A 58,392-nucleotide genomic window follows, 5' to 3' on the forward strand; every position below is an offset into this window, starting at 1 on the left:
AAATATGGTGCCGTTTGGGACGCAACCTTGGTGTAGTGCTGTACATTTCTGTTCTGTTCTGTTCTGTTCTGTTCTGTTCTGTTCTGTTCTGTTCTGTTCTGTTCTGTCTGTCTGTCTGTCTGTCTGTCTGTCTGTCTGTCTGTCTGTCTGTCTGTCTGTCTGTCTGTCTGTCTGTCTGTCTGTCTGTCTGTCATCTCAATTACACTGAACTCCTGTCTGTCTGTCTGTCTGTCTGTCTGTCTGTCTGTCTGTCTGTCTGTCTGTCTGTCTGTCTGTCTGTCTGTCTGTCTGTCTGTCTGTCTGTCTGTCTGTCTGTCTGTCTGTCTGTCTGTCTTCTCTGGGTGAAGAAGACACATATGGACTAGCTAGGATGAGAAGACTCCAGAAACTTGAGTCATATCACTGTCCCACTCAGACACACACAGTGTGAGGAGGCTGTGGCAGGTCAGACAGGCTCTGCCAGTCCTTTTGAAGAGTCACTCCCTCTCCCAAACAAACACAAACACACACCCCAAGGGAGTGTCCTTGTCGTCGAGTCACACTAGGGTTCCATAGAGAGAGGAGTAACATATGCTGTTCTGTCTCCATGGTTACAATGTAGCTACCCCACCATTGGTCGACTGGAACCATGGTCAACACTGTTACACTATATTATGACACACTATAACTCCTCCTCCTCAGAACCATGGTCAACACTGTTACACTATATTATGACACACTATAACTCCTCCCCCTTAGAACCATGGTCAACACTGTTACACTATATTATGACACACTATAACTCCTCCCCCTCAGAACCATGGTCAACACTGTCACACTATATTATGACACACACTATACCTCCTCCTCCTCAGAACCATGGTCAACACTGTTACACTATATTATGACACACTATAACTCCTCCTCCTCAGAACCATGGTCAACACTGTGACACTATATTATGACACACACTATAACTCCTCCTCCTCAGAACCATGGTCAACACTGTGACACTATATTATGACACACACTATAACTCCTCCTCCTCAGAACCATGGTCAACACTGTGACACTATATTATTACACACACTATAACTCCTCCTCCTCAGAACCATGGTCAACACTGTTACACTATATTATGACACACATTACTTCTGATAATGCTCAACTGGTCCAACATTTTAAATATAATTGTTTTATTTATATTTTATTTAACCTTTATTTAACTAGGCAAGTCAGTTAAAAATAAATTCTTATTTACAATGACGGCCTACCCCGGGAAAACCCAGACGACGCTGGGCCAATTGTGCGCCGCCCTATGGGACTCCCAATCACAGCCGATTGAGATACAGCCTGAATTCGAACCAGGGTGTCTGTAATGACGCCTCAAGCACTGAGATGCAGTGCCTCAACATGTCAATGTATTACAGCCTGACCTGTAACCAACATGTGTCAATGTATTACAGCCTGACCTGTAACCAACATATTAATGTATTACAGCCTGACCTGTAATAACAATGTCATAGATTTGCTTTTGAACGCTGCTTTGTCTGCTCTCTCAAACACTGGTATTTGCATTTTCGTCTGAGCAAATGGCAATATGTTGATAACATAGTAGCAACGTCCAGGCCTAAAAGGTGCGGTATCCACCTGTAACCTGTATGGGAAAGCATAAAACCAGCCCCGCCCACGCGTTCATAGGTGACAGGTATGCAGCACATACAGGGAGAAATCCACAGCAACCCCCCCTCCTTTACTGCAGTTCAGTTTTCCTGTGCTGACTGACTGCTGGAAGAAATTAGCGCTAGTGGGCGTCGCCGAATCTCATCATTTGACATTCCCATTTGTGTGTGTGGAGCGTACTGGGGCATACCTACCTGTCCGAGGAGAGAGAACATACCTGTCCGAGGAGAAAGAACATACCTGACAAGTCAGAAAGAAGCCTCACCTCTCCCCACGGGATATCTTCACAGAGAGAAGCACAAGAAGAGACAGGTGTTTACGGGAGAAGAAGAATCCGAGTCGTCCCGCTGACAGAATGTTCAAGAAAAAACCCTCGAAGAATAGCGTGACCATCACGCAAACGAAGAAGTAAGTAGTTGTTTCTATGTTGAAAGTTATCTTGGTGGTTATAGATAGGGAGTTGTAACTTTGTAATCACTGTGCAAGTTTCTTTTAATGTCGCATTAGGAAAGATAAAGTAAAGTTGGACGTTTGACAAGTTGACAACACTGTCTGTATGCTTCGGGATTCTATTTATGATCGTTTATGATAATGCGTATTTTGTAATTTCACGAGGATTCTGGGACATTGTAGTACTATGTCATATAATAAATTAAGCACGTTGCATAGGGGTTAAGTCATATTCCAACGTTTATACAACTCTAGAAAATTGCTTTTAATGATATTGTTTGTGTAGCCTTAGCTTATACACTGAACGTCCTTTTAACTTGACCAGAGGGTGTGGCTGTATGTTAGCGGCAGTAACTGGTTTGATATCTTTGGCTTTCGGGGTAGAGTGAGAGAATAAATGGAGATGGACTTCAACCCAGCCCTGTTCAACTACTTTTCACTTAAAGAAAGTATTGACCTCACTTTTGCCGAAGTATAGTGAAATATCAGGCTACTGTATCGGGGAAAAAAAGAAAGAAATTGAACCCAATCGTGTCTTTGTTCTTATAAACAATATAAATCCCTATATAATTATACAGTGAGGTGTTTAACCATGCACTCCTACCTGTGAATAGTGTAATTAGTGACGAGCTGCCCCCAAAAAAATCTCAAAATATTTATCTGTCACTTTTCACTCTCACTTCAGGAACTTGCTATATGGGATCTTCTCTGGGGCAGTCAGTGTATGCATCCCACACCGCACACTATACCCCTATGGGCCCTGGTCTAAAGTAGTGCACTATATAGGGAACAGAGCCCTATGGGCCCTGGTCTAAAGTAGTGCACTATATAGGGAACAGAGCCCTATGGGTCTTGGTCAAAAGTAGTGCACTATATAGGGTTTAATTTGGGTTGTAGTCAGTGTCTCTGAACAGAGAGAGCACAGAGCATGCGGGTTGTCACTCGTCAAGTGAGAGTAGGAGGAGGAGGAGGGCAGGATAGAGTCAGGGCCACCTAGTAATAACAACACTCCTTTGGCTTGGAACATGAGAGGTTAGCTAGCTAATCTGTTTCCAATGGTTATCTATGTAATGTATGGCTCTGGGACGTGTATGGCTCTGGGATGAGTGCGTCCCAAATGGGCACCCTATTCCCTAATTAGTTCACTACTTTTGACCAGAGCCCTTTGGGAATAGGGAGCCATTTGGGATAAAGCCTTAATGGGTGGCTCATCATTGACTTCAGTAAAGAAGGGAATGTATCATGTCTGATGTCGAAGGAAAGGCCTAGCAAGCTGCTTACAACTGTTTCTAGTTAGTGAATGAGGCTTTTATGTTTCAACATATGAGTCAGACACAATGTTGGAATAATGAAAACCACACACATTGTGGGCGTGTGTGTACGTGCGTGCGTATGTGCATGCTTGCGTGCGTGTGTGTGGGCGTGGGTGTGGGCGTGTGTAATTTATGTGTAGGGTTGCAAAATTCCTGAAACTCTGAATATATTCCCTGATTTTCCCGAAATGCTGGTTGTAGGATTTATGGAATCAGGAGGGAATCCGGGGTCCTCCAACCAGGATTTCTAGAAAACATTCAATAAATTCCCTGTTTATGTGTCCCATGTTGCCATAGTAAAGCTGCATTAAACGTTGAGTGATTATTTATATTGGATGTTAAGAGTGATATATTAGATGTTGGTTGCCAACTGTCTAACTGTATCAGCATAAGCATAAAGCAACTCTCTTTTTTTGAGTGTGGACACTCTACACTGCATCAGTGATTTAATGTGGGTCAACACATAACAACTTCCTGGGGGCAGTGATTTAATGTGGGTCAACACATAACAACTTCCTGGGGGCTGTGATTTAATGTGGGTCAACACATCACAACTTCCTGGGGGCTGTGATTTAATGTGGGTCAACACATCACAACTTCCTGGGGGCTGTGATTTAATGTGGGTCAACACATCACAACTTCCTGGGGGCTGTGATTTAATGTGGGTCAACACATCACAACTTCCTGGGGGCTGTGATTTAATGTGGGTCAACACATCACAACTTCCTGGGGGCTGTGATTTAATGTGGGTCAACACATCACAACTTCCTGGGGGCTGTGATTTAATGTGGGTCAACACATAACAACTTCCTGGGGGCTGTGATTTAATGTGGGTCAACACATCACAACTTCCTGGGGGCTGTGATTTAATGTGGGTCAACACATCACAACTTCCTGGGGGCTGTGATTTAATGTGGGTCAACACATCACAACTTCCTGGGGGCTGTGATTTAATGTGGGTCAACACATCACAACTTCCTGGGGGCTGTGATTTAATGTGGGTCAACACATCACAACTTCCTGGGGGCTGTGATTTAATGTGGGTCAACACATCACAACTTCCTGGGGGCTGTGATTTAATGTTGGTCAACACATCACAACTTCTGGCTGCAGTTATTTAATGTTGGTCAACACATCACAACTTCTGGCTGCAGTTATTTAATGTTGGTCAACACATCAGAATTTCTGGGGGCAGTGATTTAATGTGGGTCAACACATCAGAACTTCTGGCTGCAGTGATTGGTGGTCGTAAGGGTATTCAATAGGTCTTGATTGAGTCAGATCAGAGTTATTGGTGATCTCATCAGAGCTTTGCAGATAGGAGACACATGTCTGCTCTAGTACTCCTATCAGCTGGAGGCTAGTGAACAGTGAGTATCTATGTAGTGTGGATCTAGCTGTATTCTGTAACGCTGTGAACGTTTCACCTTTCTGAACCCTAGACAGATGAGACAGAATGGACACATGGGCCCAGTTCCATTCAGGTTCCTAGTACCTTCCCTTAGCTCCTACTCCTTCACAGATCTATTAATTAATACTGGAGGGCCTAGGGACCCTAATGGATCTGATATCCGCCTTTGTTGCTGGGAAGTTCATATTTGAAGGAGTTGGGGTGTTGGAAGGGTTTGTCTGATCTGGGCCTTGGTTGCTGGGAAGTTCATATTTGAAGGAGTTGGGGTGTAGGAAGGGTTTGTCTGATCTGGGCCTTGGTTGCTGGGAAGTTCATCTGGATCTCATCCCTCCCTCCATACCCTCAATGACTCATAGTTACCTTCTGGTTACAATTTGTCCCTCTCTCCCTCTCCTTGGAAATACTTTACTCCTTATTCGGAGAGAAGTGTGTCCGACACACATCTATCTGGTTAAATAAAGGTTCAATAAAAATAAATAAAATATAAGATGTTTACCATATTGGAACAATGTTTGTTAGCATCCTTCTAGTACAAACTGTAGACCAGAGGTCCACCTCCCCCAGGCCATCCATCCTTCTAATACAAACTGTAGACCAGAGGTCCACCTCCCCCAGGCCATCCATCCTTCTAATACAAACTGTAGACCAGAGGTCCACCTCCCCCAGGCCATCCATCCTTCTAGTACAAACTGTAGACCAGAGGTCCACCTCCCCCAGGCCATCCATCCTTCTAGTACAAACTGTAGACCAGAGGTCCACCTCCCCCAGGCCATCCATCCTTCTAGTACAAACTGTAGACCAGAGGTCCACCTCCCCCAGGCCATCCATCCTTCTAGTACAAACTGTAGACCAGACGTCCACCTCCCCAGGCCATCCATCCTTCTAATACAAACTGTAGAGCAGAGGTCCACCTCCCCAGGCCATCCATCCTTCTAGTACAAACTGTAGACCAGACGTCCACCTCCCCCAGGCCATCCATCCTTCTAGTACAAACTGTAGACCAGAGGTCCACCTCCCCCAGGCCATCCATCCTTCTAGTACAAACTGTAGACCAGATGTCCACCTCCCCCAGGCCATCCATCCTTCTAGTACAAACTGTAGACCAGAGGTCCACCTCCCCCAGGCCATCCATCCTAATACAAACTGTAGACCAGAGGTCCACCTCCCCCAGGCCATCCATCCTTCTAATACAAACTGTAGACCAGACGTCCACCTCCCCCAGGCCATCCATCCTTCTAATACAAACTGTAGACCAGAGGTCCAACTTCCCCAGGCCATCCATCCTTCTAATACAAACTGTAGACCAGAGGTCCACCTCCCCCAGGCCATCCATCCTTCTACTACAAACTGTAGACCAGAGGTCCACCTCCCCCAGGCCATCCATCCTTCTAATACAAACTGTAGACCAGAGGTCCACCTCCCCCAGGCCATCCAACCTTCTAATACAAACTGTAGACCAGAGGTCCACCTCCCCCAGGCCATCCATCCTTCTAATACAAACTGTAGACCAGAGTTCCACCTTCCCCAGGCCATCCATCCTAATACAAACTGTAGACCACTGGCCACTCCTATAGACATAGACTAGAAATCACTGGCCACTCCGAAAGACATAGACTAGAAATCACTTTGAAAATGTTTACATATCTTGCATTACTCATATGTATATACTGTATTCTATACTATTCACCTGTATCTTAGTCTATGCATTACTCATCTCATATGTATATACTGTATTCTATTCTATTCACCTGTATCTTAGTCCATGCCGCTCTGACATCGCTCGTCCGTATATGTATATATTGTTAATTACATTCCTTTACTTAGATTTCTGTGTATTGGGTATATGTTGTGAAATTGTTAGATATTTAAGCATATTTAATTTTATTTAATTAAATATTTAATTTTATTTAATGCCCAAGGGGGTGTGGTATATGGCAAATATACCACGGCTAAGGGCTGTTCTTAAGCATGACGCAACGTGGAGTGCCTGGATACAGCCCTTAGCTGTGGTATATTAGCCATATAGCACAAACGCCCGAGGTGCCATATTGTTATTAGAAACTGGTTACCAACGTAATTAGAGCAGTAAAAATACATGTTTTATCATACTCGTGGTATACGGTCTGATATACCACGGCTGTCAGCCAATCAGCATTCAGGGCTCAAACCACCCAGTTTATAATAATTGTTAGATATTACTGCACTGTTGGAGATAGAAGCACAAGCATTTCGCTACACCCGCAATAACATCTGCTGAACACGTGTATGTGACCAATAACATCTGTTAAATAGGTGTATGGACCAATAACATCTGTTAAATATGTGTATGGACCAATAACATCTGTTAAATATGTGTATGGACCAATAACATCTGTTAAATAGGTGTATGTTACCAATAACATCTGTTAAATAGGTGTATGTGTCCAATAACATCTGTTAAATATGTGTATGGACCAATAACATCTGTTAAATAGGTGTATGTGTCCAATAACATCTGTTAAATAGGTGTATGTGTCCAATAACATCTGTTAAATATGTGTATGGACCAATAACATCTGCTAAATATGTGTATGGACCAATAACATCTGTTAAATATGTGTATGGACCAATAACATCTGTTAAATATGTGTATGGACCAATAACATCTGTTAAATAGGTGTATGTGTCCAATAACATCTGTTAAATAGGTGTATGTGTCCAATAACATCTGTTAAATATGTGTATGGACCAATAACATCTGTTAAATAGGTGTATGTGTCCAATAACATCTGTTAAATATGTGTATGGACCAATAACATCTGTTAAATATGTGTATGGACCAATAACATCTGCTAAATATGTGTATGGACCAATAACATCTGTTAAATATGTGTATGGACCAATAACATCTGTTAAATAGGTGTATGTGACCAATAACATTTGATTGGATCTTAACCGCTAGGCTAGCCAGCCATCGTATTGCTATGACAGTGTCATAAGAACTCCTACAAATGTACCTTTCAGGACATTCTATAGGCGTTACTCTTTCCTTTAGGGTTTCCCAGACTCTGTCCTAACACACTACACAGCCGATTCAAGTAATCAACTGATCATCCAGCTTTGATCATTTGAATCAGCTGTGTATACACACACTACGGCTGGTTAAAAATACATAGCGCTGCATTAGGGCCCTTTCAACATGGCCTTTGAACTCACACACACTGTCAAGTGTGAAAGGTTTGGTTTAATAAAGGCTAAAACAGTGTGTATCCTCCTGAGGCCTCTTTGTTCTATAGAGGACGATACACAATGTATGACCCTAATGCCTCACATTAAGTCCTACAGTGAGAGCTGGGCTGTGAATCTAAAGAGAACCATTTGAATGTCCACTACTCAGATTATGCATCTCATATGTTAGCTTTTCATGCAGTAGCGGTTGTAGGGAGAATGAATGTATGTTGTAAGACACACTCAGGACAGGACAGTAAGGAGTCTCTATTCATCAGCATATATCAGGAAAGGACACATCCTCATTAGTTGGAGAGAAATGACTGACCAATAATAACATCCCTCCCCCACTCCTCCATCCCTCCTCCATCCACCCCCACTCCTCCATCCCTCCCCATACACCCCCACTCCTCCATCCCTCCTCCATCCACCCAGACTCCTCCATCCCTCCTCCATCCACCCAGACTCCTCCGTCCCTCCCCATACACCCCCACTCCTCCATCCCTCCTCCATCCACCCAGACTCCTCCATCCCTCCTCCATCACTCCCCACTCCTCCATCACTCCCCACTCCTCCATCCACCACCACTCCTCCATCTCTCCTCCATCCACCCCCACTCCTCCATCCACCCCCACTCCTCCATCCCTCCTCCATCCACCCCCACTCCTCCATCCCTCCTCCATCCACCCCCACTCCTTCACCCCTCCTCCATCCACTCCTCCATCCACCCCCACTCCTCCATCCCTCCCCATACACCCCCACTCCTCAATCCCTCCTCCATCCACCCAGACTCCTTCACCACTCCTCCATCCACCCCCACTCCTCCATCCACCCCCACTCCTCCATCCACCCCCACTCCTCCATCCACCCCCACTCCTCCATCTCTCCTCCATCCTTCCCCCTATAGACTGTAAACATCTATTTGTATAACCTCTAGCCTTCTTGACAATCAGGAAACAAGACAAGACACAGAACAACTTTCTGCACGAAACATCACATTGTCAAATAATCAGCTCAATAGAAGTCCACAGTTTTTGTAAACTTTTACATCATATAATTTTGCCCCAGTTGGAGCCAATGCCAGTTTCACAAGAATCCATCAGTTTGTCATTGGTTGAAAACACCCAGACTCTTTGCACAGTGTGCAATGCAATCACACTGACTTTTGAATAGATATGGAAAGGACCATAATTTATTATGTAATTAAAATGTCAAGCCGGGGCATAGAAACCTCAACATATGATTTAATCAAACTGTGAATGCCTTGAAAGGTCACATATGCAAACAGTTGTAGATTTCTGATCTTAGAACACCTGTCTACTAATGCTATACATATCATATCTATTACTTTCTAGTACGGTCTATTTCTATGTGCCTGAAGCTGGATCCTGTGTTTCTGCTCAAGTCCATACAACAGTGAGATCTTATTCAGACAAACTGATTTATCACATACCAGCCCTGGGTTCAAATCCTTTCATATCCTCTTTCTGGGCTTGATTGAGCTTGCCTGGCGCAATGGATCCAATTAGAATATGAAACCGTCACAAGAGGCCCAACCCTGTTCATCTGGCACCCCGGGCAGCCGAAAGCAAACGCTGAAAGTGTTTCAAGTATTTTGAAAAGCATTTGAACCCAAGTCTGGTATGTGATAAACCAACCTGTCTGAATAAGATCCCACCATTGTATAGACTTGATCAGAACCCCAGTCCAATACCCAGCTTCAGGCACGTAGAAATAGACACTACTATAGATAGATATGTATAACCAACAGGTGTTCTAATATAAAAAAATATATACAACTCTTACTCTTTAATGCACTCATCACTTCATCACCTCATACTGCAGGTTATTTAAAGATCATTCTCTGTTACATAAAGGAGAATGGAACCTGTTGGACCAGTTCTGTAGGAGGACAAGAAGAAGCACCTTCTGGAGATGACAGATTACAACAATACTCTACAACTAGTTCTGTCCTCAGGAGGACATCATGACCAGGATAAACACTGTACTACAACTAGTTCTGTCCTCAGGAGGACATCATAACCAGGATAAACACTGTTACTAGAACTAGTTCTGTCCTCAGGAGGACATCCTAACCAGGATAAACACTGTACTAGAACTAGTTCTGTCCTCAGGAGGACACCATAACCAGGATCAACACTGTACTAGAACTAGTTCTGTCCTCAGGAGGACATCATAACCAGGATCAACACTGTACTAGAACTAGTTCTGTCCTAGGAGGACATCATAACCAGGATAAACACTGTACTAGAACTAGTTCTGTCCCCAGGAGGACATCCTAACCAGGATCAATACTGTACTAGAACTAGTTCTGTCCTCAGGAGGACATCATGACCAGGATCAACACTGTACTAGAACTAGTTCTGTCCTCAGGAGGACATCATAACCAGGATCAACACTGTACTAGAACTAGTTCTGTCCTCAGGAGGACACCATAACCAGGATCAACACTGTACTAGAACTAGTTCTGTCCTCAGGAGGACATCATAACCAGGATCAACACTGTACTATAACTAGTTCTGTCCTCAGGAGGACATCATAACCAGGATAAACACTGTACTATAACTAGTTCTGTCCTCAGGAGGACACCATAACCAGGATCAACACTGTACTAGAACTAGTTCTGTCCTCAGGAGGACACCATAACCAGGATCAACACTGTACTAGAACTAGTTCTGTCCTCAGGAGGACATCATAACCAGGATCAACACTGTACTAGAACTAGTTCTGTCCTCAGGAGGACATCATAACCAGGATCAACACTGTACTAGAACTAGTTCTGTCCTCAGGAGGACATCATGACCAGGATCAACACTGTACTAGAACTAGTTCTGTCCTCAGGAGGACATCATAACCAGGATAAACACTGTACTAGAACTAGTTCTGTCCTCAGGAGGACATCATGACCAGGATCAACACTGTACTAGAACTAGTTCTGTCCTCAGGAGGACATCATGACCAGGATCAACACTGTACTAGAACTAGTTCTGTCCTCAGGAGGACATCATAACCAGGATCAACACTGTACTAGAACTAGTTCTGTCCTCAGGAGGACATCATAACCAGGATCAACACTGTACTAGAACTAGTTCTGTCCTCAGGAGGACACCATAACCAGGATCAACACTGTACTAGAACTAGTTCTGTCCTCAGGAGGACATCATGACCAGGATCAACACTGTACTAGAACTAGTTCTGTCCTCAGGAGGACATCATAAACACTGTACTAGAACTAGTTCTGTCCTCAGGAGGACATCATAACCAGGATAAACACTGTACTAGAACTAGTTCTGTCCTCAGGAGGACACCATAACCAGGATCAACACTGTACTATAACTAGTTCTGTCCTCAGGAGGACATCATGACCAGGATCAACACTGTACTAGAACTAGTTCTGTCCTCAGGAGGACACCATAACCAGGATCAACACTGTACTAGAACTAGTTCTGTCCTCAGGAGGACATCATGACCAGGATCAACACTGTACTAGAACTAGTTCTGTCCTCAGGAGGACATCATAACCAGGATCAACACTGTACTAGAACTAGTTCTGTCCTCAGGAGGACATCATGACCAGGATAAACACTGTACTAGAACTAGTTCTGTCCTCATGAGGACATCATAACCAGGATAAACACTGTACTAGAACTAGTTCTGTCCTCAGGAGGACATCATGACCAGGATCAACACTGTACTATAACTAGTTCTGTCCTCAGGAGGACATCATGACCAGGATAAACACTGTACTATAACTAGTTCTGTCCTCAGGAGGACATCATGACCAGGATCAACACTGTACTAGAACTAGTTCTGTCCTCAGGAGGACATCATGACCAGGATAAACACTACTATAACTAGTTCTGTCCTCAGGAGGACATCCTAACCAGGATAAACACTGTACTATAACTAGTTCTGTCCTCAGGAGGACATCATGACCAGGATCAACACTGTACTAGAACTAGTTCTGTCCTCAGGAGGACATCATGACCAGGATAAACACTGTACTAGAACTAGTTCTGTCCTCAGGAGGACATCATGACCAGGATAAACACTGTACTAGAACTAGTTCTGTCCTCAGGAGGACATCATGACCAGGAAAAAACACTGTACTAGAACTAGTTCTGTCCTCAGGAGGACATCATAACCAGGATCAACACTGTACTAGAACTAGTTCTGTCCTCAGGAGGACATCATGACCAGGATAAACACTGTGCAATCATGACCTGGGAGAGTGGAATTGGCAAGTGGTACCGGAGTGCCAAGTCTAGGACTAAAAGGCTTCTTTTAGTCCTAAAAGTGCACCCCCCCCCCCCCCCCCAACCCTTATTTTACACTGCTGTTACTCTCTGTTGATCATATATGCATAGTCATTTAATTATACAGTCATGGACATACTACCTCAATTAGCCCAACTAACTGGTGCCCCCGCACATTGGCTAACTGGGCTATCTGCATTGTGTCCCACCAACCGGCAATCTCTCTTTTACGCTACTGCTACTCTCTGTTCATCATATTTGCATAGTCACTTTAACCATATCTACATGTACGTACTACCTCAATCAACCTGACTAACCGGTGCCAGTATATAGCCTCGCTACTTTTATAGCCTCGCTATTTTTATAGCCTCGCTATTGTATATAGCCTCGCTACTATATATAGCCTCGCTACTGTATATAGCCTCGCTATTGTATATAGCCTCGCTACTGTATATAGCCTCGCTACTGTATATAGCCTCTCTAGTGTATGTAGCCTCACTACTGTATATAGCCTCGCTACTGTATATAGCCTCTCTACTGTATATTGTATATAGCCTCTCTACTGTATATAGCCTCGCTACTGTATATAGCCTCGCTACTGTATATAGCCTCGCTACTGTATACAGCCTCTCTACTGTATATAGCCTCTCTACTGTATATAGCCTCTCTACTGTATATAGCCTCTCTACTGTATATAGCCTCGCTACTGTATATAGCCTCTCTACTGTATATAGCCTCTCTACTGTATATAGCCTCGCTACTGTATATAGCCTCGCTACTGTATATAGCCTCTCTACTGTATATTGTATATAGCCTCTCTACTGTATATAGCCTCGCTACTGTATATAGCCTCTCTACTGTATATTGTATATAGCCTCGCTACTGTATATAGCCTCTCTACTGTATATTGTATATAGCCTCTCTACTGTATATAGCCTCTCTACTGTATATTGTATATAGCCTCGCTACTGTATATAGCCTCTCTACTGTATATTGTATATAGCCTCTCTACTGTATATAGCCTCTCTACTGTATATTGTATATAGCCTCGCTACTGTATATAGCCACTCTACTGTATATTGTATATAGCCTCTCTACTGTATATAGCCTCTCTACTGTATATTGTATATAGCCTCTCTACTGTATATAGCCTCTCTACTGTATATTGTATATAGCCTCTCTACTGTATATAGCCTCTCTACTGTATATTGTATATAGCCTCGCTACTGTATATAGCCTCTCTACTGTATATTGTATATAGCCTCTCTACTGTATATAGCCTCGCTACTGTATATAGCCTCTCTACTGTATATAGCCTCGCTACTGTATATAGCCTCGCTACTGTATATAGCCTCGCTACTGTATATAGCCTCTCTACTGTATATAGCCTCTGTACTGTATATAGCCTCGCTACTGTATATAGCCTCGCTACTGTATATAGCCTCTCTACTGTATATAGCCTCTCTACTGTATATAGCCTCTCTACTGTATATAGCCTCGCTACTGTATACAGCCTCTCTACTGTATATAGCCTCTCTACTGTATATAGCCTCTCTACTGTATATAGCCTCTCTACTGTATATAGCCTCTCTACTGTATATAGCCTCTCTACTGTATATAGCCTCTCTACTGTATATAGCCTCGCTACTGTATATAGCCTCTCTACTGTATATAGCCTCTCTACTGTATATAGCCTCGCTACTGTATATAGCCTCTCTACTGTATATAGCCTCTCTACTGTATATAGCCTCACTACTGTATATAGCCTCTCTACTGTATATAGCCTCGCTACTGTATATAGCCTCGCTACTGTATATAGCCTCGCTACTGTATATAGCCTCACTACTGTATATAGCCTCTCTACTGTATATAGCCTCTCTACTGTATGTAGCCTCTCTACTGTATATAGCCTCTCTACTGTATATAGCCTCGCTACTGTATATAGCCTCTCTACTGTATATAGCCTCTCTACTGTATATAGCCTCGCTACTGTATATAGCCTCGCTACTGTATATAGCCTCGCTACTGTATATAGCCTCACTACTGTATATAGCCTCTCTACTGTATATAGCCTCTCTACTGTATATAGCCTCTCTACTGTATATAGCCTCTCTACTGTATATAGCCTCTCTACTGTATATAGCCTCACTACTGTATATAGCCTCTCTACTGTATATAGCCTCTCTACTGTATATAGCCTCACCACTGTATATAGCCTCTACTGTATATAGCCTCACCACTGTATATAGCCTCTCTACTGTATATAGCCTCACCACTGTATATAGCCTCTCTACTGTATATAGCCTCACTACTGTATATAGCCTCTCTACTGTATATAGCCTCACTACTGTATATAGCCTCTCTACTGTATATAGCCTCACTACTGTATATAGCCTCACTACTGTATATAGCCTCTCTACTGTATATAGCCTCGCTACTGTATATAGCCTCTCTACTGTATATAGCCTCTCTACTGTATATAGCCTCGCTACTGTATATAGCCTCGCTACTGTATATAGCCTCGCTACTGTATATAGCCTCACTACTGTATATAGCCTCTCTACTGTATATAGCCTCTCTACTGTATATAGCCTCTCTACTGTATATAGCCTCTACTGTATATAGCCTCACCACTGTATATAGCCTCTCTACTGTATATAGCCTCACCACTGTATATAGCCTCTCTACTGTATATAGCCTCACCACTGTATATAGCCTCACTACTGTATATAGCCTCTCTACTGTATATAGCCTCACTACTGTATATAGCCTCTCTACTGTATATAGCCTCACTACTGTATATAGCCTCTCTACTGTATATAGCCTCTCTACTGTATATAGCCTCTCTACTGTATATAGCCTCTCTACTGTATATAACCTCTCTACTGTATATAGCCTCGCTACTGTATATAGCCTCTCTACTGTATATAGCCTCACCACTGTATATAGCCTCTCTACTGTATATAGCCTCTCTACTGTATATAGCCTCACCACTGTATATAGCCTCTCTACTGTATATAGCCTCTCTACTGTATATAGCCTCTCTACTGTATATAACCTCTCTACTGTATATAGCCTCACCACTGTATATAGCCTCACTACTGTATATAACCTCTCTACTGTATATAGCCTCACCACTGTATATAGCCTCTCTACTGTATATAGCCTCGCTACTGTATATAGCCTCGCTACTGTTATTTACTGTTGTTTTTTATTTCCTTACTTATCTATTGTTCACCTAATACCTATTTTTTTTACTTAGAAATTGCACTGTTGGTTAGAGCCTGTTGTAAAGTAAGCATTTCACTGTAAGGTCTAATACAACACTTGTTGTATTCGGCGCACGTGACAAATAAACTTTGATTTGATTTATGTGCCGTCAGAATGTGGTTTACTGGTTGATGGCACTTCCCCAACTCCTCCGTCAATGACAGCAGGCTCCCATGAGAGAGGAGTGAGTCACAAACTAGACTGCTTCCAATGACAAGATGAATGTATGCTGTTGAGTCCAATCATGTCTCATCATGTCTTCTCTAGAGAGTTGGTGTGTGTGTGTGTGTGTAGTATTGTATGAAAAGCAAAGGTGATTTATAGTAGCTTATTTGCATGTACAGTATGATCTATGAACCATGCCGCAGAAGGAACGTTGGGTGTTCTGGAATGTCTCCTCTCTGCATGGTGTTCTGAACAGAGCTCGGGGGTTAGTGTGATGGGCTGAGTGTTCTGGAATGTCTCCTGTCTGCATGGTGTTCTGAACAGAGCTCGGGGGTTAGTGTGATGGGCTGAGTGTTCTGGAATGTCTCCTGTCTGCATGGTGTTCTGAACAGAGCTCGGGGGTTAGTGTGATGGGCTGAGTGTTCTGGAATGTCTCCTGTCTGCATGGTGTTCTGAACAGAGCTCAGGGGTTAGTGTGATGGGCTGAGTGTTCTGGAATTTCTCCTGTCTGCATGGTGTTCTGAACAGAGCTCGGGGGTTAGTGTGATGGGCTGAGTGTTCTGGAATGTCTCCTCTCTGCATGGTGTTCTGAACAGAGCTCGGGGGTTAGTGTGATGGGCTGAGTGTTCTGGAATGTCTCCTGTCTGCATGGTGTTCTGAACAGAGCTCGGGGGTTAGTGTGATGGGCTGAGTGTTCTGGAATGTCTCCTGTCTGCATGGTGTTCTGAACAGAGCTCAGGGGTTAGTGTGATGGGCTGAGTGTTCTGGAATGTCTCCTGTCTGCATGGTGTTCTGAACAGAGCTCGGGGGTTAGTGTGATGGGCTGAGTGTTCTGGAATGTCTCCTCTCTGCATGGTGTTCTGAACAGAGCTCGGGGGTTAGTGTGATGGGCTGAGTGTTCTGGAATGTCTCCTGTCTGCATGGTGTTCTGAACAGAGCTCGGGGGTTAGTGTGATGGGCTGAGTGTTCTGGAATGTCTCCTGTCTGCATGGTGTTCTGAACAGAGCTCAGGGGTTAGTGTGATGGGCTGAGTGTTCTGGAATTTCTCCTGTCTGCATGGTGTTCTGAACAGAGCTCGGGGGTTAGTGTGATGGGCTGAGTGTTCTGGAATGTCTCCTCTCTGCATGGTGTTCTGAACAGAGCTCGGGGGTTAGTGTGATGGGCTGAGTGTTCTGGAATGTCTCCTGTCTGCATGGCGTTCTGAACAGAGCTCGGGGGTTAGTGTGATGGGCTGAGTGTTCTGGAATGTCTCCTGTCTGCATGGTGTTCTGAACAGAGCTCAGGGGTTAGTGTGATGGGCTGAGTGTTCTGGAATGTCTCCTGTCTGCATGGTGTTCTGAACAGAGCTCGGGGGTTAGTGTGATGGGCTGAGTGTTCTGGAATGTCTCCTCTCTGCATGGTGTTCTGAACAGAGCTCGGGGGTTAGTGTGATGGGCTGAGTGTTCTGGAATGTCTCCTGTCTGCATGGTGTTCTGAACAGAGCTCGGGGGTTAGTGTGATGGGCTGAGTGTTCTGGAATGTCTCCTCTCTGCATGGTGTTCTGAACAGAGCTCAGGGGTTAGTGTGATGGGTTGAGTGTTCTGGAATGTCTCCTGTCTGCATGGTGTTCTGAACAGAGCTCAGGGGTTAGTGTGATGGGCTGAGTGTTCTGGAATGTCTCCTGTCTGCATGGTGTTCTGAACAGAGCTCAGGGGTTAGTGTGATGGGCTGAGTGTTCTGGAATGTCTCCTCTCTACATGGTGTTCTGAACAGAGCTCAGGGGTTAGTGTGATGGGCTGAGTGTTCTGGAATGTCTCCTCTCTGCATGGTGTTCTGAACAGAGCTCAGGGGTTAGTGTGATGGTCTGAGTGTTCTGGAATGTCTCCTCTCTGCATGGTGTTCTGAACAGAGCTCAGGGGTTAGTGTGATGGGCTGAGTGTTCTGGAATGTCTCCTGTCTGCATGGTGTTCTGAACAGAGCTCAGGGGTTAGTGTGATGGGTTGAGTGTTCTGGAATGTTCCTGTCTGCATGGTGTTCTGAACAGAGCTCAGGGGTTAGTGTGATGGGCTGAGTGTTCTGGAATGTCTCCTGTCTGCATGGTGTTCTGAACAGAGCTCAGGGGTTAGTGTGATGGGCTGAGTGTTCTGGAATGTCTCCTCTCTGCATGGTGTTCTGAACAGAGCTCAGGGGTTAGTGTGATGGGCTGGGTGTTCTGGAATGTCTCCTGTCTGCATGGTGTTCTGAACAGAGCTCAGTAGTTAGTGTGATGGGCTGAGTGTTCTGGAATGTTCCTGTCTGCATGGTGTTCTGAACAGAGCTCAGGGGTTAGTGTGATGGGTTGAGTGTTCTGGAATGTTCCTGTCTGCATGGTGTTCTGAACAGAGCTCAGGGGTTAGTGTGATGGGCTGAGTGTTCTGGAATTTCTCCTGTCTGCATGGTGTTCTGAACAGAGCTCGGGGGTTAGTGTGATGGGCTGAGTGTTCTGGAATGTCTCCTCTCTGCATGGTGTTCTGAACAGAGCTCGGGGGTTAGTGTGATGGGCTGAGTGTTCTGGAATGTCTCCTGTCTGCATGGTGTTCTGAACAGAGCTCGGGGGTTAGTGTGATGGGCTGAGTGTTCTGGAATGTCTCCTGTCTGCATGGTGTTCTGAACAGAGCTCAGGGGTTAGTGTGATGGGCTGAGTGTTCTGGAATGTCTCCTGTCTGCATGGTGTTCTGAACAGAGCTCGGGGGTTAGTGTGATGGGCTGAGTGTTCTGGAATGTCTCCTCTCTGCATGGTGTTCTGAACAGAGCTCGGGGGTTAGTGTGATGGGCTGAGTGTTCTGGAATGTCTCCTGTCTGCATGGTGTTCTGAACAGAGCTCGGGGGTTAGTGTGATGGGCTGAGTGTTCTGGAATGTCTCCTCTCTGCATGGTGTTCTGAACAGAGCTCAGGGGTTAGTGTGATGGGTTGAGTGTTCTGGAATGTCTCCTGTCTGCATGGTGTTCTGAACAGAGCTCAGGGGTTAGTGTGATGGGCTGAGTGTTCTGGAATGTCTCCTGTCTGCATGGTGTTCTGAACAGAGCTCAGGGGTTAGTGTGATGGGCTGAGTGTTCTGGAATGTCTCCTCTCTGCATGGTGTTCTGAACAGAGCTCAGGGGTTAGTGTGATGGGCTGAGTGTTCTGGAATGTCTCCTCTCTGCATGGTGTTCTGAACAGAGCTCAGGGGTTAGTGTGATGGGCTGAGTGTTCTGGAATGTCTCCTGTCTGCATGGTGTTCTGAACAGAGCTCAGGGGTTAGTGTGATGGGTTGAGTGTTCTGGAATGTTCCTGTCTGCATGGTGTTCTGAACAGAGCTCAGGGGTTAGTGTGATGGGCTGAGTGTTCTGGAATGTCTCCTGTCTGCATGGTGTTCTGAACAGAGCTCAGGGGTTAGTGTGATGGGCTGAGTGTTCTGGAATGTCTCCTCTCTGCATGGTGTTCTGAACAGAGCTCAGGGGTTAGTGTGATGGGCTGGGTGTTCTGGAATGTCTCCTGTCTGCATGGTGTTCTGAACAGAGCTCAGTAGTTAGTGTGATGGGCTGAGTGTTCTGGAATGTTCCTGTCTGCATGGTGTTCTGAACAGAGCTCAGGGGTTAGTGTGATGGGTTGAGTGTTCTGGAATGTTCCTGTCTGCATGGTGTTCTGAACAGAGCTCGGGGGTTAGTGTGATGGGCTGAGTGTTCTGGAATGTCTCCTCTCTGCATGGTGTTCTGATCAGAGCTCAGGGGTTAGTGTGATGGGCTGAGTGTTCTGGAATGTTCCTCTCTGCATGGTGTTCTGAACAGAGCTCAGGGGTTAGTGTGATGGGCTGAGTGTTCTGGAATGTCTCCTCTCTGCATGGTGTTCTGAACAGAGCTCAGGGGTTAGTGTGATGGGTTGAGTGTTCTGGAATGTCTCCTGTCTGCATGGTGTTCTGAACAGAGCTCAGGGGTTAGTGTGATGGGCTGAGTGTTCTGGAATGTCTCCTGTCTGCATGGTGTTCTGAACAGAGCTCAGGGGTTAGTGTGATGGGCTGAGTGTTCTGGAATGTCTCCTCTCTGCATGGTGTTCTGAACAGAGCTCAGGGGTTAGTGTGATGGGCTGAGTGTTCTGGAATGTCTCCTCTCTGCATGGTGTTCTGAACAGAGCTCAGGGGTTAGTGTGATGGGCTGAGTGTTCTGGAATGTCTCCTGTCTGCATGGTGTTCTGAACAGAGCTCAGGGGTTAGTGTGATGGGTTGAGTGTTCTGGAATGTTCCTGTCTGCATGGTGTTCTGAACAGAGCTCAGGGGTTAGTGTGATGGGCTGAGTGTTCTGGAATGTCTCCTGTCTGCATGGTGTTCTGAACAGAGCTCAGGGGTTAGTGTGATGGGCTGAGTGTTCTGGAATGTCTCCTCTCTGCATGGTGTTCTGAACAGAGCTCAGGGGTTAGTGTGATGGGCTGGGTGTTCTGGAATGGTCCTGTCTGCATGGTGTTCTGGAATGTCTCCTGTCTGCATGGTGTTCTGAACAGAGCTCAGTAGTTAGTGTGATGGGCTGAGTGTTCTGGAATGTTCCTGTCTGCATGGTGTTCTGAACAGAGCTCAGGGGTTAGTGTGATGGGTTGAGTGTTCTGGAATGTTCCTGTCTGCATGGTGTTCTGAACAGAGCTCGGGGGTTAGTGTGATGGGCTGAGTGTTCTGGAATGTCTCCTCTCTGCATGGTGTTCTGATCAGAGCTCAGGGGTTAGTGTGATGGGCTGAGTGTTCTGGAATGTTCCTCTCTGCATGGTGTTCTGAACAGAGCTCAGGGGTTAGTGTGATGGGCTGAGTGTTCTGGAATGTCTCCTCTCTGCATGGTGTTCTGAACAGAGCTCAGGGGTTAGTGTGATGGGCTGAGTGTTCTGGAATGTCTCCTGTCTGCATGGTGTTCTGAACAGAGCTCAGGGGTTAGTGTGATGGGCTGGAAGATCAGCAGGTGTTCCATTTTAAACTCACAGGTAAACAGACTGGAGACACGTTTTCTGACGCACAAAGCTTTTTATAGAAAACACTTCTAATATTAGCCAGGGCATCAGTCTGTCTCTGCTTTAGTAATCTAGTTGCTGTTGTTGTTGGGCAAGGAAAAGATGGTAGCATTGATGAGTGAGGAACAGTAATGTAGTTAGTACCCAAGCTATATACTGTAGTCTCTTGTTGCCTCCACTGCAGTACTTTTAGGTTCTATGAGCCAATGTGTTTTATTTAATGAATTACACTGAGTATGAACAAAGGTGTGTTTTAATGTCAATGTTTTCCACAGCACTATGCAAACAGTATGTCAGATTAGACAATAGTGTTACTGTCCTGGTCTGGCGATGGGCCTGATTTACACGCCTCTAATGTTTCATCATGTCTTCTCTTCAATAGACAGTTGGGGGCGGGGGGGGGGGGTGAACGAGGAGAGGAAGCTACTAGACTATTGAGATGAAGGAGAGGAGACGAGGAAGCTGTTAGTCTATTGGATGAAGGAGAGGAAGCTACTAGACTATTGAGATGACGAGGAGAGGAGATGAGGAGAGGAAGCTATTAGTATAGTGAGATGAAGGAGAGGAGATGAGGTAGCTGTTAGTCTATTGGATGAAGGAGAGGAAACTACTAAACTATTGAGATGCAGCCCATGTTATCTGAACCGTGGGAGATGTGCAGCAGGGAGCTTTCAGGTTCATTCAGGGTTAGCAGACACGGCAGGCAGAAGGTGAAGTGAGGGCAAGGCAAGTGCACTTCATTCGGTCACTCATTTGATTCCCTTCCTAATGACAGCTACCATTTTAAGCATCCCTGCTGAAGAGCTGTGTTAATCCTGACTGAGTCTGTTACTAAGATGAAGACTGGAGCTTAGTTACTGACTGGATCCATCTTTATAACAGTCTGAAGAGCTGTGTTAATCCTGACTGAGTCTGTCACTAAGATGAAGACTGGAGCTTAGTTACTGACTGGATCCATCTTTATAACAGTCTGAAGAGCTGTGTTAATCCTGACTGAGTCTGTTACTAAGATGAAGACTGGAGTTTAGTTACTGACTGGATCCATCTTTATAACAGTCTGAAGAGCTGTGTTAATCCTGACTGAGTCTGTTACTAAGATGAAGACTGGAGCTTAGTTACTGACTGGATCCATCTTTATAACAGTCTGAAGAGCTGTGTTAATCCTGACTGAGTATGTTACTAAGATGAAGACTGGAGCTTAGTTACTGACTGGATCCATCTTTATAACAGTCTGAAGAGCTGTGTTAATCCTGACTGAGTCTGTCACTAAGATGAAGACTGGAGCTTAGTTACTGACTGGATCCATCTTTATAACAGTCTGAAGAGCTGTGTTAATCCTGACTGAGTCTGTTACTAAGATGAAGACTGGAGCTTAGTTACTGACTGGATCCATCTTTATAACAGTCTGAAGAGCTGTGTTAATCCTGACTGAGTCTGTCACTAAGATGAAGACTGGAGTTTAGTTACTGACTGGATCCATCTTTATAACAGTCTGAAGAGCTGTGTTAATCCTGACTGAGTCTGTCACTAAGATGAAGACTGGAGCTTAGTTACTGACTGGATCCATCTTTATAACAGTCTGAAGAGCTGTGTTAATCCTGACTGAGTCTGTTACTAAGATGAAGACTGGAGCTTAGTTACTGACTGGATCCATCTTTATAACAGTCTGAAGAGCTGTGTTAATCCTGACTGAGTCTGTTACTAAGATGAAGACTGGAGCTTAGTTACTGACTGGATCCATCTTTATAACAGTCTGAAGAGCTGTGTTAATCCTGACTGAGTCTGTCACTAAGATGAAGACTGGAGCTTAGTTACTGACTGGATCCATCTTTATAACAGTCTGAAGAGCTGTGTTAATCCTGACTGAGTCTGTCACTAAGATGAAGACTGGAGCTTAGTTACTGACTGGATCCATCTTTATAACAGTCTGAAGAGCTGTGTTAATCCTGACTGAGTCTGTTACTAAGATGAAGACTGGAGCTTAGTTACTGGCTGGATCCATCTTTATAACAGTCTGAAGAGCTGTGTTAATCCTGACTGAGTCTGTCACTAAGATGAAGACTGGAGCTTAGTTACTGACTGGATCCATCTTTATAACAGTCTGAAGAGCTGTGTTAATCCTGACTGAGTCTGTCACTAAAATGAAGACTGGAGCTTAGTTACTGACTGGATCCATCTTTATAACAGTCTGAAGAGCTGTGTTAATCCTGACTGAGTCTGTTACTAAGATGAAGACTGGAGCTTAGTTACTGACTGGATCCATCTTTATAACAGTCTGAAGAGCTGTGTTAATCCTGACTGAGTCTGTCACTAAGATGAAGACTGGAGTTTAGTTACTGACTGGATCCATCTTTATAACAGTCTGAAGAGCTGTGTTAATCCTGACTGATTCTGTCACTAAGATGAAGACTGGAGCTTAGTTACTGACTGGATCCATCTTTATAACAGTCTGAAGAGCTGTGTTAATCCTGACTGATTCTGTCACTAAGATGAAGACTGGAGCTTAGTTACTGACTGGATCCATCTTTATAACAGTCTGAAGAGCTGTGTTAATCCTGACTGAGTCTGTCACTAAGATGAAGACTGGAGCTTAGTTACTGACTGGATCCATCTTTATAACAGTCTGAAGAGCTGTGTTAATCCTGACTGAGTCTGTCACTAAGATGAAGACTGGAGCTTAGTTACTGACTGGATCCATCTTTATAACAGTCTGAAGAGCTGTGTTAATCCTGACTGAGTCTGTCACTAAGATGAAGACTGGAGCTTAGTTACTGACTGGATCCATCTTTATAACAGTCTGAAGAGCTGTGTTAATCCTGACTGAGTCTGTCACTAAGATGAAGACTGGAGCTTAGTTACTGACTGGATCCATCTTTCATTTCTAACCGTCTGAAGAGATGATTTATCCCTCAGTCAACGTTAGCATGTCAAAGTTAACATTTTTGTTCAAGTTTAAAGCTACAGTCCGCGATTGGGGAAAGCATCAACGTAGGGTCCTGTTTTACTTGTGTCGGCCCACATTATAAGGCATAGTATTGATGTCTGTTGCTCAGGTCCGTTTTGTACTCGGAACAGAACTCACAGATGGTCTCTAAAGGTTTTCAGAGAGATACAATCAGTGCAGACGCTTTCCTTTTAAAGACATAGGTCACCCAACTGTGAACTATCCCTGTAACCTAACAGTGGTCTTTCTGTACTTAGAACAGAACTCACAGATGTAGAACTAACTGGTGTCTTCTCCCCTCAGACGGTCTGTATGTAGAACTAACTGGTGTCTTCTCCCCTCAGACGGTCTGTATGTAGAACTAACTGGTGTCTTCTCCCCTCAGACGGTCTGTATGTAGAACTAACTGGTGTCTTCTCCCCTCAGATGGTCTGTATGTAGAACTAACTGGTGTCTTCTCCCCTCAGATGGTCTGTATGTAGAACTAACTGGTGTCTTCTCCCCTCAGATGGTCTGTATGTAGAACTAACTGGTGTCTTCTCCCCTCAGATGGTCTGTATGTAGAACTAACTGGTGTCTTCTCCCCTCAGATGGTCTGTATGTAGAACTACCTGGTGTCTTCTCCCCTCAGATGGTCTGTATGTAGAACTAACTGGTGTCTTCTCCCCTCAGATGGTCTGTATGTAGAACTAACTGGTGTCTTCTCCCCTCAGATGGTCTGTATGTAGAACTAACTGGTGTCTTCTCCCCTCAGATGGTCTGTATGTAGAACTAACTGGTGTCTTCTCCCCTCAGATGGTCTGTATGTAGAACTAACTGATGTCTTCTCCCCTCAGATGGTCTGTATGTAGAACTAACTGGTGTCTTCTCCCCTCAGATGGTCTGTATGTAGAACTAACTGGTGTCTTCTCCCCTCAGATGGTCTGTATGTAGAACTAACTGGCGTCTTCTCCCCTCAGATGGTCTGTATGTAGAACTAACTGGTGTCTTCTCCCCTCAGATGGTTTGTATGGGGGGTCACACTGTTCCCCATCATCCCTAGCAAACACAGCTGATTAAACTGATTGCGTTCTAAACTGAAGATCATGACTAGTTGATTATTGGAGTCAGGTGAGTTAGCTGGGGCCAAAATGTGACACCAATCAGGCCCCAGAGAACTGGAGTTGTCCATCCCTGGGATAGAAGCACGTTTTGAAGAATGTTTTACTTCCAATGACAGTCATATATGGTTGTTTTGACCTACTTCGGTTGAATGCCATGACTGTAAGTCGCTCTGTATAAGTGAAATTACTCATATGTAACTTTTGTCACCTCCTCATTCCAGGGCACCCTCCTCTGAGCTGTCTGCACTGATTGAGAAGCTGCAGAAGAATGCTGACAAGGTGGAGAAGCTCATCCTTGAGACGGAGCAGAACCTCAACAAGGTAAAGAACTTCATCACACAGAACCTCATAGAACCGTTTAGAACATCATAAAACCACACAGAACTGGATAGGATCTCAAAGATTATCATATAACATCGTAGAACCCCATAGAATCTCAGAACTACATAGAACCTCAAAGAAACACACAGAACTTCATAGAACGTCACAGAAGGTCACAGAACCTTCTGATAGGGTCATAATGCAACAACAACATCATATTGATGCCTCTGGCAGACTGTTTGCATTATCCTAATTGGCTGTGTGTGGCTCTCAATGTCTTTGACATTATGATATGAAAACCTTTGACTGCTCTGTGTTGTATCAGGATGTGAGTAAGATCAACGAGGGCAAGCAGCCTCTGTACCAGGACGACACCAACAAGCGCATCCTGAGCTCTCTGGAGCTGCTGGAAGGCCTGGATGAGGACGCCGTCGACGCAAAACGCCTGCAGCACCCCCAGGCTGAGATGATTGAACAGGAGTGAGTTATATACACTACACTAGATATACCTACTGTACCTGCAGCACCGCCAGGCTGAGATGATTGAACAGGAGTGAGTTATATACACTACACTAGATATACCTACTGTACCTGCAGCACCGTCAGGCTGAGATGATAGAGCAGGAGTTATATTATATAGGAGATATGTACCTACTGTACCTACAGCACCGCCAGGCTGAGATGATAGAGCAGGAGTTATATTATATAGGAGATATGCACCTACTGTACCTGCAGCACCGCCAGGCTGAGATGATAGGGCAGGAGTTATATTATATAGTAGATATGTACCTGCAGCACCGCCAGGCTGAGATGATAGAGCAGGAGTTATATTATATAGTAGATATGTACCTGCAGCACCGCCAGGCTGAGATGATAGAGCAGGAGTTATATTATATAGTAGATATGTACCTGCAGCACCGCCAGGCTGAGATGATAGAGCAGGAGTTATATTATATAGTAGATATGTACCTACTGTACCTGCAGCACCGCCAGGCTGAGATGATAGAGCAGGAGTTATATTATATAGTAGATATGTACCTACTGTACCTGCAGCACCGCCAGGCTGAGATGATAGAGCAGGAGTTATATTATATAGTAGATATGTACCTACTGTACCTGCAGCACCGCCAGGCTGAGATGATAGAGCAGGAGTTATATTATATAGTAGATATGTACCTACTGTACCTGCAGCACCGCCAGGCTGAGATGATAGAGCAGGAGTTATATTATATAGTAGATATGTACCTACTGTACCTGCAGCACCGCCAGGCTGAGATGATAGAGCAGGAGTTATATTATATAGTAGATCTGTACCTACTGTACCTGCAGCACCGCCATGCTGAGATGATAGAGCAGGAGTTATATTATATAGTAGATATATACCTATTGTACCTGCAGCACCGCCAGGCTGAGATGATAGAGCAGGAGTTATATTATATAGTAGATATGTACCTGCAGCACCGCCAGGCTGAGATGATAGAGCAGGAGTTATATTATATAGTAGATATATACCTACTGTACCTGCAGCACCGCCATGCTGAGATGATAGAGCAGGAGTTATATTATATAGGAGATATGTACCTACAGCACCGCCAGGCTGAGATGATAGAGCAGGAGTTATATTATATAGTAGATATGTACCTATTGTACCTGCAGCACCGCCAGGCTGAGATGATAGAGCAGGAGTTATATTATATAGTAGATATGTACCTGCAGCACCGCCAGGCTGAGATGATAGAGCAGGAGTTATATTATATAGTAAATATAATACACTGATACACTTAAGCAATAAGGCACAAGGCGGTGTGGTATATTGGCCATATAGCACAAACCCCAGAGGTGCCTTATTGCTGTTATAAACTGGTTACCAACATAATTAGAGAAGTAAAAAATACATGTTTTGTCATACCCGTGGTATACGGTCTGATCAGCCAATCAGCATTCAGGGCTGGAACCACCCAGTTTATAATAGATATTATACCCTCTTTAGCTCAACCCTGAGCTCCACTCACTCACTCCACTGTTGAGTTGTCACCCTGTGTCGTCACCCTGTGTCGTCACCCTGTGTCGTCACCCTGTGTCGTCACCCTGTGTCGTCACCCTGTGTCGTCACCCTGTGTCGTCACCCTGTGTGCCGTCACCCTGTGCCGTCACCCTGTGCTGTAACCCTGTGTCGTCACCCTGTGTGTCGTCACCCTGTGCCGTAACCCTGTGTCGTCTCCTCCAGTATGAAGCAGCTGAGAGTGAGACTAAGGAAGCTGAGAGAGGACCACGACCGCATCTACCACCTGACCCGCTCTGAGGGCATGCCGAGCGTCAACTGGGGCAGGATCATAGAGGAGAAACAGGTGAGGGGGAAACACACACAGGCTTGGATATGTGTACACACAGTTTACACACAGTTTACGCACACAATAACATAAACGTAATCTCTTTCTTCTTCCGACCAGGGCAACCTGAGCAACAAGGGTTTTGGTCAGGACCTGCCGACCATCGAGAACGAGGTGGAGGAACACAACATCTTTCACAGTGAGGTGGAGGCCCTGGCCCCTCACATCTCCGCCAGCGACGACAAGGTAGGACTAACAACCAGCGTAGAAACTAACTGATACGTTGTGTTTATACTCAGTCATTTACTAGTCTCCTATCCAGGAAGATAATCATCGCTTTATTTATAGCCAACATACATGACCGCGACAACAGCAACCACTCTGAAAGTTCCAGTTATGAGGAAATAAACAGACATATATTATACTGAATGATTGTCAACAATGACTTATTACTCACAAAACAAACCTTCACACATCACATTCAAATGTAGTTATTTAGTCGAGTCTCTGCCCCAGAGGGACTTTCAATAAGGTTGTTTAAATAACATGGCATTTCAGACAGCGAAAAACATGGTAGGACTAACAGCCACGCAGGTCAACTCCAAGCCCACTTCAGTTAGAAACTGTTGCATTTGAAAAACGAAGACTGTTTTTACATTTTGAGGTTTCCCTAAAATACCCACGTATACACATAAGTATTACAGTGTGTAAAGACACGAATCTCGAATCATTTCTGACTTCTACACACCATTTCCAGTCGTTCAATGTGTACAATGCTGCATAGACATGACGTATGTTAGTGAGGATTTTTGTTTCCCCAGTCAAGCTCAATATCATTTAAAATGCCTGAAAGGGAGGAGCGCTCACAGAAAGGTCCATGCAGTAATATTCTCTTTACTTCTCTCTCCTCTCTCTCCTCTCACTCTCACGCTCTCTCCTTTCTGCTCTCTGCCTCTCTCTCTCTCTCTCTCTCTCTCTCTCTCTCTCTCTCTCTCTCTCTCTCTCTCTCTCTCTCTCTCTCTCTCTCTCTCTCTCTCTCTCTCTCTCTCTCTCTCTCTCTCTCTCTCTCTCTCTCTCTCTCTCTCTCTCTCTCTCTCTCTCTCTCTCTCTCTCTTCTCGTTCTCTCTCCTCTCTCTCTCCTCTCGTTCTCTCCTCCTCTCTCTCTCCTCCTCTCTCTCTCCTCTCGTTCTCTCTCTCTCTCCTCTCGTTCTCTCTCTCTCTCCTCTCGTTCTCATTCTCTCGTTCTCTCGTTCTCTCGTTCTCTCGTTCTCTCCTCCTCTCTCGTTCTCTCCTCCTCTCTCTCTCCTCTCGTTCTCGTTCTCTCTCTCTCTCCTCTCGTTCTCTCTCTCTCTCCTCTCGTTCTCTCTCTCTCTCCTCTCGTTCTCTCTCTCTCTCCTCTCGTTCTCTCTCTCTCTCCTCTCGTTCTCTCTCTCTCTCCTCTCGTTCTCTCTCTCTCTCTCTAGGACTCTGCCAGTGCCCTCCAGCTGAAGTACAACAAGCTCCTGGTAAGATTGACTTTAATAATGACTTCATCAGCAGCATGGACTCAGGGAGAGCTTGAGGAGTGTGTATGCATGTACAGTAGCTCTATGTGAGTTCTACAACTGCAGTACCATGCTATGTGTACCTGTGTCTGTGTGTGCAAAGTGTTCATGTTTTATCCACCTACACCCTGGCTTTCCTTCCCTTCCTTTGTTCAGAGAGTGTGTACCTCAATAACATTCATCCCAGGATGGTCAGTAGCTGTGTGTGTGTGTGTGTGTTTCATTCACCATCACACTTTCCCCTCTCCCAGAATATGTGTACCAGTGTCTCATATCTCTCCCCAGACCAGTTCCAGTCTATAGTAACTATCTCTCCTCTCTCTCCCCAGACCAGTTCCAGTCTATAGTAACTATCTCTCCTCTCTCTCCCCAGGCCAGTTCCAGTCTATAGTAACTATCTCTCCTCTCTCTCCCCAGGCCAGTTCCAGTCTATAGTAACTATCTCTCCTCTCTCTCCCCAGGCCAGTTCCAGTCTATAGTAACTATCTCTCCTCTCTCTCCCCAGACCAGTTCCAGTCTATAGTAACTATCTCTCCCCAGACCAGTTCCAGTCTATAGTAACTATCTATCCTCTCCCTCCCCAGACCAGTTCCAGTCTATAGTAACTATCTCTCCCCAGACCAGTTCCAGTCTATAGTAACTATCTCTCCTCTCTCCCCAGGCCAGTTCCAGTCTATAGTAACTATCTCTCCTCTCCCTCCCCAGACCAGTTCCAGTCTATAGTAACTATCTATCCTCTCCCTCCCCAGACCAGTTCCAGTCTATAGTAACTATCTCTCCCCAGGCCAGTTCCAGTCTATAGTAACTATCTCTCCTCTCTCTCCCCAGGCCAGTTCCTGTCTATAGTAACTATCTCTCCTCTCCCTCCCCAGACCAGTTCCAGTCTATAGTAACTATCTCTCCTCTCCCTCCCCAGACCAGTTCCAGTCTATAGTAACTATCTCTCCTCTCCCTCCCCAGACCAGTTCCAGTCTATAGTAACTATCTCTCCTCTCTCTCCCCAGACCAGTTCCAGTCTATAGTAACTATCTCTCCTCTCCCTCCCCAGACCAGTTCCAGTCTATAGTAACTATCTCTCCTCTCCCTCCCCAGACCAGTTCCAGTCTATAGTAACTATCTCTCCTCTCCCTCCCCAGGCCAGTTCCAGTCTATAGTAACTATCTCTCCTCTCCCTCCCCAGGCCAGTTCCAGTCTATAGTAACTATCTCTCCTCTCTCTCCCCAGACCAGTTCCAGTCTATAGTAACTATCTCTCCTCTCCCTCCCCAGGCCAGTTCCAGTCTATAGTAACTATCTCTCCTCTCTCTCCCCAGACCAGTTCCAGTCTATAGTAACTATCTCTCCCCAGGCCAGTTCCAGTCTATAGTAACTATCTCTCCTCTCTCTCCCCAGACCAGTTCCAGTCTATAGTAACTATCTCTCCCCAGGCCAGTTCCAGTCTATAGTAACTATCTCTCCTCTCTCTCCCCAGACCAGTTCCAGTCTATAGTAACTATCTCTCCTCTCCCTCCCCAGACCAGTTCCAGTCTATAGTAACTATCTCTCCTCTCCCTCCCCAGGCCAGTTCCAGTCTATAGTAACTATCTCTCCTCTCCCTCCCCAGGCCAGTTCCAGTCTATAGTAACTATCTCTCCTCTCTCTCCCCAGGCCAGTTCCAGTGCTCGACAGCGCCACCTGTTGAGCCTGCGTGACTACATGCAGCGCTGCACTAATGAGCTGTACTGGATGGACCAGCAGGCAGGGGAGAGGATCAACTATGACTGGAGCGATACTAACCTGGACTACCCTGCACGTCACAGACAGTATGAGGTAGAGAGGCACACACACACACACACACTCCTTCACCTGCACTGCCAGAGTAATACATTCAGGGTGATATCTGACACCTGATCCTGCATGTTATCTGACACCTGATCCTGCATGTTATCTGACACCTGATCCTGCATGTTATCTGACACCTGATCCTGCATGTTATCTGACACCTGATCCTGCATGTTATCTGACACCTGATCCTGCATGTTATCTGACACCTGATCCTGCATGTTATCTGACACCTGATCCTATACGTTACGTGACACCTGATCCTACATGTTACGTGTGTTGGAACGTAAAGAGAGACTTGTATCTCTTTAAATCTCCCACCAGAACTTCATCAGTAAGTGTCTGGAGTCCAAGGAGGCCACTGTCACCAAGCTGAATGATGATGGAGATAAACTCATCGCTTCCAACCATCCTGGCAAGAATGTTATTGAGGTACACACACACACACACACACACACACACACACACACACACACACACACACACACACACATCTCTACTAACCATCCTGGCAAGAATGTTATTGAGGTACACACACACACACACACACACATCTCTACCAACCATCCTGGCAAGAATGTTATTGAGGTATACACACACACACACACACACATCTCCACTGACCATCCTGGCAAGAATGTCATTGAGGTACACACACACACATACACACACACACACATCTCCACTGACCATCCTGGCAAGAATGTCATTGAGGTACACACACACACACACACACACACACACACACACACACACACACACACACACACACACACACACACACACACACACACACACACACACACACACATCTCCACTGACCATCCTGGCAAGAATGTCATTGAGGTACACACACACACACACACACACACACACACACACACACACACACACACACACACACACACACACACACACATCTCCACTGACCATCCTGGGATGAATGTCATTGAGTTACACACACACACATCTCCACTGACCATCCTGGGATGAATGTCATTGAGGTACACCTCATTTATCCTCTATCATTCTACTATTGGGTCGAATCCTAACTTCCACGTTAGTCAGTGTTGACTTAAGTCATGCATGGATGTCAATGGGAGACGAAGGTCAAATCAGACTATTTTAGTGGAAGTTAGGATTGACCTCTACTGAGATTAAAATCCTCAAAATGAACGTGAATGAAAGCAGCAAACAGACAGTAATGTAACAGAACTCTACTCCACCTGTCAGGCTCATATGGAGGCTGTGCATGCAGACTGGAAGGAGTACCTGAACCTGCTCATCTGTGAGGAGAACCACCTGAAACACATGGATGAGTACCACAAGGTGATTAGTATACTGTAACACAACCTGACCTGACCTTAACCTTAATACCAGCTGAACCACATGGACCACAACCACAAGGTGATTAGTATACTGTAACACAACCTGACCTGACCTTAACCTTAATACCAGCTGAACCACATGGACCACAACCACAAGGTGATTAGTATACTGTAACACAACCTGACCTGACCTTAACCTTAATACCAGCTGAACCACATGGACCACAACCACAAGGTGATTAGTATACTGTAACACAACCTGACCTGACCTTAACCTTAATACCACCTGAAAAACATAGATGAGTACCACAAGGTGATTCACAGCAACAAGTATTCAGAAAGCATCAGTTTAAGAAATCCTGAATGTTTGAACAGGGTCATTGGATTTTGATGGGCTTGTGTACAAGCATGTGCTGCACAAAGCAACAGCTTCTGAGTTACAGACTTGGCATGTCATGGTACGTGAACAGAGTTGGTTCAGGCAGAGACCGACTGGCTGCCAGTCGAACTTAGTGTAAATAAACCCTAGCTGCTTTCAGTGATGTTGTTACCTCAGTGTTTTTCCTGACGGTGTCTGTTTTCTCTCCAGTTCCACAAAGAGGCCCGGGACACCCAGGACCTTCTGAAGAGAATGGACAAAGAGGTGGACCAGAAGTACAAACCAGAGTTCAAGGACATGTACCAGATGGAGAGCCTCATCAGAGACCTGGATGTGAGTTTACTGAGAGTGGACTTTACACTACCGTAGTTTACTAAGAGTGGGCTTTACACTACCGTAGTTTACTGAGAGTGAGCTTTACACTACCGTAGTTTACAGAGTGGGCTTTACACTACCGTAGTTTACTGAGAGTGGGCTTTACACTACCGTAGTTTACTAAGAGTGGGCTTTACACTGCTGTAGTTTACTGCGAGTGGGCTTTACACTACCGTAGTTTACTGAGAGTGGGCTTTACACTACCGTAGTTTACTAAGAGTGGGCTTTACACTGCTGTAGTTTACTGCGAGTGGGCTTTACACTGCTGTAGTTTACTGCGAGTGGGCTTTACACTACCGTAGTTTACTGAGAGTGGGCTTTACACTACCGTAGTTTACTAAGAGTGGGCTTTACACTGCTGTAGTTTACTGCGAGTGGGCTTTACACTGCTGTAGTTTACTAAGAGTGGGCTTTACACTGCTGTAGTTTACTGCGAGTGGGCTTTACACTGCTGTAGTTTACTAAGAGTGAGCTTTACACTGCTGTAGTTTACTAAGAGTGGGCTTTACACTACCGTAGTTTACTAAGATTGAGCTTTACACTACCGTAGTTTACTAAGAGTGGGCTTTACACTACCATAGTTTACTAAGAGTGGGCTTTACACTACCATAGTTTACTACAAGTCTGGGGGACAGATCTGTTTCTGCTTTAGCCAAACAATGACAAAGCTGTTGGATAAAGCAGAGACAATCCTTTGGTCTGTCAGGTCTGTCTGCTTATCAGGCTGGTTTCTAAACTCCCAACTCAATCAAGAACATTTACATTTTGACAAACGTATTAGCCTTAGAACTATAAATCCAAAATGCTCTTTAAAAAGGTGTGTGTGTGTGTGTGTGGTGCAGGACCAGGCGAAGGCCATGGACCACTTTGATGAGCGTGTGAAGGCTCTGGAGAAGCGCAGTCTACAGGTTCTCCCCCTCCAGTTCCGCAGGAACACCCCTCAGAAGCTGCTCCCCGTCGAGGCGCTGTGTGAGTTCGACACTGACGAGGTAAACCTTTACACCTGGACACCTCCACTACTTTACCTCAGCCTGTGTGTGTGAGACACTGATGTGGTAAACCTTTACACCTGGACACCTCCACTACTTTACCTCAGCCTGTGTGTGTGAGACACTGACGAGGTAAACCTTTACACCTGGACACCTCCACTACTTTACCTCAGCCTGTGTGTGTGAGACACTGATGTGGTAAACCTTTACACCTGGACACCTCCACTACTTTACCTCACCCTGTGTGTGTGAGACACTGATGTGGTAAACCTTTACACCTGGACACCTCCACTACTTTACCTCAGCCTGTGTGTGTGAGACACTGATGTGGTAAACCTTTACACCTGGACACCTCCACTACTTTACCTCAGCCTGTGTGTGTGAGACACTGACGAGGTAAACCTTTACACCTGGACACCTCCACTACTTTACCTCAGCCTGTGTGTGTGAGACACTGATGTGGTAAACCTTTACACCTGGACACCTCCACTACTTTACCTCACCCTGTGTGTGTGAGACACTGATGTGGTAAACCTTTACACCTGGACACCTCCACTACTTTACCTCAGCCTGTGTGTGTGAGACACTGATGTGGTAAACCTTTACACCTGGACACCTCCACTACTTTACCTCAGCCTGTGTGTGTGAGACACTGACGAGGTAAACCTTTACACCTGGACACCTCCACTACTTTACCTCAGCCTGTGTGTGTGAGACACTGATGTGGTAAACCTGGACACCTCCACTACTTTACCTCAGCCTGTGTGTGTGAGACACTGATGTGGTAAACCTGGATACGGCACCACCTGGTCTAGTTTCAGACTGATACCTTGTCCACTATGCTCCTCCACACACACTTCTTCATGACAATCATTCTAGCTTTTCTCTCTTCTTTTGTTTCCTCCCTCTCTCTCCTTCTTTCCCCCCTCTCTCCTTCTTTCCCCCCTCTCTCCTCCTTTCCCCTCCCTCTCCTCCTTTCCCCTCTCTCTCCTCCTCTCCCCCCTCTCTCCTCCTTTCCCCCCTCTCTCCTCCTTTCCCCCTCTCTCCTCCTTTCCCCCCTCTCTCCTCCTTTCCCCTCTCTCTCCTCCTTTCCCGCCTCTCCTCCTTTCTCTCCTCCTTTCCCCCCTCTCTCCATCTTCCCTGTCTCTCTTTCCTCTCCCCCCTCCCTCCCTGCTTTACCCCCCTGTCTCTCTCTCCTTTTCTGTCTCCAGTCGTTCTCTAATCCCTGTGTGTGGTGTGTTTTCCTGTTATCATGACTGAGCACGATCTGACTGCACCACGTCTTCTCCTCTCTCCTCTGGTTCCTCCTCCTCTCGTCCTCCTTCACTCTCACTCCTTTCATTCCAGTCCCCTGAATGTGGTGTTGTGTTGTAATGTATTTAAATCCTTTAAGAGGCCTGTGCTCTCTGCATCTTATTTAAGCCTTCAGTGGATCAGCCACAGGCTGAGGGGGGGTTTAGGTTTTAGGAGTGGATTTTGAGAGCTGGAGCGTGAGGGTGTGTGTGTGTGTGTGTGTGGCGCAGTCGAGAGAGCTCTTAAGATTTAGGAACCGGATCAAACAGTGAGGGGAAACGCAGTGTTGTGTTTAGATTTTTTTCCCATGTGACCTGACCGGTAAAAACAGTGAACTCTAATTTACTGACTAGGGCTTAGTGTTTCCCTGGTCAGGTCATGTGGTCAGGTCATGTGGTCAGGTCACGTGGTCAGGAAAAGCTAAGGGCCTTATCCAAAGTGGTTCAGTGAGTTAACCTCTATTTGTGTTCTGCTTCTTCCATACCAGATCAGTGAGTGAAACTCTGTGTAATGTTGTGGTTGTCCATCCCAGGGTCAGATCCTGCGTGGAGAGAGGTACACCCTCCTGAGTAACAAGGGGCCCAAGTGGGAGGTGAAGGACGCGGCCGGGCGTAAACTGACGGCTCCAGGGGCCTGCTTCATGGTCCCCCCCACAGACCCAGAGTCTGTCGCCGTCTCCAACGGGTAAGTGTGTGTGTTATGGGGGTAGGGTGGAGAGGTGTGTGTGTTATGGGGGTAAGGTGGAGAGGTGTATGTGTTATGGGGTGGGCGGGGTGCACGTGTCTGTCTACTGTGTGCCTGTGATTGTGTTGTTTCCCGAGACGGTGTACTTGTACACTGTGTAACAGGGTCTGTTTCCCTAGACGGTATACTTGTACACTGTGTAACAGGGTCTGTTTCCCAAGACGGTGTACTTGTACACTGTGTAACAGGGTCTGTTTCCCTAGACGGTATACTTGTACACTGTGTAACAGGGTCTGTTTCCCAAGACGGTATACTTGTACACTGTGTAACAGGGTCTGTTTCCCTAGACGGTGTACTTGTACACTGTGTAACAAGGTCTGTTTCCCGAGACGGTATACTTGTACACTGTGTAACAGGGTCTGTTTCCCTAGACGGTGTACTTGTACACTGTGTAACAGGGTCTGTTTCCCTAGACGGTGTACTTGTACACTGTGTAACAGGGTCTGTTTCCCTAGACGGTGTAATTGTACACTGTGTAACAGGGTCTGTTTCCCTAGACGGTATACTTGTACACTGTGTAACAGGGTCTGTTTCCCAAGACGGTATACTTGTACACTGTGTAACAGGGTCTGTTTCCCAAGACGGTGTACTTGTACACTGTGTAACAGGGTCTGTTTCCCTAGACGGTGTAATTGTACACTGTGTAACAGGGTCTGTTTCCCTAGACGGTGTACTTGTACACTGTGTAACAAGGTCTGTTTCCCGAGACGGTATACTTGTACACTGTGTAACAAGGTCTGTTTCCCAAGACGGTATACTTGTACACTGTGTAACAAGGTCTGTTTCCCAAGACGGTATACTTGTACACTGTGTAACAGGGTCTGTTTCCCAAGACGGTATACTTGTACACTGTGTAACAAGGTCTGTTTCCCAAGACGGTATACTTGTACACTGTGTAACAAGGTCTGTTTCCCAAGACGGTATACTTGTACACTGTGTAACAGGGTCTGTTTCCCAAGACGGTATACTTGTACACTGTGTAACAGGGTCTGTTTCCCTAGACGGTGTACTTGTACACTGTGTAACAGGGTCTGTTGTGTGTTTCCAGTCTGGCCAGCCAGCAGAAGGGTATTAAGATGAAGGTGTCTGGCAGTAAGACCACCCTGGTCAAACGCCTGGAGGAACTGAAGAAAGACGGCTCCGCTGGCTCTGGTAGGTACTGTTATGTCATGTTATGTCATGTTATGTCATGGTATGTTATGTAATGGTATGTCATTTTATGTAATGGTATGTCATGTTATGTCATGGTATGTCATGTTATGTCGTGAAATGAAAAGCCAACTGACATGTAACTCCTGAGGTGCTGACCTGTTGCACCCTCTATAACAGGGGTCTCCAGCCTTTTCTAGCACGAGCTACTTAAAAAAAAAAATGAAACATGTAGCAAGCAATTCTTTTTAAAATGTATTTATAGCTTTTAAATAGGCACATTCTTCTCCTCTACCCGGCAACTCTTCCCCAGGTCCCGGCTGTACAAAAGATGACAATATACCTGGTAAAATAATGGTTAAATAACAGTATTCAACACGACAGCCCCATAAAATTATCTTTAGTATTTTCCAGATTTGTTTTCTTCTCCTGGTTTTGACTCTGTTTTTCACTCTCAATAGTACAATTGTTCATAGAGAAACAACAGATGAATGTTCTGGGTCCATGTCCATGCTTACATCACGTCAGAAGACCTTTTCCTTCAGACCTAAACATAACGCGTTTTGATTTTTGAGTGTAATTCCCCTTTAATTGCGCATCTAGCCAGAGAGAGATGTGTCGCTCTAGTGATGTTTCTGTCAGGCCTACTGCAGCTCGTGTCATGGCAGAGTTTGTAAAACAATGGCCATCCAATTTATGTAAATAATCATGACCGTTCTGTCAGGTAAGCCCACTTTACAGTGAACATTTAATTGACAAGGTTTTTTGGGTAAGTCTTTGTCTATGCCGCTCTGACATTGTTCGACCATATATTTATATATTCTTAATTCCATTCCTTTGATGTGTGTGTATTGGGTATATGTTGTGAAACTGTTAGATATTACTTGTTAGATACTGCTGCACTGTCGGAACTAGAAGCTCAAGCATTTCACTACACCCGCAATAACATCTGTTAAACACGTGTATGTGACCAATAAAGTTTGATCCGATTTAAAGATAGTTAGGGTCTGTAGTGAACGCTTCTTGCACTGAGATGCAGTGCCTTAGATCGCTGCGCCACTCAGGAGCCCAGCTACATGGTGAGCTACTCATAGGTGGGCTGTGAGCTGCTGGTAGATGTCCATCCACCTATTGGAGAGCCCTGATCTATAACCACTGTGATTAATATTTCACCCTGCTGGTCATCTATGATCGTCTGAACATCTTGAAGAACCATCTGGCCTTAATGGCCGTATACTCCTTCTAATCACCACCCAGCACAACCAGAAAGGGGACTGGCCAACCCCTCAGAGCCTGTTTCCTCTCTAGGTTTCTTCCTAGGTTCCTACCCTTTCTAGGAAGTTGTTCCTAGCCACCGTGCTTCTACAGCTACAGAGTTTCTGTATAAGCACTGTGTGACACCTGCTGGTGTAAAAAGTACTTTATAAATAAATGTGATTGATTGGTTGGTATGTCATGGTATGTTATATTACTACTGGAGTTAATCACTAGAGGTGCAGCTTAAAACAAACAACAACATGTTTTATGATTTGTATGCCAGTGTGATTGTCTGATTGTGAATGTGATGTTATGTTGAGTGTCTGGTTCTATATTCTGTGTGTGTGTGTGTGTGTGTGTGTAGTCGTGTGTGTGTGTGTAGTCGTATCTGATTATGTGTATGTTATTTTGGTGTGTGATTGATTGTGTATGGATGTTGTGATTGTTGAGTCTGGATGTATATGATGTGTTGTGTGTGTTATTTTGGTGTGTGATTGATTGATGAATATTGTAGACAAGGAGGAGCAGCAGTGTCGCCAGCTGATGGCCGGTCTGGACAAGGTGACCAGTGATCTGGACAAACAGGAGAAGGCCATCTACTCTCGAGTCCGCCCCCCGCTGGAGCAGACCAGGCCACTGCAGGACAGCGCTGACCGTCTGCAGGACGTCAAGGTAGTTCATCGTCTTTCTCCTTTCTCTGCACAGAGGGTGTAGAGCGCTAGAGATGCTTTTCCTCCTCAACTCTTCTCCTGTCCTCCTAGTTTAGACTAGAATCCTTTCGATAAAGTTTTCAAACACATTTAATCCTACCAAAGAAAGTCTTGAGACAGTTGTTTAATGCTTATCGAGGAAGTACTATTAGTTAGTTCCAGGAAGTGTACACTTTGTTTAATGCTTATCCCATATTCTTCCACCAGGACATTGCGGTCGTGGTTCGTAAGATCGAGCCGGAGAAGTCGTCCAAGGTGAGGGAGGCTGAGAAGTTCCTGACCTCTAACCCTAAATGTGCCAGCGCCCCTCAGCTGAACGGCAAGGTGAACGAGGCCAACAACAAATACGACAAGATCAACCTGCTGCTCAAGTGCTCAGAGGACAAGTGAGTAGCTTTTTTACTTGACTTGTTAGTAGAGATGGTAGTAGTTACACAAACCTCAGGACCACTTCTACTTTATGAGAGACTTTTCCTGTTTTACTAGGATGACTAACCTGTAGGCTACTATGACACTATTTAAACACATTTTAAATGTCATTTGAATCAAATGTAATTTAATCATATCATGTGTTTGTTTACAGGCTTCAGAATTCCAACCGCCTGGAGAACTCCCTTCAAAACGGGAAATCTTTATTGTCCAGCTACGAGAACAAGCTGGTCAGGGAGGAAGTCGCCCCCGCAGACATCTCGTCTCTGGAGAAGACGCAGCGTCAACTGGCTGTAAGATGGCTGCCCTCTGATCGCTCATTTATTTTCAAAGGAAATGTATTGTATCACTTCAGATACCAAAGACAGAAGCATATTTGCTAATGACATACAGTACAAATGTATGATGAGCTGGAAGATCTGAGCTACACACTCATATCTCAAGTTTGTCCTGGTTGGGGCAGAACTTCCCCCATACACACAATTCAACCTCACTTCCTCTCCCGACAGGATATTTCATCAGAGCTGAAGACCAAGAGGTCCGCGGTGACGGAGACGGAGGCTAACCTGCGTGCGGCCAAAGGCAGCTGTGACACCATGGCAACCAAGGTGCAGGAGCACTGCCCCGACATCGAGAGGCAGGAGGGCGAGGTCCGGAAACTGAACAAACGCTACGACAACCTCAACAGGCAGATCGACACCAGGTAAAGGGACTGACATAACTTTGACTTCAAATAAATTATAAAATCAAATGTTGTTGGTTGCGTAAACATATTTAGCAGATGTTATCGTGGGTGTAGTGAAACGTTTGTGTTCCTAGCTCCAACAGTGCAGTAGTAACAATACATATAAATCTACGAAATACAAATGACAGGAATATAGAAATATTAGAACAAGACTGTCAGACTCCGGAATATAAACATCTATGTATAGGATGGTGTGTATAGACATTATAGACAGTATATGAATTAGAAACGGTGTGTACAGCAGTAGTTATATAGGATGGTGTGTATAGACATTATAGACAGTATATGAATTAGAAACGGTGTGTACAGCAGTAGTTATATAGGATGGTGTGTATAGACATTATAGACAGTATATGAATTAGAAACGGTGTGTACAGCAGTAGTTATATAGGATGGTGTGTATAGACATTATAGACAGTATATGAATTAGAAACGGTGTGTACAGCAGTAGTTATATAGGATGGTGTGTATAGACATTATAGACAGTATATGAATTAGAAACGGTGTGTACAGTAGTTATATAGGATGGTGTGTATAGACATTATAGACAGTATATGAATTAGAAACGGTGTGTATAGCAGTAGTTATATAGGATGGTGTGTATAGACATTATAGACAGTATATGAATTAGAAACGGTGTGTACAGCAGTAGTTATATAGAATTGCCTTGACTAGAATACAGTATATAGACATGAAGTAGGTAAAACAGTATGTAAACATTATTAAAGTGACCAGTGTTGACTATGTACTGTACATAAGGCAGCAGTCTCTACGGTGCAGTTGAACCCTGTGGCTGCGTTCCGATTTTCTATCCTTCTCCAGAACTCAAAATCATTGGATTGGAACAAGTATGACTGGTGGGCGTTCCCATTTCCAACATATTTCTTACACCAGTCCAATCATTTTAAATCCATAAAGGGAAGTGTACAAGTGCACACTTCGGGAGAAGGGTAGAGAATTGGAATGTAACCTTTGACATCCATAAATTATATTTGTGAGGTCAGAGGACTGATTGGGCGTTCCGTGACCTTTAAAACTGGTTAAAAAAAAGGTTGAAGCCAAGAACAAGAATCATCGTAGCCAGACCTGTATTGTGATTTTACTATAATAGACGTCACATGATGTTGTGGTGTGTTACATTCACGTTGTGGTGTGTTACGTTCACGTTGTGGTGTGTTACGTTCACGTTGTGGTGTGTTACGTTGACGTTGTGGTGTGTTACGTTGACGTTGTGTTGTGGTGTGTTACGTTGACGTTGTGGTGTGTTACGTTCACGTTGTGATGTGTTACGTTCACGTTGTGGTGTGTTACGTTCACGTTGTGGTGTGTTACGTTCACGTTGTGGTGTGTTACGTTGACGTTGTGGTGTGTTACGTTGACGTTGTGTTGTGGTGTGTTACATTCACGTTGTGGTGTGTTACGTTCATGTTGTGTTGTGGTGTGTTACGTTGACGTTGTGTTGTGTTACGTTCATGTTGTGGTGTGTTACGTTCATGTTGTGTTGTGGTGTGTTACGTTGACGTTGCGTTGTGTTGTGTTACGTTCATGTTGTGGTGTGGTGTGTTACGTTCATGTTGTGGTGTGTTACGTTCATGTTGTGTTGTGGTGTGTTACGTTGACGTTGCGTTGTGTTGTGTTACGTTCACGTTGTGTCGTGGTGTGTTACGTTCATGTTGTGTTGTGGTGTGTTACGTTGATGTTGCGTTGTGTTGTGTTACGTTCATGTTGTGGTGTGGTGTGTTACGTTCATGTTGTGTTGTGGTGTGTTACGTTCATGTTGTGGTGTGGTGTGTTACATTCATGTTGTGGTGTGTTACGTTCACGTTGTGGTGTGTTACGTTCATGTTGTAGTGTGTTACGTTCAAGTTGTGTTGTGGTGTGTTACGTTCATGTTGTGGTGTGGTGTGTTACGTTCATGTTGTGGTGTGTTACATTCAAGTTGTGTTGTGGTGTGTTACATTCACGTTGTGGTGTGTTACATTCATGTTGTGTCGTGGTGTGTTACGTTCATGTTGTGTTGTGGTGTGTTACGTTCATGTTGTGTTGTGGTGTGTTACGTTCATGTTGTGGTGTGTTACGTTCAAGTTGTGTTGTGGTGTGTTACATTCACGTTGTGTTGTGGTGTGTTACATTCACGTTGTGGTGTGTTACATTCACGTTGTGGTGTGTTATGTTCATGTTGTGTTGTGGTGTGTTATGTTCATGTTGTGGTGTGTTACGTTCATGTTGTGGTGTGTTACGTTCATGTTGTGGTGTGTTACGTTCATGTTGTGTTGTGGTGTGTTACGTTCATGTTGTGGTGTGTTACGTTCATCTTGTGGTGTGTTACGTTCATCTTGTGGTGTGTTACGTTCACGTTGTGGTGTGTTACATTCACGTTGTGGTGTGTTACGTTCATGTTGTGTCGTGGTGTGTTACGTTCATCTTGTGGTGTGGTGTGTTACGTTCATGTTGTGTTGTGGTGTGTTACGTTCATGGTGTGTTGTGTTACGTTCATGTTGTGTTGTGGTGTGTTACGTTCATGTTGTGGTGTGTTACGTTCATGTTGTGTCGTGGTGTGTTACGTTCATGTTGTGTCGTGGTGTGTTACGTTCATGTTGTGTCGTGGTGTGTTACGTTCATGTTGTGGTGTGTTACATTCATGTTGTGTTGTGGTGTGTTACATTCATGTTGTGTTGTGGTGTGTTACGTTCATCTTGTGATGTGTTACGTTCATGTTGTGGTGTGGTGTGTTACGTTCATGTTGTGTTGTGGTGTGTTACGTTCATGTCGTGGTGTGGTGTGTTACATTCACGTTGTGTTGTGGTGTGTTACATTCACGTTGTGTTGTGGTGTGTTACATTCATGTTGTGTCGTGGTGTGTTACGTTCATGTTGTGTCGTGGTGTGTTACGTTCATGTTGTGGTGTGTTACGTTCATGTTGTGGTGTGTTACGTTCATGTTGTGTTGTGGTGTGTTACGTTCATGTTGTGGTGTGTTACGTTCATCTTGTGGTGTGTTACGTTCATCTTGTGGTGTGTTACGTTCACGTTGTGGTGTGTTACATTCACGTTGTGGTGTGTTACGTTCATGTTGTGTCGTGGTGTGTTACGTTCATGTTGTGGTGTGTTACGTTCATGTTGTGTTGTGGTGTGTTACGTTCATGTTGTGGTGTGTTACGTTCATGTTGTGTTGTGGTGTGTTACGTTCATGTTGTGTTGTGTTACGTTCATGTTGTGTTGTGGTGTGTTACGTTCATGTTGTGTTGTGGTGTGTTACGTTCATGTTGTGGTGTGTTACGTTCATGTTGTGTCGTGGTGTGTTACGTTCATGTTGTGTCGTGGTGTGTTACGTTCATGTTGTGTCGTGGTGTGTTACGTTCATGTTGTGTCGTGGTGTGTTACGTTCATGTTGTGTCGTGGTGTGTTACGTTCATGTTGTGGTGTGGTGTGTTACATTCATGTTGTGTTGTGGTGTGTTACGTTCATCTTGTGGTGTGTTACGTTCATGTTGTGGTGTGGTGTGTTACGTTCATGTTGTGTTGTGTTACATTCACGTTGTGTTGTGGTGTGTTACATTCACGTTGTGTTGTGGTGTGTTACATTCACGTTGTGGTGTGTTACATTCACGTTGTGGTGTGTTACATTCATGTTGTGGTGTGTTACATTCACGTTGTGGTGTGGTGTGTTACGTTCATGTTGTGTTGTGGTGTGTTACATTCACGTTGTGGTGTGTTACGTTCACGTTGTGTTGTGGTGTGTTACATTCACGTTGTGTTGTGGTGTGTTACGTTCACGTTGTGTTGTGGTGTGTTACGTTCACGTTGTGGTGTGTTACGTTCACGTTGTGTTGTGGTGTGTTACGTTCACGTTGTGTTGTGGTGTGTTACGTTCACGTTGTGGTGTGTTACGTTCACGTTGTGTTGTGGTGTGTTACGTTCACGTTGTGGTGTGTTACGTTCACGTTGTGGTGTGTTACGTTCACGTTGTGTTGTGGTGTGTTACGTTCACGTTGTGTTGTGGTGTGTTACGTTCACGTTGTGGTGTGTTACGTTCACGTTGTGGTGTGTTACATTCACGTTGTGGTGTGTTACGTTCATGTTGTGGTGTGTTACGTTCATGTTGTGTTGTGGTGTGTTACGTTCATGTTGTGGTGTGTTACGTTCATGTTGTGGTGTGTTACATTCATGTTGTGGTGTGTTACGTTCACGTTGTGGTGTGTTACGTTCATGTTGTGTTGTGGTGTGTTACGTTCACGTTGTGGTGTGTTACGTTCACGTTGTGGTGTGTTACGTTCATGTTGTGTTGTGGTGTGTTACGTTCATGTTGTGGTGTGTTACATTCATGTTGTGGTGTGTTACGTTCACGTTGTGGTGTGTTACGTTCATGTTGTGTTGTGGTGTGTTACGTTCACGTTGTGTTGTGGTGTGTTACGTTCACGTTGTGTTGTGGTGTGTTACGTTCATGTTGTGTTGTGGTGTGTTACATTCATGTTGTGGTGTGGTGTGTTACATTCATGTTGTGTTGTGGTGTGTTACAGAACTCAGAGCCTGCAGAGGGCTAAGACGTCCTACAGCAGCTACCGCAGTGATTACGACAACCTGAACAACTGGCTGTCCCGCGTGCCAAACTATGAGCCAACTGAGAAAGACAACCTCAGTCAGGTGGAAACCAAGCTGGAAAACCAGAAGGTAGGTGGTTGATTTCTGATTGTCCCACTAATGGTTAATGTTAGGATTGGGGAAAGCTGATTTCTGATTGTCCCACTAATGGTTAATGTTAGGATTGGGGGAAGCTGATTTCTGATTGTCCCACTAATGGTTAATGTTAGGATTGGGGAAAGCTGATTTCTGATTGTCCCACTAATGGTTAATGTTAGGATTGGGGGAAGTTGATTTCTGATTGTCCCACTAATGGTTAATGTTAGGATTGGGGAAAGCTGATTTCTGATTGTCCCACTAATGGTTAATGTTAGGATTGGGGAAAGCTGATTTCTGATTGTCCCACTAATGGTTAATGTTAGGATTGGGAAAGCTGATTTCTGATTGTCCCACTAATGGTTAATGTTAGGATTGGGGAAAGCTGATTTCTGATTGTCCCACTAATGGTTAATGTTAGGATTGGGGAAAGCTGATTTCTGATTGTCCCACTAATGGTTAATGTTAGGATTGGGGAAAGCTGATTTCTGATTGTCCCACTAATGGTTAATGTTAGGATTGGGGAAGCTGATTTCTGATTGTCCCACTAATGGTTAATGTTAGGATTGGGGGAAGCTGATTTCTGATTGTCCCACTAATGGTTCATGTTAGGATTGGGGGAGGGGAAGCTGATTTCTGATTGTCCCACTAATGGTTAATGTTAGGATTGGGGGAAACTGATTTCTGATTGTCCCACTAATGGTTCATGTTAGGATTGGGGGAGGGGAAGCTGATTTTAGATCTGTACCTAGGGGAAACTTCACCCCAGCACGGTTGAGGATAGTCAGGTGTTCACAATTTTGCAACCCTGTCCTGAACTAAAAGGTTCCAGTCAGTTTTCTAGTTCTATTTTGATCCAAGGCATTAGACTCATATTTTATTCTACCTCTAGTCAAAGTCCTCTACCTCTAATGGTCCTGTTATGTTTCTATGCCTCTAGTCAAAGTCCTCTACCTCTAATGGTCCTGTTATGTTTCTATACCTCTAGCCAAAGTCCTCTACCTCTAATGGTCCTGTTATGTTTCTATACCTCTGGTCAAAGTCCTCTACCTCTAATGGTCCTGTTATGTTTCTATACCTCTAGTCAAAGTCCTCTACCTCTAATGGTCCTGTTATGTTTCTATACCTCTGGTCAAAGTCCTCTACCTCTAATGGTCCTGTTATGTTTCTATACCTCTGGTCAAAGTCCTCTACCTCTAATGGTCCTGTTATGTTTCTCTACCTCTGGTCAAAGTCCTCTACCTCTAATGGTCCTGTTATGTTTCTATACCTCTGGTCAAAGTCCTCTACCTCTAATGGTCCTGTTATGTTTCTATACCTCTGGTCAAAGTCCTCTACCTCTAATGGTCCTGTTATGTTTCTCTACCTCTGGTAAAGTCCTCTACCTCTAATGGTCCTGTTATGTTTCTCGGTCTAAAATGTTGATTTCCGTGTTGTCACAGAACCTGCTCTCCGACATTAAAAAGAAGGAGTCTGAGTTGAACAACGTATCGAAAAATGCTCAACTTTACCAGCAAGCCGTCAAGGTAGGGGAATGAACACTGATCGACACATAAACTCTGATTCCCTACGGCTAGGAGAAATGTATACGATTTGATGTAACTCTTTCTCTCATTTTTCTTCCTCTCAATGAATAATTGATTTGACTAATTTGTGTTTGCAGGACTATGAGAATGATACTGAGAAGTTCAAGTCTATTCTGGATCTTGAAGACGGGCTGGTCCCTCAGACCTACAAGAGAAGCAGACTGGAGTCCCCTGCACTCAGGGTCAAGGAAGAGGTAAGGAAGACTGCAGCTGTGGCCCAAATGGAACCCATTTCCCTATTTAGTGCGCTACTTTTGGACTCTGGTCATAAGGCCCTGGTCAAACGTAGTGCACTATATAGGGAATAGGGTGCATGGGCCCTGGTCAAAAGTAGTCCACTGATATGGAATATTGTGTAATGTGAGAGTCAGCCCTTGACAATAACCTCAATGCATATTACACGTTGTAATGTGACGCCTTTTGATACATTTTCAGGAAGTCTTTTGAACGACATCTTCTAATGAACATTCTGAAAATCAAATCTAATCAAATGTTATGTCACATGTGCCAAATACAACAGGTGTAGACCTCACAGTGAAATGCTTACTTACAAGCCCTTAACCAACAATGCAATTAAGAAAAATAAGTGTGAAGTAAAAAATAAAGATATAAATAATTAAAGAGCAGCAGTAAAATAACAGTAGCAAATGATGCCCCTGGTTCCATACATTCTCATAATTTCCTTGTTGACAGGAATCTGCCATTGAAGCTAAATTCACCGAAGTGAATGCAGTTAACAAGCAAAGGATGGCGAATCTGCAGTTTGCCCAAGGCCTTATGAATCAGGTGAGATACTCCTGAATGTTCAACAATCAATGTTGCACATCTTTATATAGATCCAAAATATAATTTAAATGTCACATCATTCTAAATAAACATAATTGCCATTACTTCTAAAAAAAAAAATAACCTCAGCCTCCTCTCCCACTCTCTCAGCAATCAGACGTGATCGTCAGCAACAATGTCCAGCAAGTCAAATCTGCCGCTCCCGGAGAAGAAGCCTGGAGGATCGAGAGTCAACTGAAAGACGAGATCCAGAGGAGGGAGCAGCTGGAGAAGGATCTAGAGAAAATCCAGACAGACATCTACATGTTGGAGGGTCAGAAGCCGGAGGACACCGTCGTCAAGAAGGAGATCATCAAGAAGGTTCCGGATCCTACTCTGGTCGACGAGGTCCACAATGTCCGTCAGAAACTGTCAGACGAAACCCGGGTCACCCGGGCCATGGACAACGAGCTGGAGGCGCTGAGGTTGAAGCTGCGCGGCATCGAAACAGAGATCAAAGAAGGAGCACAGCAGTACACTGTGAAGGAGGTGCTTCGTATCGAGAGGGACCGCGGCCAGGAGGAGGAGGTGAGGAGGCTCAGGGAGGAGCTGGAAGAGCTGAGGAGGAAGAAGACCATCAAGGACAATGAGGTGATCCAGATCACCAAGCAGGTGACGCTCCTGGCACAGCAGAAGTCCAAGGAGCAGGAGGTGATCACAGAGGAGGAGGTGATTAAAGTGCAGAATGACCCACAACTGGAGAACGAGTACCGCATCCTCTTGGACAGGAAGCAGAAGGAGCAGGAGGCCAGGAAGCAACTGGAGGACGAGCTGCGCTTCCTCCAGGACAAGCTCCGCAGGCTGGAGAAGGAGAAGTCCATGGCCGAGGAGAAGATCTCCATCAAGGAGGTGCTGAAGGTGGAGAAGGATATCGCCTTTGAGAGGGAGGTAGAGAATCTCAGGATGCAACACGAGGATGAGAAGTCCAAGCACCGGTCTTCCCAAAGGGAGCGCGCCGACCTCCAGAGGAAGATCTCCAGCCTAGAGGAGGAAAAGTCAAGGGTCATAGTTCAGGAGAAGGTGAGGGAGATCGTCAGGCCTGACCCCAAGGCTGAGGCTGAAGTGGCCAACCTACGCATGGAACTGGTGGAGCACCAGAGGAGATACAGAGACGCCGACCAGCAGCTGAAGTCCCACCAGGACGAGCTGAAGATGCTGAGAAACAGAGGTCCGCAGATCGAGATCAAGGAGATCATCAAGGAAGTCATCAAGTACAAGACGGACCCGCAGACCGAGAGGGAGCTGGAGAAACTCCGCAACGAGATTGTGGACAAGACGCACCAGACGGAGAAGTCAGAGATGGAGATCAGGCAGCTGAGGGACGAGATTCAGCGGTGGAAGGACACCAAGCCCCAGGTGCAAATTAAAGAGGTGGTTAACGAGGTGCTGGAGTACAAAGAAAACCCCAAGACCAAGGAGGAGATTGAGATCCTGAAGAGGAAGCTGGCGGACGAGCAGAAGAAACGCCTGGACCTGGAGAGGGAGCGATCAGCTAATGAGGAGAAGATCCGGCTAAGGAAGATCGACCTGTCCCAGGTCAGGGAGAAGGTGGTCCAGCAGGAGGTGGTTAAGATTGAGGAGGACCCATTACTGAGGTCAGAGTGCAGCACCTTCACACAGAACATCAACAATGAACAGAGGCAGAGGGAGACCCTGAAAGAGGAGCTCTTCCAACTTCAGAGGCAGAAGGCCAACCTGGACGCACAGCTGGAGGAGCTGGAGCGAGAACGCCGAGCTAGGCGCGATGCAGAGCTGGAGATCCAGAGGCTGAGGGTCAGGCTGAACGAGATGGAGGTCAGGGACAAGGAGAACAGGGAGAGGGTCACAGTGAAACAGATGGTGGTTCTCCAGCAGGACCCCCAGCAAGAGAAAGAGCACTCTATCCTCAAGCTGCAGGTGGAGGAGGAGAGACACAAGCGCACCCTACTGGAGAAGGAGCTGAATGTCCTGCTCCAGCAGCAGGTCACCCTGGAGAGGACAGTGGTGAAGGAGAAGGTGGTGCGCACCGAGACCATCCAGGTAGAGAAGGACCCAGAGGCTGAGCTGGAGATCGAGAAGATGACGAGGACGCTGGAACAGGAGAAGAGGAGGAGGCTGGAGCTGGACCAGGAGCTGGGCAGCCTCAAGTCCCGCCTGTCCGACATGGAGTTCACCAACACCAAGTCGTCCAAGGAGCTGGACTACATCCGCGACGAGAGCAGCCGCCTCCAGCAGGAGAACCAGAGGCTACAGAATGACATCCGCAGGCTGCAGTCCGAGATCCAGATCACCTCCACGGAGACCCGGAGCATCTCCAACTCGGCCCCCATGGAGAGCGGGAAGAACCTAGAACTGAGGCTGGACTCACTGCAGAGGGAGCTGGCCGACCTAAGGGCCATCACCAGCCAGAAGGATGAGGAGATCGAGAAGCTACAGAGGAGCCTCTCGGCTATCCAGATCAAGAGGGAGCAGAGGGAGAGCCACCTGAGGAGATCCATTGTGGTCATCGACCCCGACTCGGGTAAGGAGATGAGGCCGGAGGAGGCCTACAAGCTGGGGCTGATCGACTGGAAGATGTTTGTGAACCTCCAGAGCCAGGAGTGCGACTGGGAGGAGATCAGTGTCAAGGGCCCCAAGGGGGAGTCCTCTGTTCTCCACGACAGGAAGTCTGGGAAGAAGTTTTCCATTGAAGACGCCCTGAGGGCTGGGAACATCACCAACCGCCAGCTGCAGCAGTACCATGACAAGGAGATCACCATCCAGGAGTTCGGCGTCATGGTGTCGGGAAAGACCAAGTGAAAAAGAAACATCTGAACAAAACTACTTTTCTAACAGTCTGTGTTTCTGACGACCATGAGTTTGAAATGTGTGCGGTTTCTTGATTTTGGATTTCACTAGTTTTTGAATCTTCCAAAATGTTTTAATTCTGACGTACTTGATCTAACATTAAACAACATGTTAGTTTTATATGTATACTTCCTCCTCTCTCTCTCTCTCTCTCTCTCTCTCTCTCTCTCTCTCTCTCTCTCTCTCTCTCTCTCTCTCTACATTGCACTGTTATATTTATTTTCAAACGCATAATACACTATAAATACACAAACTGGTGTTCTGGTTTTAAATGAGGGTTGGTATGGCTGTGTTTATAGCCAGTCAAAGGGTTGTAGGAGGGTTTTCTGTCTGTCCCTGGAATACGCTTGTTCAACTACTTACACTGGGTACAGGGTTAGAGGTAGTACTTTAAATATCTTTGTTTTGAACGTGGGATTGAATTTACATACACAAGGATATGAACGGATATTGGTAATGTCGGTCTGTGGTATGCTACTGTAAAACGGTCTCTCAGTTGTCCTGTTTTACATGTCTTACATAAGAAATAAAACTGTTCAATGGTAAAGAGTTAACTTGTTGTGTGTTTCTTTAAAAAGTAGGCCAGTTTTAAACACAATATGGATTTACAAAGATATATTGCTTATAGATAAGCAAGATAAGTCATCTTTAGGCATAGGTTCCATACATGAAGCTCGTATTTATTGAAAGAAATATAACTGTACAGCTTTTCTTGAAAACCACCATATTCCTGCTAATCTCAAGGACAGATCTGGTCATCGAACCAATCAGTTACAAACAAATTGCTGAAGATAAGAGGGTATGTTTGTAATGGTGAAAGAACAGTCCTCCCACCAACCAAACCAGCCAAAACCATCCACGGCTATATCACAGTAGGCAACAATAACATTAGGCTACATGAAGGTCATCGTTACCCATATAAAAACATACTATATTATACTATGGTCTAAATACTGTAGTGTTACTATATTTATATACTATAATATTCACTGTAGTGTTTTTGCGGACATTACTGTAGTATATTGTAGTATTCACTGTAGTGTTTTTGCGGACATTACTGTAGTATATTGTAGTATTCACTGTAGTGTTTTTGCGGACATTACTGTAGTATATTGTAGTATTCACTGTAGTGTTTTTGCGGACATTACTGTAGTATATTGTAGTATTCACTGTAGTGTTTTTGCGGACATTACTGTAGTAAACTGCAGAATTTACTGTAGTGGTTTTGAGGACATGACAGTAGTATTCACTGTAGTGTTTTTGCAGATATGACTAGTATTTACTGTAGTGGTTTTGCGGACATCACTGTAGTATATTGAAGTAACACCTGCCGACTAGGGCTAAAATGGCACAACTACCAGACTACATCAGTTACCGTTTAATGAGGAGAACACCTCAACCAGAACACAAGACTCTACACCAGTTACTGTTTAATGAGGGGAACACCTCAACCAGAACACAAGACTCTACACCAGTTACTGTTTAATGAGGGGAACACCTCAACTAGAACACAAGACTATACACCAGTTACTGTTTAATGAGGGGAACACCTCAACCAGAACACAAGACACTACACCAGTTACTGTTTAATGAGGGGAACACCTCAACCAGAACACAAGACTCTACACCAGTTACTGTTTAATGAGGAGAACACCTCAACTAGAACACAAGACTCTACACCAGTTACTGTTTAATGAGGAGAACACCTCAACCAGAACACAAGACTCTACACCAGTTACTGTTTAATGAGGGGAACACCTCAACCAGAACACAAGACTCTACACCAGTTACTGTTTAATGAGGAGAACACCTCAACCAGAACACAAGACTCTACACCAGTTACTGTTTAATGAGGAGAACACAAGACACTACACCAGTTACTGTTTAATGAGGAGAACACCTCAACCAGAACACAAGACTCTATACCAGTTACTGTTTAATGAGGAGAACACAAGACTCTACACCAGTTACTGTTTAATGAGGAGGACACCTGTTAGGAATTTTGTTAATAAATAGTTAAAACAAATTCTAGCTTTAGATAAAACTATAACTAATTGAACTCTGCATGCCTGGTGAAAAGAGATTTGTGTTGTGGGTCATAAAATAAGCAGAAGTGGGCGTTAAACTATGGTTGAACTGACCCAACTTAGCCCTGAGGTGTTAGATAAGGATGTGGGTAACTTTTTAGGTCTTCCATTATCTTGAGTTGTCTGCTAAAGTGGTAATAAATTATAGTGAGCCTTCAGGATAAATGATTATATTATGTGTCATGTGAGTGCCCTGTGAAGTTGGAATGAACTTTTGAACCTGTTTTCTATTTGTCAGGACAATGAGACTTAATTCTGTAACCTATGACGTCATATCTTGTATATAAACCTGTGTTTATGATCAAATGGCAGCGTGCTCCGAGAATAAACACTATTATTTAATTTTGATAAGACTGTATCCTGTCTATTTTATGTTAATAAGTATCTTATAAATTCTTATAAATAGACAGATTGAATTTAATTAATGAGTACATTAGAGGAATTATTTAATTCCACTAACAACACCTCAACCAGAACACAAGACTCTACACCAGTTACTGTTTAATGAGGGGAACACCTCAACTAGAACACAAGACTCTACACCAGTTACTGTTTAATGAGGAGAACACCTCAACCAGAACACAAGACTCTACACCAGTTACTGTTTAATGAGGAGAACACCTCAACCAGAACACAAGACTCTACACCAGTTACTGTTTAATGAGGGGAACACCTCAACCAGAACACAAGACTCTACACCAGTTACTGTTTAATGAGGGGAACACCTCAACCAGAACATAAGACACTACACCAGTTACTGTTTAATGAGGAGGACACCTCAACCAGAACACAAGACTCTACACCAGTTACTGTTTAATGAGGGGAACACCTCAACCAGAACACAAGACTCTACACCAGTTACTGTTTAATGAGGGGAACACCTCAACTAGAACACAAGACTCTACACCAGTTACTGTTTAATGAGGGGAACACCTCAACCAGAACACAAGACTCTACACCAGTTACTGTTTAATGAGGGGAACACATCAACCAGAACATAAGACTCTACACCAGTTACTGTTTAATGAGGGGAACACCTCAACTAGAACACAAGACTCTACACCAGTTACTGTTTAATGAGGGGAACACCTCAACCAGAACACAAGACTCTACACCAGTTACTGTTTAATGAGGGGAACACCTCAACCAGAACACAAGACTCTACACCAGTTACTGTTTAATGAGGAGAACACCTCAACCAGAACACAAGACTCTACACCAGTTACTGTTTAATGAGGGGAACACCTCAACCAGAACACAAGACTCTACACCAGTTACTGTTTAATGAGGGGAACACCTCAACCAGAACATAAGACACTACACCAGTTACTGTTTAATGAGGAGGACACCTCAACCAGAACACAAGACTCTACACCAGTTACTGTTTAATGAGGGGAACACCTCAACCAGAACACAAGACTCTACACCAGTTACTGTTTAATGAGGGGAACACCTCAACTAGAACACAAGACTCTACACCAGTTACTGTTTAATGAGGGGAACACCTCAACCAGAACACAAGACTCTACACCAGTTACTGTTTAATGAGGGGAACACATCAACCAGAACATAAGACTCTACACCAGTTACTGTTTAATGAGGGGAACACCTCAACTAGAACACAAGACTCTACACCAGTTACTGTTTAATGAGGGGAACACCTCAACCAGAACACAAGACTCTACACCAGTTACTGTTTAATGAGGGGAACACCTCAACCAGAACACAAGACTCTACACCAGTTACTGTTTAATGAGGGGAACACCTCAACCAGAACATAAGACACTACACCAGTTATTAATGAGGGGAACACCTCAACCAGAACACAAGACTCTACACCAGTTATTAATGAGGGGAACACCTCAACTAGAACACAAGACTCTACACCAGTTACTGTTTAATGAGGGGAACACCTCAACCAGAACACAAGACTCTACACCAGTTACTGTTTAATGAGGAGAACACCTCAACCAGAACACAAGACTCTACACCAGTTACTGTTTAATGAGGGGAACACCTCAACCAGAACATAAGACACTACACCAGTTACTGTTTAATGAGGAGGACACCTCAACCAGAACACAAGACTCTACACCAGTTACTGTTTAATGAGGGGAACACCTCAACCAGAACACAAGACTCTACACCAGTTACTGTTTAATGAGGGGAACACCTCAACTAGAACACAAGACTCTACACCAGTTACTGTTTAATGAGGGGAACACCTCAACCAGAACGCAAGACTCTACACCAGTTACTGTTTAATGAGGGGAACACATCAACCAGAACATAAGACTCTACACCAGTTACTGTTTAATGAGGGGAACACCTCAACTAGAACACAAGACTCTACACCAGTTACTGTTTAATGAGGGGAACACCTCAACCAGAACACAAGACTCTACACCAGTTACTGTTTAATGAGGGGAACACCTCAACCAGAACACAAGACTCTACACCAGTTACTGTTTAATGAGGGGAACACCTCAACCAGAACATAAGACACTACACCAGTTATTAATGAGGGGAACACCTCAACCAGAACACAAGACTCTACACCAGTTATTAATGAGGGGAACACCTCAACTAGAACACAAGACTCTACACCAGTTACTGTTTAATGAGGGGAACACCTCAACCAGAACACAAGACTCTACACCAGTTACTGTTTAATGAGGAGAACACCTCAACCAGAACACAAGACTCTACACCAGTTACTGTTTAATGAGGAGGACACCTCAACCAGAACACAAGACTCTACACCAGTTACTGTTTAATGAGGGGAACACCTCAACCAGAACACAAGACTCTACACCAGTTACTGTTTAATGAGGGGAACACCTCAACCAGAACACAAGACTCTACACCAGTTACTGTTTAATGAGGGGAACACCTCAACCAGAACACAAGACTCTACACCAGTTACTGTTTAATGAGGAGAACACCTCAACCAGAACATAAGACACTACACCAGTTACTGTTTAATGAGGGGAACACCTCAACCAGAACACAAGACTCTACACCAGTTACTGTTTAATGAGGAGAACACCTCAACCAGAACATAAGACACTACACCAGTTACTGTTTAATGAGGGGAACACCTCAACCAGAACATAAGACACTACACCAGTTACTGTTTAATGAGGGGAACACCTCAACCAGAACACAAGACTCTACACCAGTTACTGTTTAATGAGGGGAACACCTCAACCAGAACACAATACTCTACACCAGTTACTGTTTAATGAGGGGAACACCTCAACCAGAACACAAGACTCTACACCAGTTACTGTTTAATGAGGAGAACACCTCAACCAGAACACAAGACTCTACACCAGTTATTAATGAGGGGAACACAAGACTCTACACCAGTTACTGTTTAATGAGGAGAACACCTCAACCAGAACACAAGACTCTACACCAGTTACTGTTTAATGAGGAGGACACCTCAACCAGAACACAAGACTCTACACCAGTTACTGTTTAATGAGGAGGACACCTCAACTAGAACACAAGACTCTACACCAGTTACTGTTTAATGAGGGGAACACCTCAACCAGAACACAAGACTCTACACCAGTTATTAATGAGGGGAACACAAGACTCTACACCAGTTACTGTTTAATGAGGAGGACACCTCAACTAGAACACAAGACTCTACACCAGTTACTGTTTAATGAGGGGAACACCTCAACCAGAACACAAGACTCTACACCAGTTACTGTTTAATGAGGAGGACACCTCAACCAGAACACAAGACTCTACACCAGTTACTGTTTAATGAGGGGAACACCTCAACTAGAACACAAGACTCTACACCAGTTACTGTTTAATGAGGAGAACACCTCAACCAGAACACAAGACTCTACACCAGTTACTGTTTAATGAGGAGAACACCTCAACCAGAACACAAGACTCTACACCAGTTACTGTTTAATGAGGGGAACACCTCAACCAGAACACAAGACTCTACACCAGTTACTGTTTAATGAGGAGAACACCTCAACCAGAACACAAGACTCTACACCAGTTACTGTTTAATGAGGAGAACACCTCAACCAGAACACAAGACTCTACACCAGTTACTGTTTAATGAGGGGAACACCTCAACTAGAACACAAGACTCTACACCAGTTACTGTTTAATGAGGGGAACACCTCAACCAGAACACAAGACTCTACACCAGTTACTGTTTAATGAGGAGAACACCTCAACCAGAACACAAGACTCTACACCAGTTATTAATGAGGAGGACACCTCAACTAGAACACAAGACTCTACACAAGTTATTAATGAGGAGGACACCTCAACCAGAACACAAGACACAGGTTGGTGACAGGCCACCTATTGAGTTGGGTCAACAGTTCTGAGCAATGCAACGGCCCAGACAACAGAAATATAAATACATGTATTACAACTGTCCCTTCTAAACGTTAGACCGGTTCTAGTCCCATTAAAGGGAAACGGTACAGAATCAGATGTGAAGAACAAGCCAAGTTGATTAAAGCTTCGAGGTTTTGCTTGTTTGACACAGATAATGGACATTAACAAGAGTACTCCAAAATCACTTCTTAGATCTGTTACTTCCACTCGATAGCTTTCTGAAATACAGCAGCGCTTCACAGAGATTCAGCTGACCCAAGTTCACAAGAAGACCAAAAAACTGTGACAGACAATACTGTACCTCTGATGGTAGGAAGGAAAGAACAATGAACCACTGCAGTTACATACACAATAGATATTTTAGAAATACAAAATAATTGTACTTAAAGAGGGCACTGCCACTAAACTGCCTGGATCTCAAACCAGCAAAACCTCTCCAAACAAACCAAGTGAAAACAAAAAGGACATTATTACAGTGGCTTTACATAACGACCATCTTGAATATTGTCACACATGAATAGACTCACTAATGATCAAACTCAGCACATACCATTCAGAACAATCGACCCGTTGTAAGTACTATAGTATTCTATTCTGCCCTACCGAGCAAAAAGGCACTAACTGCTCATTTGGTCGAAAAATTAGTTTTTCTACATAACATTTTTTTACATTACATTTTCTACATGAAATCCATGCTTAATCATGTGGACCAGTATCCTGCCTCTATTGTATTGTGTTTTGGAGAAAATGGGGGTCATATTAGCAGTAACTGCATAAAGTTACTGTGAAACCTTATTTTAACCAGAGCCAATAGGGCTGTTCCAAAGGGAATAGGGTGCCATTAGGGATAACACCTCGGACACAGTGGACTGGACTGACCGTCCCGATGGGGCTTATGATAGGAAATACACAAAAATATAATTAGAACAATTAATCCTGGAATTTTGATGAAATTACTAAATCCGGTCTAGACAGACAATGTAATCTTGTGTTATGTAAGAAACACAATTCACCAATTTATTAAAAATGGGTGCCTCTCAAATGGCAACCTACGCACTACTTTTGACCAGCTCCTTGTGGCCCCTTGTCTAAAGTAGTGCACTATATATGGAATAGGGTGCCGTTTGTGGTGCAAACTCAGTCCTAAGAGATGTCTGATCCAGAAATACCTTATGTCATCTGATTTAAATTCAGTGTGTCTGTGTTTATTGCATTGTCAGGATAATGTTGTGAGGAAATGATTTCACCACTAGGAGGATTTCTATTTTCAATCTGCTTTTATGAATTAAACCCTTGAATGAAATATTCCTCTTGTTCTGGGCTTCTATTCCGGAACATGCCACATGTTCCATGGTCAGATGTCATTCGGGGAAAACAACGGAGTTTAGAAGGTGTCTGATTTATAAAACACTCATTAGGATAATGATGTAATATGCATGGTTTTGGTTTAACTAGATTAGTAAAACGTGGGCTGTTTGTAACACAGGTGATTTACAGTCAAATATGAACATCTGTAGCTGTCTTTATACCACTGTATTGTTGGCCCTATTGTGAGAGATTAAACTAATAAAAGCATTTATTCAGTGGCGCGTGGGGGAAAGGTTAAATACTGTAAAAAAGGTTCATTGGTGGCAACATGTTACACAGCAATCAGAGACACCATCCTTCATAAAGACCTCTAGAAACAGATGTAACATTGTATCGGCCTACAGATACAAGGGGTAGTATGGGTCTGTGAATATGACATTCCTCTCATCCATTCATGTTGGAATCTGTATTTTATTTGTCACATACTCCGAATACAACAGGTGT

At 44.6% G+C, this 58,392-nt stretch overlaps 1 protein-coding gene across 2 annotated transcripts; it reads left to right on the forward strand.

The window, feature by feature from the left end:
- The first annotated feature begins 1,816 nt into the window (after positions 1-1,816).
- Positions 1,817-50,664, forward strand: LOC120037182 (periplakin-like). 2 transcript variants are annotated; one of them, XM_038983355.1, is made up of 22 exons: positions 1,817-2,070; positions 25,007-25,106; positions 25,432-25,586; positions 27,334-27,454; positions 27,557-27,682; positions 28,900-28,941; positions 30,627-30,788; positions 31,125-31,232; positions 32,034-32,129; positions 32,718-32,840; positions 33,725-33,871; positions 35,697-35,848; positions 36,957-37,060; positions 38,829-38,986; positions 39,232-39,410; positions 39,608-39,746; positions 39,963-40,156; positions 44,717-44,867; positions 46,316-46,399; positions 46,537-46,653; positions 47,153-47,245; positions 47,396-50,664. In XM_038983355.1, the coding sequence occupies exons 1-22, from the start codon at positions 2,018-2,020 to the stop codon at positions 50,060-50,062; spliced, it is 5,271 nt and encodes a 1,756-aa protein (XP_038839283.1). In that variant the 5' UTR covers positions 1,817-2,017; the 3' UTR covers positions 50,063-50,664. The 2 variants fall into 2 exon arrangements, with proteins under 2 accessions (XP_038839283.1, XP_038839284.1); XM_038983356.1 differs by lacking the exons at positions 1,817-2,070; positions 25,007-25,106; positions 25,432-25,586 and adding an exon at positions 25,642-25,659.
- The last annotated feature ends 7,728 nt before the right edge of the window (positions 50,665-58,392 follow it).

This window comes from Salvelinus namaycush, unplaced genomic scaffold (genome assembly GCF_016432855.1).
Source record: "Salvelinus namaycush isolate Seneca unplaced genomic scaffold, SaNama_1.0 Scaffold161, whole genome shotgun sequence".
NCBI classification, from domain to species: Eukaryota; Metazoa; Chordata; class Actinopteri; order Salmoniformes; family Salmonidae; genus Salvelinus; species Salvelinus namaycush.

Bases quoted from the DNA above. Each gene is read 5' to 3' on its own strand.
- LOC120037182 (XM_038983355.1), top strand. From the start codon at position 2,018: ATGTTCAAGAAAAAACCCTCGAAGAATAGCGTGACCATCACGCAAACG. The intron at 2,071-25,006 runs GTAAGTAGTTGT...TCCTCATTCCAG, and splicing joins ACCATCACGCAAACGAAGAA to GGCACCCTCCTCTGAGCTGT. The intron at 27,455-27,556 runs GTGAGGGGGAAA...TCTTCCGACCAG, and splicing joins GGATCATAGAGGAGAAACAG to GGCAACCTGAGCAACAAGGG.